We start from the raw sequence: 72,089 nt of genomic DNA, 5'->3' as shown, positions 1-72,089 counted from the left end.
CTTTTACCTTAGAGTCAGTGGGGTGAATTCCCTTGGCATCAATCCTGAACCCTAAGAACTCAGTGGATGCCACACCAATTCTGCACTTACTTTTTTTGAGTTTAAGTCCAGCAGAGCGAAATCTGCTTAAAACAGCTTGCAGCCTGTCAGCCAAGATCTCCTCAGATTCCCCAGCAATAAGGACATTGTCAAAATAATATTCTGCCTTATAATGCAGAATAATTAGGGAGAAGGTGTTCCTACATTAATTACAACTCTGTAGTGTTCTGTACAGCGTGAAAACTGATCCCTCAGGTCTCAAGTAGTAGCCAAACTAAAAATCTACAAAAGAGGTATATAAGTCTAAATGCTATCCTTCCTTCCTTCCTTCCTTCCTTTTGTGGTGGCACAATGGTTAGAATGCAGCATTGCAGGCTAATTCTGCCCACTGCCAGGAGTTCGATCCTGACCGGCTCAAGGTTGACTCAGCCTTCCATCCTTCCGACGTCGGTAAAATGAGGACCTAGATTGTTGGGGGCAATAGGCTGACTCTGTAAACTGCTTAGAGAGGGCTGTAAAGCACTGTGAAGCGGTATATAAGTCTAAGTGCTATTGCTCTTACTATTGCGCACCTCTCTTTCCTAGAGAACAAAGTTCAAGGACAAAACAGCCAAACAAACTCGGCTCAGCAACTTCATTATAACATGACTTGATCAGTCATGCACACACTGCTGGCTCATATTTAAGTGATTGTCCACTAGGACTCCAAGATCCCTCTCTATAGAGAAGAGCAACAAAGATGATCAGGGGACTGGAAGCTAAAACATACAAAAAACAGTTGCTGGACTTGGGTATGTCTAGTCTAGTGCAGAGAAGGACGATGGGGGACATAATAGCTGTCTTCCAATATCTCAGGGGTTGCCACAAAGAAGAGGGAGTCAAGCTACTCTCCAAAGCACCTGAAGGTAGGACAAGAAGCAATGGATGGAAGCTAATCAAAGAGAGAAGCAACCTAGAACTAAGGAGAAACTTCCTGACAGTGAGAACAATTACTCAGTGGAATTCCTTGCCTCCAGAAGTTATGGATGCTTCAACACTGGAGGTCTTTAAGAAGAGATTGGACAACCATTTGTCTGCAATGGTTAAGGATCTCCTGCTTGAGCAGGAGGTTGGACTAGAAGATCTCCAATGTCCTTTCCAACTCTGTAATTTACAGTATATAACGAATGGTTGCTGGAATGGTATGTCTAGTTTAATGACAAGAAGGACGAGGGGGGACATGGTAGCCGTGTTCCAACATCTCAGGGGCTGCCCCAAGGAAGAGGGAGAAAAGCTATTCTGCAAAGGCTCTGAAGGCAGGACAAGAAGCAACGGATGGAAACCAATCAAGGAGAGAAGCAACCTAGAACTAAGGAGAAACTTCCTCACAGTGAGAACAATTAATTGGTGGAATAACTTGCCTCCAGAAGCTGTGAATGCTCCAACAGCATTGTTTTTAAGAAAAGACTGGACAGCCATTTGTCTGAAATGGTATAAGGTTTCCTGCCTGAGTAGGGGGTTGGACTACATGACCTCCAAGGTCTCTTCCAACTACTACTACTACTACTACTACTACTACTACTACTACTACTACTATTATAAAGCTTTTATTCATAAAACATGAAACTCAGTCAACTGAACACTCAAATTGACTGGCACTACTGGTTGACACGGGTTGCTACCAGCATCCTAGGTATCTCCTTAAAATGTAAGATGTTCCAAGTAGCGCAGTTTTTTGTAGCTTTACTGGAGTTATTGCAGGAAGCTGCAATTTCTTGATGTATTTTGCAAAGTTTTTGGACATAGTTCCCAGTGCCCTGATGACAATGGGTATCACTGTTACACGTTTCATCCATAATCGCACAGTTTCAATGGCCAGGTCACGGTATTTCATAATTTTTTCCAGTTCTTTTTCTTCGACTCTGGCATCTCCTGGTACAGCGATATCAATCAACTATAGGCTTCAGTTCTCTATGACTGCAATATCTGGTGTGTTGTGTTCCAAATGTCGATCTGTCTGTATTCGGAAGTCCCACAAGATCTTCACCCTCTCATTCTCGACAACCTTTTCCACCCTATGTTTCCATGACTTTTCGGACACAGGCAAGTCGTATTTTTTACACAATGCCCAGTGGATAAGTTTAGCAACTCGGTCGTGTCTAGCTTTGTAATCAGTTTGCGCGATTTTGCTGCACTCACATATTAAATGTGAAACAGTTTCAACTTTGTTGTTGCAAAGTCGGCAATTTGGATTGTCAGTAGATTTTTGTATCTTCGCTTTCATGGCATTAGTTTGTAGTGCTTGTTCTTGAGCAGCCAGTATTAAGCCTTCCGTTTCTTTCTTGATGGTTCCCATCTTAAGCCATGCCCACGTCAAGTTGTTATCACATTTTCCTTCAGTGTTTTTCAAATGCTGTCCATGCAAAGCTTTGGTTTTCCATCTATTTAATCTGTCATCCAGCCGTTTTTCCTTATGTTTGTTTGTTTCTGTTATTTTGATACTGCTCTGTTTTCACAGCCTGCAGCAATTTTTCTGTACTTTGATTCACATAGTCATTCAAACTTCATTTTTTCTTCTTCTACAGTTTGGTGGATTTGCAGTAGCCCTCTGCCTCCTATTCTTCTTGGCAGGTACAACCTGTCGATGTCACTTCATGGTTGTACAGCGTGGTGCATATTCAAAAGTTTATGTGTTTTCCGGTCTAGGTGTTCCAATTCAACCAAAGTCCAGTTGATAATTCCAGCTGGATAGCATATCACTGGGACTGCCCATGTATTAATGGATTTAATTATATTTCCAGCATTAAGCTTTGATTTTAGTATTTTGCAGACTCTCCTGATGTATTCCTTTTGCGTTGACTCTGACTTTTCCATTCAAGATATTATCTGCTTCCAGTATGCCTGGGTATTTGTAACCATCATCCTTTGCTAGTGCTTTCATAATACTTCCGTTTCCCAGTTCTATTCCTTCTGTTTGTTCCATTTTTCCTCATTGCATGGATAATATAGCACATTATCCAAGTCCAAAGTCCATTCTGATGTTGCTGCTAAACAGTTGAACTGCGTTGAGTATTGATTCAAGTTCAGTGTGGCTTTTCGCATACAGCTTTAAGTCATCCATGTATAGTAGATGGATTACTATTATTATTATTATTATTATTATTATTATTATTATTATTATTATTATTATTATTATTATTATTATTTTACAGTATGCATGTGCCATCAGTCGGTTCTGACTCTTTGCAACTTTTTGCAAGATTTTGTCTGTGACATTAGAATGTACAGCCCAACCTTAAAATGACTCTGAAGAAAAAAGCGTTCAGATTTTTATTGCATAATGATTTGTAGCATTATGAATTAGTAATGATCAAAGCTGGGGAAATTTGGTACTATCTCTGTTCTGTGGATTGGTGTCATCTCACAGTTGAAACTTTACACTTACACAGCCGATTGTGCAATCTTACAAATTGTTCTGGCAGCTTTTTTTTTTTTGCTGGCAGTTTGGCGGGTCGAATCCCGAGTGCCGCGTAACAGAGTAAGCGCCTGTTACTCGTCCCAGCTTCTGCCAACCTAGCAGTTCGAAAGCATGTAAAAATGCAAGTAGAAAAATAGGGACCACTACGGTGGGAAGGTAACAGTGTTCCGTGCGCCTTTGGCGTCTATTCATGCCGGCCACATGACCACGGAGATGTCCTCGGACAAGCGCTGGCTCTTTGGTTTTGAAACAGAGATGAGCATCGGCCCCTAGAGTCGGAAATGACTAGCACGCACGTGCGGGGGAACCTTTACCTTTTTTTATGGAATTAAAAGCACACAAACACACATTTGAAGAGTCACATGCACCACCTTGAAGATGAGGCAAGGCCTTGAAGCAAGAGATTTTGCAGAAGCAACTTAGAAAAAAAGCATCCTTTTTTTTGAAGCTGAAACTCAGATCCTTTGGCCACCAAATGAGAAGGAAGGACTCACTGGAGAAGAGCCTCATGCTGGGAAAGGTTGAGGGCAAGAGAAGAAGGGGACGACAGAGAATGAGGTGGCTGGATAGAGTCACTGAAGGAGTAGGCATGAGCTTAAATGGACTCCAGAAGATGGTAGAGGCCTGGAGGAATGTTGTCCATAGGGTCGCGATGGGTCGGACACGACTTCGCAACTAACAACAACGAATACTTTACAAAGTAACATTTACATGATTGACATGATTTTGTATCTTACCTTTCTTCGCAAGTGACTAAGGCTAGCAAGGTGGAAAACCAGCTGTGCAAAGTGGGAAGGTTGTGGAGAAGCAGAGACAGTGAATGCAACGGGGCAAGGAAGTTCTAGAGAGGGTTCTCCGCTCACCCCCATTTTGGGAGTCTACCCTACTTCTTTCTTCTCCCCACTTTCCCTGCGTAAAGGGACAACTTGCCACAGCCAGCTTGCTACAGCCAGCCCACCTCTACTGGCTCGTCTCTGCCAACCAGCCTCTGCCAACTTATCTCTGCCAACTTATGGCATGAACGCAGGGAGGAGATGTGTATTTGCAAGGCCTGTATAATAAAGATAAAGGAAAAGGGAGGGTGGACAGGTGTGGCACCTTTTAATATAGTAAACAGGCGTTGACTATCAGGCACATCATACAAAAGATATTGCCAAGATAAGGAATAGGGCTAAGACAGAGTCAGTAGAAGACTTGCTAAATATCTTCTAGGGCAGGGCGTTTCAACCTTATCACGGATTGTACCACTTTTAGGACATGACACTATTTGAGTACCACCAGTGCTTACCAAGGTGTCAAAAACTTGATGACTTAAAAAAAGTGTGTGTGGGGGATTTTGGGTTTTACTGATTAGATTCATTTGTTGTTATAGAAATGGCTAGTTTATAATATTATGGAAAAGTAAAAAGTTGAGGTTCAATGTTAATGCTTCCGTCTACTGCAACAGAAGAAGTCTGTTCTTTTTCTCTTCTCCCCCTCACTTTTCCCCCTTTTTCCTCCCCACTGTGTCCTACTATTTGCTGTTGTATTTTTGTATTTTATTCTATAATCTAATAAAATATTACAAACTCTAGGAAAAAAGTATCGGTTTTAATTAATTGGTTTGGTGGCTGTTCCTTTGCTGAATCACTTTCTCTTTGCACTGACAAATGTATGATGAATTTATCCATGTTTATTAATATGCCAGCTAGCTAGCTCAAGGGTCTCAGACATGGCACTTTTAAGACTTGTGGACTTCAACTCCCAGAATTCCTCAGCCATCATGGCTGGATGAAGAATTCTGGGAGTTGAAGTCCACAGGTCTTAAAGTTGCTAAGTTTGTAGACCCCTGAGCTAGCTGGTCAGCCCTTCTTAGCTCTCTTTCTACAGTATAGTAAGAATGCAGCCCTCCCCAATCCCTTCCCTGTACCCTTAAAGACACAGGAATCAAATGCAAAGCAAGAGAGGCTCACAAAATAAAGAAACACATAAACTCTGGGGGTTTTTTTCTTTAAAGTGCCTCAAGCGTGTCACGTGTCACAATGTTGCAATCCCAGACTGAAAGGTTCCAGCAATTGGGAAAAGATTTAGCTTTAAAATTAAACCTGTTTACCTTCAAAGAAAACTTTCTAAAAGCCATAGACAGACTAAGATAAGGGGATAAAACTAATTACATTTGTTTAAAGGGATTAAACCTATGGAAGTCAACACTCATTGGACTCATTGCTAGCCTAAAATGCAAATCCAGACTGAAAGGCTCGAGCAATTGGGAAAAGCTTTAGCTTTAAAATTAAGCCTGTTTACCTTTAAAGAAAACTTTCTAAAAGCCATAGACAGACTAAGATAAGGGGGTAAAACTAATAACATTTGTTCAAAGGGATAAAACGTATGGAAGTCAACACTTTGATGGACTCATTGCTAAAATACAGACTAAAATATTCCATAACCAAAGCACACAGAGGAGCCTCTGAATTACAAAAAGCTGTAAAAACTGTACAAAAATCCTTATAGTAACCCAATCAAGCTGCCAACTGATCCAGAACTAAATAAACCTACCTCCTTTCCGACATGCTGGCTTTTCATTTTATCAGCACTGATTGCATTCTCCTGGCAGGAGAAAACAAACTAGGGGATCTTTTCTTCCAGCAACAGCTGCTGCTTCTTCTCTGTCCCTGTTTCCTCCCTGCTGTTGACCTCTCCTTTTCTTTCCCTGTTGCCTTTTTTCCCCCTTTCCCACCCAAACCACCTCCTTTTATAGCCTCTCCTCTCCCCCCCCTTTTTTTCTTCAGTTCACCTCCAGCTCCATGTTGCTTCGGGAAGCGCCAATCAACTGGAGCCAATCAACTGGAGCCAATCAGCTGAGGTCCTGCCAGCTTCTGGGGCTTCTGCCAAGCCCAGACAGTCCTGCAGCTGCAGCTGCCTCTCCCTCAGGCTTGGGTCGCTTCGGCTCATTCCCCTCCCCCATGACAGTTGGCTAGCAGTCACGTACCACCTGCCATGTGGCAAGGTACCACAAGTGTTACACATACCACCGGTTGAAAAGCCCTGTTCCAAGGTGCCTATTAGTTAGCTTTTAGGAATTGGGCTGAAATAGAGCCAATAGAATACTTGTTAGATAACTTTTGAAATGGTTAAGAGTTAAGACTTAGAAATAGGGATGGCACCAATAGAAGACCCTTTAGATCAGGGGTGTCAAACTCGCAATGTCACGTGACATGTCGCGACGTGTCGCGACTATTTTGCCATTGCTGGCAATGGGGTGGACGCAGTTTTGCTACGATGCATCCGGTCCATGGGCTGACAGTTTGACACCCCTGCTTTAGATAACTTTCAGAATGCCTATTAGACAACGCTTCTTTATCCCGCCTTGAAAAACTGTATAAAAGCTTGTTGAATCCTTTGTTCTGGGTCCTGGCATTTTGATGCCCAGGGCTCCTTTTGCTGAAGCCCTTCAATAAAACCTGCACCTTGTGTCTGGTGTTCTTCATCCACTGAGTTGGGGACAACACAAGCTTGACTGAGTCTTAGGCCAAGTTTGGAGCTGAGATAGTTCCCTCTGCCCAGTTGGTCATCCCCACCAGGTTCCTCACCTGGTTACCTTGTTGGGATGGCCAGCGTTGAAGTAGGGAGAATAAGGAAAACAACTATTCCCAAACCAGGATATCTAAGGACGCTTTTAGGCTGCTGTAGCAGTGGACTAGGAAGGAGAAGGAGTTCATTCATGAGGATGGATCCCTCCAGGCATCTCGCGGTCACAGCAGGCAAGAAGTCGGTTTCATACATTGATTTCTCAGGCATCCACATTTCAGGTTTACAGTATGTGGAAGGCTGAAAAAAATGGCATTGCTTTAATGAAGAGTGGGGAGGGGGCTGTGTTTGTGCTGTGCAAGCTCCAAGCATCGTCTCTGCACCATTTTCAAAGCAAGCAGAGTCCTATTTTATTCCTTGTGGTTTTTCTCCAAAGCTGTTCCTGTTTGAGTCCTTGATGACCCAAATATTCAAGTTAGGTCCAAGCCATTGCCAAGAATGTCCACAGGGATGCTTTAATTAAAATCATGTGGCTGCTGCTACAGTGCAATCAAATCTTTCCTTAACTTGTGTGTATTGGGAGTGGGATTGGGAGGCACGATTTTTCAGTGGTTCTCCTCCTATCTCCTGGGACGTTCGCAGTCGGTGTTGGCAGGGGGGCAGAGGTTGACCTCGAGGCCTCTCGCTTGTGGAGTTCCTCAGGGGTCGGTCCTCTCGCCTCTCCTGTTCAACATCTACATGAAACCGCTGGGTGAGATCATTCGTGGTTTTGGAGTTGAGTATCATCAGTATGCTGATGATACCCAGCTTTTTATTTCGACCCCAAACCACCCCAGTGATGCCCTCGACGTGATGTCCCGTTGCCTGGAAGCGGTTCGGGTCTGGATGGGGAGGAACAGGCTTCAACTCAACCCCGACAAGACTGAGTGGCTGTACGTACCGGCATCTCGGGATATTCAGAATATTCCATCCCTTTCTATGGGGGGTGAGCTATTACCCCCCGTAGATAGGGCTCGCAACTTGGGAGTCCTCCTAGATTCACAGCTTACTCTGGAAGACCACATAACAACTGTGACTAGGGGGGCCTTCGCCCAGGTTTGCCTGGTGTGCCAGTTGCGGCCCTATCTAGACCGGGATGCCCTGCGTACGGTCACTCATGCGCTCATGACTTCTCATTTAGACTACTGCAACGCTCTCTACATGGGGCTGCCCTTGAGGACCACTCGGAGGCTCCATTTGGTACAGAATGCAGCCGCGAGAGCTGTGTTGGGAGTCTCCCGATACTCCCATGTTACACCTCTGCTCCGTGAGCTGCATTGGCTCCCAGTTGTCTTCCGAGTGAGATTCAAGGTTCTGGTAATGGTTTTCAAGGCCCTACATGGCATGGGTCCGGAGTACCTTAGGGATCACCTGCTGCCGGCATCAACTTCCCTCCGCCCTGTGCGTTCCCACAGAGAGGGCCTCCTCAGGGTGCCACCGGTCAGAGAATGTCGTCTGGTGGCCCCCAGGGGGAGGTCCTTCTCTGTGGGCACCCCGGATTTATGGAATCGGTTGCCGGTTGAGCCCGACCTTCGCTCCTTCCGACGCGATCTGAAGACTTATTTGTTCGAACAAGCCGGCCTGGCCTGATGGGGGATGGGTTGGGATTTTATTGTTCTTTTAAATGTATTTAACTTATTATTGTAGCTTGGGCAATTCGTTTAATTCTTTTTTTATCTTTTGTATTTTGTACTTTTATATGTTTGCCCTGTTCACCGCCCTGAGTCCTTCGGGAGAAGGGCAGTATACAAATAGAATTAATAATAATAATTAATAGTATCACACCTACCCCCACTAATTGCCATGATTTATAGAATCTATTGCTGATGATGCAATGTAAAAATAGGACTTGTCATTTCTGCAGCAACAGCAAATTGCCGTCATGTATTTCGCTGATCATCATCTACACAAGATCTTTCTCACAAGCCACCTTAGGAACCCCGTTGTTTTATTTCTTTTTCCTAAATGAAGGACTTTGCATATTTCTCCATTAATCAACCTATCAGAATAGAGCTAGAAGGGACCTTGGAGGTCCTCTAGTCCAACCCCCTGCTCAAACAGGTGACCTTATTAACCATTTCAGAGAAGTGGCTGTCCTATCACTTATTAAAAAACTCCAGTGATGGAGCACCCACTTCTGGAGGCAAAGCTGTTCCACTGGTTGACTGTCCTCACTGTCAGGAAGTTTCTCCTCAATTCCAGGTTGCTTCTCTCCTTGATTAGATTAAATGTCCTTCTTTTCATCATTAGCTTCTTTTCATCAAGATCGCTTTTCATTTTTTTATCTCTGTCTTCTGGGAGAATTAGTTATCTACTCTACAAAGACAATAAAATTGCTTTTCATTTTGTGCTTACAGCATGCTGCTGCAATTTTTAATTCTCAGCCAACTGAATACTGGAATGTCACGCAGTGAAAATAAAACAGAAATGGAAAGAGAAGGAAGATCTTTTTTTTTTTGGATTGGTTTCCTCAAACTGTGGAATTCTTTTCTTAAGAAACATACCTCCGCATACCATAGGTTTCATGGTTGCGATATTATATATACTACAATATGCAGGTAGTCCTTGACTTACAACCACTATTTAGGCCAAAATTTCTGTTGCTAAGCAAGACATTTGTTAAGTGAATTTTGCCCCCTTTTACAACCTTTCTTGCCACAGTTGTTAAGCGAATCACTGCAATCACTTAGTAACACAGTTGTTAAGAGAATCTGGCTTCTCCCTTGACTTTGCTTGTCAGAATGTCACAAAAGGGGATCACATGACCTCGGGATGCTGCGACCGTCATAAATATGAGTCAGTTGCCAAGAGTCTGAGTTTTGATCACGTGACCATGGGGGAATGCTGCAACGGTCATAAGTGTGAAACACGGTCATAAATCACTTTCTTCAGTACTGTTATATCTTTGAACAGTCAGCAAATGAACTGTCGTAAGTCAAGGACTGCCAGTAAACTAATACTGGTAATTGTAGATTTTTGCAGATTTTATTAGTATTCTTTATGCTTAACCTATTTGTTCTTGTTTCTTTGTTGCTCAGTCGCTAAGTTGTGTCTGATTCTTTGCGCCCATGTGGAACACTGCACACCAGTCTGTCCTGTCCTCCATTGTCTCCTGGAGTTTCCCCAAATTCATGTTCTTTGTGTCGATGACACTATCTACCCATCTCGTCCTCTGCCATTCTCCTTTTTCCTTAAATCTTAAATCAGGGTCTTTTTCAAGGAGTGCTCGCTTCTCATTAGGTGGCCAAAGTATTTGAGCCTCAAAGATGCTTTTTCATGAGGCAACTGGACTTTCTTGTTTTTTCTTTGAAGATGGTTCGCTTCTCATCCAAGAAGCTTCTTCAGCTCTGACTGGATGGTGGGGAAATGAAAGGATTTATACTCCTTTCAGACAGCTGATCATTTGCCTTCTCTTAGAGAGGCATTGAGGCCACCTGGAGGTTTACCTGTGTCCTCCAGGTCATCTGAGTGGTGCAAAAGGGCGTGGAGCCTTCTTGGAACTGTTGAAAGGACTGTGTTGGAGACTGGAGATAGATGATTTCGTATCCCACCCCCTCTGTTGAGAGGGGGCTGTTCCGATTTTGGCCCAGATGGCCTCTTTGACCCCTCTTTCAAACCACGGTCCTCTCTGTCCTGAATGTGGACTTTGCTGTCTTCGAAAGAGCAGCCTTTGTCTATTAAATGCAATGGGCTGTTGAATCTGGTCCTGATGGGTTTGTTCTCCTATTTTGTGCCATGCGTTTATGAAGTGGTTGTTTTGTTTCCCCAATAAATAAACCTCCAAGTGGCTTCAATGACCCTCTAAAGGAAGAGAAATGACCAGCTTTCTGAAAGGAGTATAAATCCTTCTATTCCCCACCATCCAGTCAGAGCTGAAGAAACTTCTGGGATGAGAAGCAAAACGTCTTCAAAGAAAAACAAGGAAGTCCTGTTGCCATGTGAAAAAGCATCTTTGGGACAACTATGACCTGGATGACTTGAGAATCTCCATAGGTATTTGAGCTTCAGGTTCAGGATCTGCCCTTCCAAAGAACAGTCAGGGTTGACTTCCTTTAGGATTGAGTGTTCGGATCTCCTTGCCGTCCAAGGGACTTTGAAGAGTCTTCTCCAACACCACAGTTCCAAAGCATCAATTCTTCAGCGCTCAGCCTTCCTTAATGGAACTTATTTATTAGCTCTTAATCTTCAATGTGACCAATTTTCCTTTTTAATTCCAAAATTAAATGTATGAATTTCTTCCTGATCAAAAGATGGGATGACGTATTTAGAAACAAAGAAAGGAAGGCATGGACGATGCCCCTTTGGAAGTAGACACAGGTGGTCCTTGACTTACCGCTGTTCATTTAGTGACCATTCATAGTTACAGGGGCACTGAACGTTTTTCACATGTATGACCATTGCAGCATCCCCCATGGTCACGTGATCAAAATTCAGAGGCTTGGCAACTGACTCATATATATGATGGTTGCAGTGTCCTGGGGTTATGTAATCTCCTTTTGCAACCTTCGGTCAAGTCAAGCCAGTGGGGAAACCTAATTCGCTTAATGACTGTGGCAAGAAATGTCATAAATTGGGGCAAAACTCACTTAGGCTGCATTGTGGTCAAAAGTCAAGGGCTTCCTGCATAGCCAAGCCAGCTCAATCTTTCACACAAGCCGCACCAGTGTAAGAGAAGTCACTCAGCTAGACATGTTGTTTCTTCCATTAAGCTTATAATGTAATTTTCTGAAGGGGATCCAAAGACGAAAATGGCCTGAAGCAGAGAGGTGGGACTGGAAGCAGACTTGCCAAAGAAGGAGGGCAGATTGAAATCCTCTGTGCAGGATCCCGCCCATGAGAACAAAATCAGAAGGACGAAAGGATTCTGCAAGCAAAGTCCCAGCATACTGCTTTGAGAACCTGCACCAAAATGCTGGCGCTAAGCTTCATTTTCCTCCTGCTCTGCCTCCTGGTTGTCCAACTGGTGAGGCTGCAGTTTCAAAGAAGGCGCTATCCACCAGGGCCGATGCCTCTGCCTTTCATTGGATCCCTGTGGCGTCCCAAATTTCTTCACCTGAACCGGGAGCTCTTGACTGAGGTATGAGTTGTCTATCCCTTTCACCAGCTGATTGACACGGATCAAAGAACAAATTTCTGTTAGGGGAGATGCACAGATAATTTATTGCTAAGTGACATTGTGGCTTTTGTGTGGCCAAAGAGGGGGTGGTCAAATCAATTTCCTTTTTCATAAGAGCTACTATTTGTGCTCACTATGTCTTCTAAGAGTAATGGGGTTGAGAATGAATGAATGAATGAAAACAAATATTTTCCCCAACTATTTCTCCAACCCTCCATATTTTTAAGATCTTTCAACATCTGCCTGGCTTATTTCTTTATTAAATGTATCTGCTGCCCTTTTCACTTTCATTGTGACTCTGGGTGGCTCACAACAGGATAAAAGCAAGAATAGGAAAAGGTGAAAAATATTTTTAAAAACTTTAAAATTAACAAGGATTGGCCAAAACTAGCACCCAGTACAGGTAATCCTTGACTTACCACCACAATTGACCACCAAATCTGGACCCCTCAGTCCTCCTCCTCCTTCTCCTCCTTCCAGCACTGATGATGTTACCTAGTTGGGCAATGAAATGTCTACAAGAAAATCTCCAAGCTCAGAGAGCACCACGTAACCCACAGTCCTCCTCCTCCTCCTCCTCCTCCTCCTCCTCCTCCTCCTCCTCCTCCTCCTCCTCCTCCTCCTCCACCACCACCACCACCACCACCTCTTCCTCTTCCTAGTCACCAGCCTAGGCCAAGAATCTTAAAGACAAGCATCTTATGGACTGCCTGGGATGGTTTTTCTAACAGATGTCGAAGATCTACGGGAATATCTTCACATTGTGGTTTGGGCCATACCCTGTGGTTATGTTAGAAGGTTTCCAGGCGGTGAAGGAGGGTCTCACCACCCACCCTGAAGATCTTTCTGGCCGGCCTTTGCTCCCTTTTTTTAAAGCAGTGGCAAATAACAAAGGTAAGAACAATCAACTTTTTTCCAGATGTGGGCACAGGAGACAGGACAATGTCCATTTGTTTGGTGTCACCTCCATTGTGGTACAGCTGATCCTCAATTTGCAACCATGTGTGGGACTGGAACTTCTGTTGCTAAGTGATGAGGTTGTTAAGTGAGTTATGCCTGATTTTACTACTGTTTTGCCACAGTCATTAAGTGAATCCAGCTTCCCCCATTGGCTTGAATTGTCAGAAGCTGGCTGGGAAAGTCGCAAATGTTCATTATGTGACCCCAGGATGCTGCAAACCATCATAAATACATGCCAGGTGCAGTTGAACTTTGACTGTTATAAGTGTGTGGACTAGTCATAAGTCACCTTTTTCAGCATTGTCGTAATTTCAAACGGTTGTTAAACAAATTGTTGTAAATTGAGGACTACCTCTACAGTTGCAATGCAAAAAGTGAGTTCTCTCTAACGTCAATAAACTTTCAATTTTATCCATAAGAAAATTGCCATTTCTTTCCCTCCCCTGGAAAATTATTGCCCTGTGTTTTTTTTTAAAAAAATATGATGTTGAATTAGAATAATTTTTTCATGGGGATAATTCACAAAGATCAGAATGACATTAATGTTCCTTTCTTTAGTTTAGTAAGAATTTACATCCTTAAATATTGACATACCGAGCATATGTATTTTTGAGAAATGAAATAAATCTTCTGGGTGTTTGAACTTCCATGGAAGAAGATGTAGCTGCAAATTTAAAGTTAAGGAAATTGGTGACACCGTTGCTATGATGGAATCTGGAAAGATTCTAGGGCCAGATGAAATAATTGCAGAGCACTACAAAAATATTAAGGCAAGAATAGATTTGGTATTATTAAAGAAATCTTGTTTAAAAACAGGACCTGCCAGCTTTAGATTGTGATCTTGGTATACTAAACTTTTTGAAAGGTGAGAAGGATCCTGTGAATTGTGCAAAATATTATCTGATGCTGACACTAAGATTTTAAGAAGTGGCTTTGGTGAGAAAGTTATAGACGGCAGGACCAACACTCATTCTTCCCACTCAAGCAACAAACTTCAGATAATATTAGAGGTTTGGCCAATGCATCATTCCTAAAAACCCAGATCAGTAGATTTTGGCATTGCTGAATGCAGAAAAAGCTTTTGTTCTAGTACAAATTACGTTTATTGGTTCAAGTGATGAAGAAGCTTAGCTAATAAAAGTGTACACAATTTTATAAAGGAAAAGTAACTTACTTAAAATGACTGAATGGCAAAATGTTTGACCTGTTCCTTGGTTTGGCTCCTACATCTACAAGGGACTCAGTGTACAGATAATCTTTGAGTAGTTGCAACCATTCATTTAGCAACTGCTTGAAGTTACAGCAGCACTGAAAAAAAGGTTCCCACACTTACATTGCAGAATCCTCATGGTCATAAAAGAATAGAAGAATAACAGAACCAGAAGGGACCTTGGAGGTCATCTAGTTCAGCCCCCTGCTCAGGCAGGAAAACCTATAGTACCATGTCAGACAAATGGCTGTCCAGTCTCTTCTTAAAAACCTCCAGTGTTGCAGCATTCACAACTTCTGGAGGGGAGTTGTTCCACTCAAGAGGAGCATCTGAAGATCCCCCAAAACAATCTTGCAATCCCCAATTTGGTTAGATTTCTTTCCCAAACTTCACACCCTAGTTGTGTCTCGGAGTTGCATTCACACACAGTTTATTCAGCTGGATTAGGCTTCAGGTTGTTCCTATTTTGTTTTGGAGAATTTAAATGGCCTGTTTGGTCACCTAAAATGCTTAATTCAGTAAAGATGTTGTATCAAGGCACTATAAAGCAATAAAGCAAAGGATTAAAGTCCATAAACCACCCAGCCACCCAATAAAGGAACACAGCAATGGCACTCATTAAGCTGAATTAATTTCAGTGGGGTTAAAATTTGATTTTGCATATAATTTAACAGCATAACACAGTTGGGAGGGACCTTAGAGCTCGTCTCATCCAGCCGCCTATACCAATTTAGAGAGGCTGTCCAATCTCTCCTTAAAAACCTCCTGTGATGCAGCACCCAAAACATCTGAAGGCAAAGCCATCCCACTGGTTAATTGTTCTCACTGTCAGGAAATTTCTCCTTATTTCTAGGTTGGATCCCTCCTTGGTTTGTTTCCATCCGTTGCTTCTCCTGCCTTCAGGTGCTTTGTAGAATAGGTTGCCCCCCTCTTCTTTGGGGCAGCCCCTCAGATATTGGAACACTGCTATCATCTCACCCCTGGTCCTTCTTCTCATAAAACTAGACATACCCAATTCTCACAACTGTTCAGCATATGTTTTAGCCTCCAGTCCCCTAATCATGTTTGCTCCTCTTCTCTGCACACTTTGTATCGTGGCAGCCAAAACTGAGTGTAATATTCCAAGTGTGGTCTTACCAAGGCATTATAAAGCGGTACTAACACTTCACTTCATGGGTTTATGATGGTTGCAGTAAGTATCCTAGGGTCAAGTTATCATCATTTGCAATCTTCCCAGCCAGCTTGACAAGTAAAGTCAATGGGGGAAATTGTGATTCAGTTAACAACTGCAGTGATTCACTTAATGACCATGCCAAAAAGCAATAGCACTTAGTCTTATATGTTGCTTCATACTGCTTTACAGAGCTCTCTAAGCCAGGGGTCCCCAACCTTCACAATGTGGTCCAGTGCTGGGCTGTGGAAGCGGTGGGCAAGCACATGAATAGTGGGTGGGCCTGCTTGCATACAAAGCTTCATTTGGGCAAAGGGCAGGCCCACGGTCCCACCACTTGGTCAAATGGAGCTGCAAATGCACGTATAGGGTTTGTCCAAATGGGTAAAAACTTATTCTTGTTGTTAGCCTAACTGCCGCCATTTTGCTTCTGCAAACTGTGCTTGCGTTAGGACGCCATTTCATGAAGGCAGGAAGAACACTTACACAGACCCAGAGACAAGGAAAAGAGCGGGAAAAGAATGGAATGTGATTGGCTAATACTATGTGTACTGACATGTGGAACCCTGTGATTGGCTGTTGCTGCCTATATAAGGAAATGCTTGACTGACCAAGGTGTGGCACTTTTTTAAAAAAAGTATTTTATTAATTTTCCAGTTTTACATTTAAGTATTTTTTTTTAAAAAAGCAATGTGGTGACTGGGTTATCAATAGTTCAATAAAAGCATCAAATATTTCTTCTCGTTTCCCCTTAACATTTACTATGTCATATTTAAATTAGTACATTTATGATTATATCAAACAATTGTATCAATAAAAACTTCATTATTACATTTATCAGAACATTTTTAGCTTACACATCTTAATAGGTCTTCATAGACAGCCCATGTCCTGTTATTGATTTCTATCTAGTTTTTAGTTTTTAGTTTCTGATCAAGACTCCAATTTAACCTTTAGTACCCATAATTTTCAGCTTTTGGGTAACCAAAATTTCCCTTATCTCAGTTCATAAGAAGCTATAATAACTAAAATACACATTTTACCTACTTACATATAATCTTATTCTATTTCTTAAAAAATTTCTATTTCTCACCGTATTAAATCACCAACTTAGTAATGGGGTATCCCTTTTGTTGGCTCAAATCCATTCTATATATTGCCTGGATTAAGCGATAGTTCAAACATATTTCTAATGATTAATTTTCATTTCCCTTATTTTCCACTAATTTCCAACTATTTTGAGTCTAATAATCAAAATCCCCCTTGTCTCAATCTCTCCCTTTAACCCTCTAATTGACAATATAGAATCCCCTCTAATAAATAAAAAAAAACCCCAACTTTTCTTTTTTTCTTTTTATAAAGGTTTTTGTTGAATTTTATAGATTTGAGGAAGGGGTAGGACCAGGATAGGGATTAAAAAAAAACCCAATTTTTCAACCTAAATCTAGCTTTCTTCCTTTGCCAACCAGGCTTCCATACCAATGCTTTTAAATCATGAAACAGATCTCCCTCCATTCTTGTATATGTTGTTTGAGTTAAAGGAGACCATTTGATTGCCCCTTTTCTGGGAGGACTGGACCATTTGTAATCATTAGATTATCGCCCTAGCATCCCAGCTCCCTATATTTGCTCTGGTATAGTTGTCTTCAATTCAGTCTGATCTCCTTTCTCAAATTTCTTCTGATTTGTGTGAAGAGTCATTTCCATTTTTGAAAGTTGTCGCCTCGTTGTCTGGATGTTCAGTAAGCTGTATTTGTTGAACAATTAGGTCCTCTGTCTTGGTATTCAGTTGTTCTATTTCTGCTGTTTTCTGGACTGTTGGTTCTTTGGTTGCAATCAAAATTTGGCTTTGTAGATCTGAGCTGGCATCTTGGTCTTTTATTGTAGGTCTCATGTTCTCACAAGCTGCAAGAATAGTCTCATGCATTGATTTTAGCATGGCAAGGATTTTTTGCTGGCCTTCCTCCATCTCTATCGCAGAGTTGTAAATAGTCTTTCTAGCGAAGGCTGTTTATTGAGCAAAAGTCAGTAAAAGTTCACCTTCACAGTTCCTCATAGATAGTCCCAAGGTCAGGGAACTCTTATGTAGGTCTGAGCTGTGAGTCAGGGCTCTTTGTAGAAAATAGCAAATTATTATACAAGCTTCACCACAAGGTGGCATCGATACCATTTAAGTTTTTTTTTTTTTTAAGACCCGAACTTTTCTAGCTTCTTTTTCCAATTTAAAATCTTTTTTGCAGATAAACATAAAAGGTCCCAGTAAGAATAGGAAATATTTTGGACTTCAAGTTCCAAAAACTTATAGATCCAATTAATATTAAAGTTGTTGTTTTTGATGCTTTAATTCCTCTGGGTAGTCAAACGCCACCATTTTTGGAGGGTGGGAAGGAAGTTCCCTTCCCTCTCTCTTCACAGGGGGAAAGTACTAAAAGTACTACAAGTACCTGGGGTAAAGAAAAGGTAAGATCTCACCCAGTTCCTCCGCATTGCTTTCTAAGTGCTTGTTAGTAGATTTGACTTCAGCTGTCAGCAGCTAAGTGATGGGTCATATTGTTATGGCCAATCTTTTTCCCGTTGGTTAGAAGAGCTGCTCTGGATCAAGCGGAAAGGCTGCCGCCCTTCCACAATCACACAGGGGTCCTCTCCTCACACGCCACCCCTCCAGGGCAATTTTTGTCCCTTTCCAGGGTCCCCCAGCAGGATAAAACTGGATGGTGGAGACGTAGATCATCTCATACGTCTACCAGCGCTGGGGATGGCAAACCGGAAGCCCAAGGTGTGGCACTTCTGAATGCAGCTGCCAGTGTTTCAGTGTTCCACCCAGCAACTTCACTTGATCAGTTAAAGTGTTGTTTATCTTGGAAGCCTCCACTTGAGTCTCCTGATTTGCCCTCTTGGAACCTCATGTTCTTCGGGTAGCAGTTGACCCTTACACCCACATGTCCACCACTTGCATGGAACCATCCCCTCTTCTCCTCCCCTGCCAGTCTGCCAAGCTGGAAAGATTGGGGACTGCTGCTCTAAGGGGTTTTACAGAGTCAGCCTATTGCCCCTCTCAACAATCTAGCTCCTCATTTTACTGACCTCAGAAGGATGGAAGGCTGAGTCAAGCTTGAGCCATTCAGGATCGAACTGCTGGCAGTGGGCAGAGATAGCCTGCACTGCTGCATTCTTAATGACTGCACCAACAGGGCTCAGATTGTAAAAAAGATTTAAAAGATTGTAAAACTGGATGGGTCTTGCTTAACAACCACCCTGCTGAACGATGGGAATTCTGCCCTCAATTGTAGTCTTAAATCAAGGGATTAACTTTATTGGAGGATCCTTCCCTGAGATTATATTGACAATTTATTGCTATCATACCTTAAAAAAGAAAATTACAGAAATCACTCTGGACAATATGCAAGATAACCAGAATAGAGACATGTTCAGAGAATAAATGCAAACAATTTGTATTAATCAAAAATCAACATTTGGAAATAGTAGAATGTTAATGCTGTTTTGTGAGTTCTTTGGAGGCAGTAAGAGAGATGAGAGGTTGCAAACAGGAACATTGCTTTACTGAGGCAACAGGAACAGAACTGAAACAGAGGCTTCTGCGCAGCTACTTATACGGTTGGCCACTAGGTGGCGGCCAATAGGTTTAAAGGGACCCATCCCCGCCCCAAATCATCCAATGATCTTCTTGGAGACAGCAAGTCTGGCTAGTTAGTGACCATTACACAGACAAAGCAATTAAGCAACTTTAAGCAGCATTCAAACAGACACGTAAAACAGTTCAAGTAAAATCCCAATACAACAAAGATGATTAGGGGACTGGAGACTAAAACATATAAGGAACGGCTGCTAGAATTGGGTATGTCTAGTTTAATGAAGAGAAGGATGAGGGGGTACATGATAGCAGTGTTCCAACATCTAAGGGGCTGCCACAAAGAAGAGGGAGTCAGACTATTCTCCAAAGCACCCAAAGGCAGGATAAGAAGCAACGGATGGAAACTGATCAAGGAGAGAAGCAACGTAGAACTAAGGAGAAACTTACTGATAGTTAGAACAATTAACCAGTGGAACAACCTGCCTCCAGAAGCTGTGAATGCTCCAACACTGGAAGTTTTTAAGAATAGACTGGACAGCCATTTGTCTGAAATGGTATAGGGCCCTGGTGGTGAACCTACGGCACGCGTGCCACAGGTGGCACGCAGAGCCCTCTTTGTGGGCACGTGCGCCATTGCCCCAGTCCTAGGCCTTCAGCTGGGTTTTATAAAACATTATTGCTTTAGGCCTCTGCTGCCATGTGCCAAAAAAAGGTTCAATCAGTCAATTTGAACTTCTTGCTGGAAAAAAAAGATCTCGCAAACTTGGAATTGATTGAACTTTTTAATCCCACCCAGTCTGCTGTTACCACTGCAGCTACGTCCACCCAATTGGCCATGCCCACCCAAATGGCCACACCCACCCAAAGGGCCATGCCCACCCGGCACCCGATGATACATAAGTGGGTTTTGGGTTGCAAAAAGCCTATCCTGGCCACCTGGCAGAATTGGACTTTAAGTTTCAGAGGCAGCCTTATGTTCCAGATATGATCAGCCATGGTGGCACAATCTTTAGAATGCAGCATTGCAGGCTAAATCTGCCCCCTGCCAAGCAGTTTGATTTTGACCGGCTCAAGGTTGGCTCAGCCTTCCCTCTTTCCAAGGTCAGAAAAATGAGGACCAAGATTGTTGGGGGGAAGAGGCTCAGTCACTGAGAGAGGGCTGCACAGCACTGTGAAGCGGTATATAAGTCTAAGTCCCCTGGCTCTTGCTGTTGCTATCACAATGTTCTGAGAAGGGTATTTTGCCTTTCTGTCAGTTCTAAAGACTGGAATAAGGCCAATCATCGGTCATTCTGTGGTTCTGTGTCATCAGGGATTCTGCTTTCCACGGGTCGGACCTGGAAGCACCAAAGGCGATTTTCAATGGCGACTCTGAAGGTCCTCGGCATGGGGAAGAGCACTCTGCAGTATCAGATCCAAGAGGAAGCAGAGAAATTGGTGGAAGAGTTCAAGAAAAGTGAAGGTACAACGAAGACGAGTGTGTTTATTTATTTATTTTGTCAGAAACCTGTATTGTTTTAATTTTCCGAAATGTAAAAGCTAAGACAAATAGGACAGTCTGAAGTCATTTCTCCACTTTCTGCAAGGGAAGACAAAGTGTCAAAAAAGATCAAGATGGTAGCTCACACAATCAAGGCTTTGATCCTTTTTTCATGTTGTGAGCAAGAAAATATAAGATGGGCCAATAAGTAAATAAATAGAAAGGATAAAAGATAGATAGAGAGATAGATGAAAGATAGATAGATAGATGATAATACATATGATAGATAAATAGATGATAATAGTTAGATATAGACAGATAATAGATGATAGATAGATAGATGATATAGATAGATGATAAATAGATGATAATACCAAGAAATAAATAGATGATAGATGATACATACATGATAGATAGATAGATAGATAGATAGATAGATAGATAGATAGATGATAGATAGATAGATAGATAGATAGATAGATGATAGATAGATAGATAGACAGATGATCAATGGTACAGATAGATGAGATAGATAGATATAGAAAGATAGAGATAGATAATAGATAAGATAGAGATAAATGACTGATAGATGATTGATGGATAGACAGGTCTCTCTCTCTCTCTCTCTCTCTCTCTCTCTCTGTGTGTGTGTGTGTGTATGATAGACGATACATAGATAGGTGATATAGATAGATGATAGATAGATAGATGATAGATAGATAGATGATAGATAGTGTGATAGATATCACGTCACCACTAGTCCTTCTTTGCAAGAGACATGGCAGCCACCAAATTCCTCTTTCCCTTTGCAGGAAAACCCATGAATCCTTATTTGGCCCTGAACCTTGCGGTTTCCAACGTGATTTGTGTACTGGTGTTTGGATATCGTTTCTCCATAGAAGATGAGACTTTTCATAAGCTGCTGGAAGCCATGGAGATACTTTTCAGTGTTGCTGGCAGTCTTACGGGTAGTGTGAGTGATCCCTTCTTTCCTTTTTCTTTTTTTTTATATATAAATATTTTATTAGATTTCTGATTTTACAATCATGAGTATTTTATAAACAATGTGTTGTCTGGGTCCATTGGTAATACAGTAGTACATGTTAACTTTTTCAGTCTAGTTCCAATACTACACCATCCAGTGCTTCCTTCATCCTCTCTCCTTCCGGTGGCATGCATTTTTCCATTCTGGGCAAACACAATTCTTATTAAAATTAATACATATACAATTAAATGTAGATATCTTCATCACATTTTTCTGGTATTGTACATAATATCGATAGTGTCAGTTTATAATATCTTTTCTAGCCAGAACATATCTCAATTGCATTTGCACTTAAAATCCATTTGTATAATCAATATCTGGTTTTTCCCGCTTTCTAATAATTTTAATTTCCCATCAATGCTTAAAATATCTCTAGCACTTATAATTTTCTCATAATAAATTATATTTGGGTAGCCAAAAGCTTCCCTTATTCAAACCCTTTTAGAATTTTCATATTTCCCATCTCGTAACAAAATGTTATTCTAGTTACAAATCCTATCCTTTTAATTATAATAATACTTTTATTTCTAACAGTTATCTTTTTTTCTTAACCATATTCAAACATCTGTTTAATAGTATGATTTGTCTGATTTGTAAGTTTAGGTAAGAAAATTGTTGTTTTATCTCATTTGCATTATTTTTAGTCTCTTGGATTGATTTCAACATAGAAAGTATTTCTTTCTGAGATTCATTAACATTTTCTTGTTGTTATATCAAGCTGGGAACTTCAGAGACAACTGTTAAAGATGTTTTTTTTACCATTTAAGGCTAAGTATGGAGCACCCATTTTGTTTTATATGTAGTCTTTATAGTCCAATAGGGTCACCAACACAGATAAGCAGCCCAAGATGTTTTGTTTTCCTTTTCCCAGCTGCAGTCTGCAAAAGTGAAAGTTTCCAGGAACAACAAAGAGTTTATTCTAAGTCCCGGCTTCAAGCCAAGTTTCCTTTAAAGGTAAAGGTAAAGGTTCCCCCGCACATGCGTGCTAGTCGTTTCCGACTCTAGGGGCCGGTGCTCATCTCCGTTTCAAAGCCGAAGAGCCAGCGCTTGTCCGAGGACGTTTCCGTGGTCATGTGGCTGGCATGACTAGACGCCAGAGGCGCACGAAACGCTGTTACCTTCCCACCGGAGTGGTCCCTATTTTTCTACTTGCATTTTTACGTGCTTTCGAACTGCTAGGTGGGCAGAAGCTGGGACGAGTAACAGGCGCTCACTCTGTTATGCAGCACTCGGGATTTGACCCGCCAAACTGCCGACCTTCTGATCGACAAGCTCAGCGTCCTAACCCACTGAGCCACCACATCCCTAAGTTTCCTTTAAGCATAATAAATTGTAGTGCTGTGATTTCTCCACTAGATGTCGTTGACACCGCCTCCCAGCTTTCCAAATCCAAGCCTATTTTACAGACTTCCAAATATCTTTTTTAAAAATGTCTCAAAGGTACTTTTAAGTCCCAAATTTCAAATCTATATATCTGTATTCATTCCAAATTGATCTCATAGTTTTCTCTATTTCCCCCCCAAGCAATTAATTCACCACTATTCTTTTCCTGAGGGAGCGGGCCAAAAACTTCCCTTCCCTCTCTCATCCCTAATAAAATGTTCTTTAAGGAAGAATTCTTGCCTTGAAGTTCTTTTACTGGTTTCATCTATCGGAATCATGACATATATATTGCAAATACAACAGAAAAATGAAAAGACAAAAACAATAAAAATAAGAAAAAAATTAAACAACAATAAGAAAATAATCACTCACTGACAGACAGATTTTCTCTTATGCCTCTTCCTCCAAAGATGTTCAAAACAACCTGAATTTAATTCATCCTGGAGTAAAGGAAGCATGAGGAATGTTCTCATCACATCAAAGTCTTGATCATTTCTGCCAAGAACATTCTCAAAATTGTTCTCCAGGATTTTGCTCTTGAATCAATTCCTTTGCCCTCTGTTTAATCCCTATCCAGCCATCTCAGGTGATTTTTCTTCTCTTCCGCCAGCTGTACAATAGTTTCCCCTGGATTATGGAGTGTGTCCCAGGACCTCACAAGAGGGCATTATCATTGCGTGACTTTGTTTGGTCATTCATAAGAAAGGAGATCAAGAAACACCAAGAAGCAGACCATGGAGAAAAAGGCCAAGACTTCATTCATTTTTACCTGGCTCAAATAGAGAAAGTAAGTGGGTGCTCTTTTTGTGTGTGACTGTTAGATACCTTATTGTATAAAGGCTTCCCAACCTTGGCAGCTTCAAGACGGGAGGAGTTCAACTCCCAAAATTCCTCAGCCAGCAAGCTGTATAGTAGCCTTGAGTATTGTCTTCTCTCAGGATTGTGACAAAGCAGCATTGGGGAGGAGGCCAGGGCTCTGAGACCCACAGGAGCAAATGCCTGCCTTTTTTGGCCCTGCCTTCCCTCGAGGGAGAAGGTTGCAGCTGTTGAAATTGGCAATGTCAGAAAGTCTGTTTATATATAGCACCGCAGAGGAAAAACAAAGAGTACCGTCACCATGTGCTTTACTGCTCAACTGTTTTAAAGTCTAACAGGAAATAGGAAACTCTCCCCAGAATAAACAGAACCATACATTATAAACTTAGATGCAAACTAAACACTGCCATCTACTGGCTGAATGATTCTGTATTGATTCTGCAATACAAAATGCATTCTAACATGGATTCTATCAGGTAAGGACTGGAAGAAAGTGATGGCCTTCGAGGTTTCTCAGGTATTCATTTCTCCATTCTTGTTCTGCAGACAAAAAAACACCCCCAACCTCGCTATGATGAAAAGAACATGGTTCAGAGCATCTTTGATCTCTTTATGGGGGGAACAGAGACATCGAGCACCACTCTCTACTGGGCATTGTTGTATATGGTGCTTTATCCTGACATTCAAGGTGAGAGAAGAATCATAACTTGGATGAGATAGAAGGGAACTTTACAGCCCAATTAATGCCTGAAGCTGCTGGTAGCATCTTCATTTGTAATTGACAATTATTATTGGAATAATTCTTTAGTTATAGGTAGTCCTCAACTTACAATCATAATGCAGGCTGCTCATTACAGTCTACAACATTTGCTAAGCGGGCTACCTCACTTAATGATTCCAATCTTCTCTCCTCATTGCGGTCGTTTTTAAAATTTATTTAATTTTATTCAAATTCAAATAATACAAACATAATACATATAAGTCTAAATAAAAAACAATATAAAAATACAAATATTACAGGGCACCCCCAAGATCATTTTATATCCTATATTTTTTCTCATATAACAACTAATAATATACAATGTATTTCAACTGTGCCCTTATCCCCTCCAAAACAGCATATATTCCTGAGTGCGTTTATTCCCTTTGCCGTCCATCAACACTGTTTTTATAAAATCCTCCCATATTTCATTATAATTATTTACTTTAATCATCCCTTTTAAAAATTTAATTTCTGTTGTTAATTTATCATTTATTGCCATGTTACATATTTCATTATTCCACTCATTTCTTTGAATAACCCAATTCCGTCTCCAATATTTAGCCATCACTAATCTAGTTGCCATTATCAAATTTACAATCAATTCCTTTTTTGCTTCATTTATATCTTGTTTTTCCACCAGTAACAGTAATGCAATCCTCGGTGACATATCTACATTTACATTCAAAAGTTCTCTAATTTCCCTAAATACCATGTCCCATATCTTTTGTGTGCTATCACAATCCCACCACATATGTTTATATCTTCCAATCTCTTTCTCGCACCTCCAACAAATATTTGTATATTTAACATCTATTTGATTTAATTTACGTGGTGTTAGGTATCACCTCCATATCACTTTATATCCATTTTCCTTAACTCTAACTGACATATTCTTATATACTCTTCTATTCCAAATATTTTTCCAATCTTTATTATTTATTTCTCCTAAATGGCCGGGCAGGAACAGGGGCCTAAGATATAAATTTAATAAGAGGCCCCTGATTACTTTTTTAGCCAAATTTTTTGTAGGGTTAGGGAGGGGGGAGGATTGTGGTTGGTTGGAGATGGGGGGTAATCCACCAACTGTTGTTCAGGCCAGGCCCAGGATAGATGGCGTAGAGAGGGAGCCGGGGTCGGCCATCTCCGGAGCTCCAGAGCGGGTCGTGGGATTGCCAATTCCCACGACGATAGGGAATGGCAGCAGGTGTAAGATCAGAGGGCTGTACCGACCTCCGGGAGGGCTTCTCCGCTATTTACAAGCGGTGAGGCGCTCCGACCCTCTGTCTTTGACCCGAGGTTCTGGGAGCGGGGATGTGCAGCCACCTGAGCTCCGGCTGGTGTACCTGAATGCCAGGTCCGTTGCTAACAAGGCTCCTCTCGTCCGGGATCTGGTCGAGGGTGAGCATGCGGACCTGGCCTGCATCACGGAAACCTGGTTGGGCCCAGAGGGCGGTATCCCCCTGGTTGATCTTTGCCCACCAGGCTTCTGGGTGCTACACCGGCCTCGGACTCAGGGTAGGGGTGGGGGAGTGGCTGTGATTATGAGGGAGACCTTATGTCCGCAGGAGGCCACCGTTCCTCAGATAGTCGGGTGTGAATCTCTCTTATTGAGGTTTGGTCCTAGGGCGCAGTTGGGCTTGCTGCTGGTGTACCTTTCGCCTAGTCGCGCAGCAGCAGCCCTGCCTGAGCTTCTCGATATCCTCTCAGGGCTGGTTTTGGGAGACTTCAATCTACCATCCCTGGGAGGAGCATCTGAGTTAGCTCGGGAGTTCATGGCTTCCATGACGGCCATGGACCTGACGCAAGTAATTCATGGACCGACTCATGAGGGAGGCCACACCCTTGACTTGGTTTTCTTATCTGGTCGGTGGTTAGATGATCTTGGTGGGGACTCCCCAATTGTTATGCCCCTGTCATGGACCGATCATCATCTCCTGCGGCTGGTCTTCCGTTTTGCCACTCCCCACCGTGGGGTTGTTGAGCCAACCAGATGGTTCCGCCCCAGGCGCTTAATGGACCCTGAGAGGTTCCAGGCAGCACTGGGGTCCCCACCTGCCTCCTCAGCTCACAGCTCGGCAGATGCCTTAGTGGAAGCCTGGGAAAGGACGGCCACGGAGGCACTTGACCGAGTTGTACCCTTGCGGCCCCTGACCCGGCGCAGATCCCAATGGGCTCCATGGTTCTCCGCGGAGCTCCGGGAGATGAAGCGTCGGAGACGGGGCCTAGAGAGCGTTTGGAGGTCCAGCCGATCTGAATCCGACCGATTGCGACTAAGAACCCATATTAGGTCTTATCTCGCAGCGATGAGGGTGGCGAGGTCTAACTACTTCGCTGCCCTCATCGCATCCGCAGATAATCGCCCGGCTGCCCTGTTTAGGGTGACCCGCTCCCTCCTTAATCAGGAGGTGAGTGAGGAACCCTTGCAGGGGCGTTCCGAGGAATTTAGTCAACATCTGTCGGACAAAATCGCTCGGATTCGGACCGGTCTGGACTCCGACTGGGCAGTATCGGACGATCAGGACACGAGCGATCTTGTCAATGTTACGTGGGAGGAGTTCGATCCTGTAACTCCGGAGGAAGTGGACAGGATTATGGGGAGGCTGAGCTCCACCACATGTTTATTGGACCCGTGCCCTTCCTGGCTGGTTTATGCAGCCCGGGAGGGGACACGAGGCTGGTTCCAGGCGGTTATATCTGCCTCTTTGAGTGAGGGTAGTTTTCCCGCCGCCTTGAAAGAGGCGGTGGTAAGACCTCTCCTCAAGAAGCCTGCCTTGGACCCGGCTGTGTTGAATAACTTTCGTCCGGTCTCCAACCTTCGCTTTCTTGCGAAGGTTGTTGAGAGTGTGGTGGCGCATCAGCTCCCTCTGGTCCTGGATGAAGCGGATTATCTAGACCCGTACCAATCGGGCTTCAGGCCTGGGTACAGCACGGAGACGGCATTGGTCGCGCTGGTGAATGATCTCTGGAGGGCTCGGGACAGGGGATATTCCTCTGTCCTAGTCCTATTAGACCTCTCAGCGGCTTTCGATACCATCGACCATGGTATCCTGCTGCGGCGTCTCAGGGGATTGGGAGTGGGAGGCACGGTTCTTCAGTGGTTCTCCTCCTATCTCCTGGGACACTCGCAGTCGGTGTTGGCAGGGGGGCAGAGGTCGACCGCGAGGCCTCTCGTTTGTGGAGTCCCTCAGGGGTCGGTCCTCTTGCCTCTCCTGTTCAACATCTACATGAAACCGCTGGGTGAGATCATTCGTGGTTTTGGAGTTGGGTATCATCAGTATGCTGATGATACCCAACTTTTCATTTCTACCCCAAACCACCCCAGTGATGCCCTCGACGTGATGTCCCGGTGCCTGGAGGCGGTCCGGGTCTGGATGGGGAGGAACAGGCTTCGACTCAACCCTGACAAGACTGAGTGGCTGTGCGTACCGGCATCTCGGGATATTCAGGATATCCCACCCCTCACTATGGGGGTGAGTTATTACCTCCTGTAGATAGGGCTCGCAACTTGGGAGTCCTCCTAGATTCACAGCTTTCCCTAGAAGACCATATAGTAGCTGTGACTAGGGGGGCCTTCGCCCAGGTTCGCCTGGTGTGCCAGTTGCGGCCCTATCTAGATCGGGACGCCTTACGTACGTCACTCATGCGCTCGTGACCTCTCGTCTTGATTACTTCAATGCTCTCTACATGGGGCTACCCTTGAAGACCACTCGGAGGCTCCAACTGGTACAGAATGCAGCCACGAGAGTTGTATTGGGAGTTTCCCGATACTCCCATGTCACACCTTTGCTCCGCGAGCTGCATTGGCTACCAGTTGTCTTCCGAGTGAGGTTCAAGGTGTTAGTAATGACCTACAAAGCCCTTCATGGCATGGGTCCGGAATACCTTGGGGAGCACCTGCAGCCGGCGTCAACTTCCCTCCGCCCAGTACGCTCCCACAGAGAGGGCCTCCTCAGGGTGCCACCGGTCAAAGAATGCCGACTGGTGGCCCCCAGGGGGAGGGCGTTCTCTGTGGGTGCACCGGATTTATGGAACCATCTTCCGGTCGAGCTCCGGATGGCACCCGATCTCCGCTCCTTCCGGCGCGATCTTAAAACCCATCTCTTTAAACAAGCTGGCCTGGCCTGATGGGACGGGGTGGGATTTTTATATGGACTTCAATTTTTAATCTGTATTAATTTATTATGGGCATTGTTTAATCACGTTTTAATAATTTTTAATTTTTGTATCTAGTTTTTATGTATTGCCCTGTTCACCGCCCTGAGTCCTCCGGGAGAAGGGCGGTATATAAATTAAATTAATAAATAAATAATAATAAATCTGTTTCCCAAATTAATTTTAAACCTTTTGCCTTATCTTCTAGTTCCGTTAAGATTCTATACATTTTCCCAATTCTTCCTTTACCTATATATTCTTCCTTTACCTCATTTACTTTTATTGAAAAGTTTTAAAATACAATTTTCCTTTAAAAAACCCACCTTCCCCCTCCCTGCTCCCCCCCCTACCTCCCCCCAACCTCCCTCCCTCCTCCCCTCCCTCCATCCCCCCCTCCCCCCCCCGACTTCCCAGAGCTAAATACAAGGTATATATCTATAAAAAGGCAATCATAAACAACCATATACTACCCACTATAAAATCTAAAATCCATTACTCTCTAGCTTATATAGGATAAGACACACCTTAACAATATTAACTATATATAAAAAACTAGAATAAAAAAGAAAAAAAACGAAAGAAGACTTATTCGAATGCTACATAAAACTTCTTAACCCTATACTTGTTCTGGATAAACTCAATCCATTTTCTCCATTCCATAATATAGCGTTCTTGCGAATGATCTTTCAAATAGGCCGAAATCTTCGCCATCTCTGCCAGGTCGGAAACCTTTAAAGTCCACTCTTCTATGGTCGGCAATTCCTCTTTCTTCCAATATTGGCCTATCAAAAGTCTTGCTGCCGTAATTAGGTTCAACATCAACTTAGTGTCCACAACTGTAGCGTCTGCAATTATTCCCAACAAAAAAAGTTGCGGACAAAACTTTATCCTCTGTTTAAAAATCTTCTGCATATTCCACCAGACTTTTATCCAAAAAGCCTTGACCTTCTTACATGTCCACCATATGTGAAAATATGTTGCATCTTCATCACCACACCTCCAACATTTAGGCTGGTAATTCGGATACATACTTGCAAGCTTTTTAGGATCTAAATGCCATCTATAAAACATTTTGTAAAAGTTCTCTCTTAGATTTTGAGCTTGAGTAAATTTTACGTTCCTCACCCAAATCTTTTCCCACATGTCCATTGTGATAACTTCCTGGATGTTTTGGGCCCATTTTATCATACAATCCTTAACAAGCTCTGTCTCTGAATCAATCTCTATCAATGCAAGATATATCCGTTTGATATGTGCTGGTCCCTGATTTCTAATTTGCTTTATCAAATTTTCATCAGTCATTGTAAAACCATTTTTCTGGTCTTCTTTTCACCTGGCCCGTAGCTGAATATATTGAAACCAGTTTTGAACAACCTTCTCTTCTCGCAAGAGGCTATATGACTTCAAACACCAGACATTTCTTTCCAAAGTTAGAATCTCCTTGTACGTAGTCACATCATGTTTAAAGCCAGCATGTATATTTTCTATTGCGTGTTTTGGAATTGCCCACAATGGTATCTTGCAACTCAACTTATGTCTATACTTCTTCCAAACTCTCAGCAATGCCTGTCTTAAAATATGCACCCTAAACACATTGTCTACCTTCTTATCATACAACAAATATGCATGCCAGCCAAACCACAAATCATGGCCCTCAAGATTTAATAACCTCCCTTGCGTCAAATTAATCCAATCACTTATTCCTACTAATGCAGCAGCTTCATAGTATAATTTAAAATTAGGCAATTTAAGACCACCTCTCTCACGAGTATCCTGCATAATCTTAAGTTTAACTCGTGGTTTTTTCCCTGCCCACACAAATTTATTGATACCACGCTGCCATTCCTCCAAATTAGAATCTTTCTTAAGGATCGGTATCATTTGAAACAAAAATAAAAATTTGGGCAGGACATTCATTTTCACTGCTGCAATCCGTCCCAACAAAGACAATTGCAATTTTTGCCAACTCTCCAATTCTTTTTGAATTTTCCCCCATAGTTTTTCATAATTATTTTTATATAGCTTTGTATTAGAGGGCGACAAAATCACCCCCAAATATTTAACCCTCTTAACAATCTCAAATCCAGTTAATCCTTCTAAGAGAGCCTTCTGTGAAACTGTCATATTTCTAGCCAAAATTTTAGTTTTCTGTGTATTTACCTTAAATCCAGAAACCTTCCCATATTGTGTTATTATCTCCATCAGGTCCACAACAGAGTTCTCTGGCTGGGTCACTGTAACAACCAGATCATCTGCAAATGCTCTCAATCTATAGTCCTGATCTCCAACTTGTATCCCCTTAATTTTTTCCGAACTCCGAATCTTAACCAATAATAACTCTAATGTTAACACAAATAACAAGGGCGATAACGGACACCCCTGCCTTGTGCCCTTCTCAATGTTACATGCTGCTGTCAAGCTATTGTTAACTATGATTCGGGCAGTTTGTTTTTGATATAATGCCCTAATCGGCTGTAAGAAATTTTCCCCAAAATCCATTTTATCTAAAACTTTCAACAAAAATTGCCAATTCAATTGATCAAAGGCCTTTTCAGCATCTAAAAAAATTAGCGCTGCAGAGATCTGGTTGTGCCTTTCCAAAAACTCTAAAACATCAACTATATGTCTCACATTATTTTTCATTTGCCTACCACTAATAAACCCCGTTTGATCCCCATGAATCACCTGTTGCAGAACCCTCATCAGTCTATTAGCCAAAACCTTAGCAAATATCTTATAATCTGTGTTCAAAAGCGATATCGGTCTGTAATTTTTAACTTGAGTAGCATCCTGGTCTTCCTTCGGAATCAAAGAGATAAAAGCTGTTCTCCAAGACGGTGGCACCTTTCCCCCCCTCTGAATTGTCTGAAACAGTTCCTTTAACGGCTTTATCATCTCAAATTGTAAATTTTTATAATAGGCTGCAGTCAAGCCATCCGTACCTGGCGCTTTATCCAACTTCAATTCCTTAATTGCTGTAAGAATTTCTTCTTCTGTAATCAGTTGATTAATCCCCTCTTTTTGTACTTGCGTAAGAACTGGGATGCTAGCATTCTCCAAATATATGTCAATATCTTTTACATTAATTTCCTCTTTAGTATATAATTTCGAATAAAAATCCACAAAAGCATCCTTAATAAGATTCTGTTGGAACACAACCCTTCCTTTATACTCAATCTTATCTATATTAGAGGCCCTTTGTTTTTTCCTCAGTCTATAAGCTAACCATCTGCCTGGCTTATTAGCGTTGCAAAAAGTATTGTGCTTAGCAAACCGCAGATTGGTTGCCACTTGATCTGCCATTAATTTATCAAATTGTCCTCTTAGCAGTCTAATAGCCTCCTTGACCTTCACATCCTCTGGATTCAGAATCAAAGCCTTTTCTTTTTCCTTTATTTCATTCTCCAATTCTTTCCTTCTAGTTTCCACTGCACGTCTATGTCTATTATTCATATATATCAACACCCCTCTCATATAGGCCTTGCTAGCATCCCAAACCATATCCATAGAGGTACCCTTATTCATATTAATCTCAAAAAAATCCTTCATCCGCTGTTTGCATTCTTCCACATTTCTCTGATTTCTAAACAAATTCTCATTTACACGCCATGAGCGCCTGTCTCTTTTCTCCTTATCAATCTCCAACCAAACTGGACTGTGGTCAGAAATAGTTCTTGCACAAATCTTCACCTTTTTAGTTCTCAAAAAAAAATCATTAGTCAACAAAATAAAATCAATCCTCGAAAAAGATTGGTGTCTATCAGAATAAAAAGTATAATCCTTCTCCTGCAAATGCCTCTCACGCCAAATATCTCGCAATTCCAGGTCATCCTTCATTTCAAAAAAAGATTTAGGCAATCTAGCATGGCTTGGAATGCGCTTAAAAGCTCCAGCCTTGTCCAACTGTACATCCAAAACACCATTCCAGTCTCCCATAAGAATAAAAGATTTATAATCCAACTGGGTAAGCTTTGTGTGGAGTAAGCTAAAAAAATCAGCTTGTTGTTGGTTAGGTGCATATAATCCAACTAGAAGCGTCTTTTTGCCTTCTAACAACAGCTCAATCATAACATATCTTCCATGCTTATCTGCATCAATTAAGTCTGCTGTTAAGGCACTTTTAACATAAACAACCACTCCATTTTTCTTATTCTCTGCAGAGGCAACAAATTGCGTACCCAGTCTCGAGTTCAATAAATGCTTTTGATCCAAAACTCTAATATGCGTTTCTTGCAAACATATAACATCTATCTTGAATTGTTTTAAATATTGAAAAACTTTCTTCCTCTTCTGCGGTGAATTTAGTCCATTAACATTCCAGGTTAGAAATTTAGTTGCCATGCATATCCTCCCAAAGCTCTTGGAGCACAGCTTTGATAGGGCTAATTTCTTTAGGCCGTGCTCCTCCCACAGCTTGCGTACATTGTGAAGAATCTGAAGACTTTTGCTGATCTTGTTCTTTTATTTTCTTTGCTCGTTTTAAAGCAGCACGCGTTACTCTTTGCTCTCTAGGATCATCCAAAGAAGTTGTATCTTGATCTGCTCCAGGGCCACTTTCCTCTGTTTCATCCTCTTGATGTTCTCCTTCTCCCGATCCCTTTCCAGCTTCCAGAAGTGTTGATGGGGTTGCTTTTAAGACGTTATTGTAGAAATCACGCGCTTGCTTCACAGTAATCAGCCGATACCTTTTACCTTCATGCATCACCATCAGCCCATCTGGAATCTCCCATCTGAACCTTATATCTCTTTGCTTAAGCTCATGCACGAGAAATGTATAGTCCTTCCTTCCCCTTAAAATCCTTGGAGGAATTTCTTTTAAAACCAAGACTTCTTGTTCAGCAATCACCACTTTAGCATCATAGGCAGCTTGTATAACTTGATCTCTAATCTCTCTTTTTGCAAAATAAACCACCACATCTCTAGGCAATTTTCTCTGTCTGGCAATCCATGAATTCACCCGAAACACTTTATCCATAACTGCTCTTATTTCAGATGCTGGCTGGTTTAATACCACTTCAAGAGCCTCAGAAATCAGCTGCTTTAAATCTTCTTTAATATTCTCTTTTAACCCTCTGATTCTAACAGCAAACTGCATCTGGTAATATTGGGCTAGGCTTAACTCCCTTTCCATTTTGTCTCTTGCATTTTCATTCTCCCGTGCTTTTACTTCTAATATAGCGTTCCTTTGAGCCAGATCATCCATTTTTTCATCTAATTCTTCCACACATCCCGCCACTTTATGCACTGAAGACAAAATGTCTACCTTCATCACGCTGTACTTCTGTTCCATCCTCTCTTCCATTCTCTCCTCCAATTTCTCCAATTTCTCCTCCATCTGTGCAAATTTATCACCCATTGATTGATTGATTGATTCCAAAAGTTTATCCAGGGCATCTCGTAAGTCCTTCGGTGTCAGCACTTCAGGAGGGTGCAACGCCTGTAGTGATGATTGTTGCACCGGCGAGGATCCACCGCTCCGAAGAGTTTTAGGGGGAGGTTTCGCCGCCATCTTTTAGTCCTCAATTATGACGCACTTTCACTTAAAGTTTAAAAAGTCCAACAAGCTAGAAAGTATAGTAAAATAATCCTCTTCACCTTTCCCTCTTGCACCGCTCTGCCTGCTCCTTTAAATCATAGTTCTTTCTTCAGGCAGGGATGGTTCGCAGACGCCTGGCTCTGCTCCAAGAAGTTCGGAGCAGAGACGCCGGCCAGCTGGGAGCAACCCAGGCTTCGGGGGAGTTCAATCCTTCAGCCGCCCAAGCTCCAAGCTCAGGCGGCCCCGGAGAACTCTACCCCTACCTGAGACCTCACCCCCTCCTCTTCTCCCGAGGAGGGGGCTTCAATTTCGCCCGAACAGCTGATCGGCGCTGTTTCGGGCGAAAAAACAAACAGCTGAGCCGCGGGCAGCCCGGGAAGGCTGTCTTCGGCGCCGCGCCGCCACCGGAAGTCCCTTTACTTTTATGATCATTTAAAATTTTGTTAACTGTTTATCTTTCACCTCAAATTTTTCTTCCATTTTTATCCATCTCTCTAGTATTAAATTCAACCAATTTAATTTAATATCTGATAAAACATTCTTTAATTGCATTATATTCTTTATCTTGTTCTTCCAGTATTCCCATTTACATATCTGATTTTTTTTAAATTTACTAATCCATTCTTTCAATTCAATCTTAGGGAATTTCTCCATTTCCAGCACTGATGTTAAAGGAGAAATTCCTGGCATTAACCAATATCTACATTTATTCTATAGTTTTATCAAATTTTTTAAAAAGGGATTTTTGTGGTCGTTAAATGACCATGTGGGTCATTAAGTGGAGCATGGGGTATCTCAGGAGCGGCACACTTGGTCTTGTGGTCAGTCATAAGGGCAGGTGGTTTGCCAAGCACCTGAATTTTGTTCACCTGATCCCAGGAGCACAGCAGTGACTAACTTAAGGCAAAGGTCATAAGTCTCTTCATTTAGCGCCATTGTAATTTTAAACCGTTGCTGTCATAAGTAATAGTCATAAGTCAAGGGCTACCTATAATCAAGATGTCAAGCTATTTTTTTCCCTCTCAAAGTATGAGATGGTCCAAGTAGGGCTTGACTTCGGCTCTTCAGGCCACTGGCATGATAAGAACATATAAATCACAGAGGGTGAATGGAGAGCTGGGGGAAGAGTAACGGTTTACTTTTGAGTAAACCCAGCAGATGTTCAGGGTGTGCCAAGTATTGTGTAGTGGGTCTGATGCAAGAGAGACGCCAGCCGGTGTGTGAGTTCAGCTCTTTATTGGAAGGGGAAGTGAACTGAGGAATGAGGGCTACCTGGCCTCCTTATATACCTGGCCAGGTAAGCTAACAGCCAATGGGGTTGGCCCTAGGTTTCCCACCGAAACTGTCCAGGTCAACGCCCCCTGATGGCTGTTGCTATGCAGATGCCTGCATACATAACACCAAGCATACCCAAGATAGCCTTCTTTTATACCCTAGACCAGGGGTCTTCAAACTCGGCACTTTTATGACTCATGGACTTCAACTCCCAGAATTCCTCAGCCACCATGCCTGGCTGAGAAATTCTGGGAGTTGAAGTCCATGAGTCATAAAAGGGCCGGGTTTGAAGACCTCTGCCCTAGACCAACGGCTGTATATATTTTGATCAATGCTTGCTCATCTCTCTTGAATAGGCAAAGCCAATTGCTTACTTGTAGCTTTTTTTTATTGAAAAGTTTTACAAAATTTTAATGATAAACCCCCCCTCCCCATCAACCCTCTCCCCTTCCCTCCCTCCCCCCCCGGACTTCCCAAAGCAGAATATGTAATATTATCTAAGCTTCATTCAGTCTAAATTACCTTATGCAATATTAAAGGTAAAGGTAAAGGTTCCACCGCACATGCGTGCTAGTTGTTTCCAACTCTAGGGGCCGGTGCTCATCTCCATTTCAAAGCCGAAGAGCCAGCGTTTGTCCGCGGACGTCTCCGTGGTCATGTGGCCGGCATGACTAGACACCAAAGGTGCACGGAACGCTGTTACTTTCCCACCGTAGTGGTCCCTATTTTTCTACTTGCATTTTTACGTGCTTTCGAACTGCTAGGTTGGCAGAAGCTGGGACGAGTAACAGGCGCTCGCTCTGTTACACGGTATTCGGGATTCAACCCGCCAAACTGCCGACCTTCTGATCGACAAGCCCAGCGTCCTAACCCACTGAGCCACTGCGTCCCTTTATGCAATATTAGAGTTATGCATACTTCAGAAATTGCTTAGAAGTGGGCTGAAACTTAAGAGAGTGTAAACAAAGTCAATCTCAGCTATTTCTTAAAACAGATGAACCTATTTCTTCAAAGAATGGGGCTAGGACTATCAGGGATCCTCCAAGACCCTCTCAGGGGTCTGTGAAAGCCAAATCAGTTGCCAACTTAAGTTAAAAAAATACTAGAAATCTAAAGTCCCAAGGACGCCCATTCTGCTTGGCCTACTTGCATGCGTAGAAACATTTGAAAAAAGGTGATGCCTCAGGGGTGTCCAACCATGGCAACTTTAGACTTGTAGACCTTCCAGAAATCCTCAGCCCATAAGGCCAGCGGGGAAATTCTGGGAGTTGAAGTCCACAAAACGTAAAGATACCAAGGTTGGACACCGCTGGTCTAGATAACTCTCTCCTCCTGGGCTGAGCTTCTGCCATTAATAGACCATGGACAGCTGGGGCCACACCTGGATGCTTATTCACTCCTAGCTCTAGTCAATGTGCAAAATCTTTGTTTCTCCCCAGCCAAAGTTCAAAAGGAAATTGATACCCTTATACCACCGGGCCAGCCGATCAGTTACGAGGATCGCAAGAATCTTCCGTACACAAATGCGGTGGTGCACGAAATCCAGCGCTTTAGCAACATCGTCGCAATTGGAATACCCAGATACTGCATAAGAGATACGATGATCCAGAAATTTCACTTTAGAAAGGTAAATGGATTCCTGTGTTCTGGAGCCTTCTTTACTTCTCCTCACCATATTGCTAGAGGAAGCAAATGCAACACAGGGAGTTGTCAGTTAATGATGATAATTGGACTGAGAACTCTGTTGTTAAGTGCGACATCATGTGACTGCATCAACTTACAACGGCGGTTCGGGCAGTTCCTGTCAGGCTCTTTAGGCAAATTCTATTTTATTCTTATTGTTTTATTCTTTTTTTAATGCAGAAGCGCAAACATTTTAAAGACACAAAGTCCTTTCTTTCTTCGCACACGGACAAAAAGGGATGTTTGATCTCTTTTGAGTTGAGCTCGGCTTCTGTCTCTCCATAGAGACGTAGATATTATTTTTATGGCAACAAATCAAATTTCCCTTTCCCTCAGGATATATTTTTTTTCAACTGCCCAGCCTTAACCTGTTTGTATTTTTTTAGAAGAGCGATCTTTAAAGCCATGTATTGAGATTTCTCAGTTCAGCCTCCGTTACCAGCAGATATAACCATTTTTTTTCTTCCTTTAGGGTGAAAGGCCAAACTTAAGTGCTCCTCTTTTCCACAGGGCACCGTCTTTTACCCGAACCTGGCTTCTGCCTTGTATGATGCCAACGAGTGGGAGACACCCCACACCTTCAACCCAAACCATTTCCTTGACACGGAAGGCAATTTCACCTGTCGAGAAGCTTTCATCCCATTTTCTATAGGTGTGCATTCAGCTTGTTAAAATTCCACTGAATCTTTAATGATATGCGTTGATTGTTCTTGTTTTGCCCCTCAAACAATCATCAGTATGAAAACCCATCATAAGTCACTTTTTTCAAAGCTGTTGTCACTTTGAATAGCCACTGAACAAATGTTTATAAGTCAAGGATTTCCTGTTTTCCCCTTACTGGGAAGGGATATGGACAACAGTGGCCAAGCACATTGTAACCTCTAATCAGGGGTGGGGGACGATGGGCCTTTTATGATTTGTGGACTTCAACTCCAGAGCCAGCCATGATGGATATCAACTCCCAGAATTCCTAACACAGCTGTGCTGGCTCAGGAATTCTGGGAATTGAAGTCCACAGGTTGTAAATGGAGCATAGTTGCCCAATCCTTTTATCACCTGTGGACTTCAACGCCCAGAATTCCTAAGACAGCCATGCTGGCTCAGGAATTCTGGGAGCTGAAGTCCACAGTCATAAAGGGGCCATGGTTCCCCACCTCTGCCATAATCACTCCCTGCCAGCACTGATTGGTTGTTTTCCTCTCCTTTCCTAGGTCATCGAGCATGTTTGGGAGAAAATTTGGCAAAAACAGAGCTCTTCCTTTTCTTTACCAACCTTGTGCAAGCGTTCAATTTCCACTTGGCTGACAGATCAAAAGATATAAACCTTGACCCAGTCTGGGGAGGCACTCTGCATCCTCATTCCTTTGAGATCTGTGCAATTCCTCGCTAGGCCAGGTCTGAATAGCAGCTGTGGATACTGGGACTGGGAATCCAAGTAGATGGCTTTGTCTCCTCCAACTTTTGTCTGAAAAAAAGCACATTTCCAGCTCTCCTTCATGCGAAAGAAAAATGTATACAACCTAGTCTTGTTCTGCAACATGGGTTTTTGAATACTGACAGGTCAGCAACATCACCACTGGCCTGGTCTCTATATTCTTGTCATTTATCTAGTTCTATTTGCTCCCTTTTAACTGAGCCCCTAATCTGACTGCTTTTAAAATCAAATTTTCATTATTTTCAAAAAGCAAGAGAAGGAAGAAAAAAAACACCACTTGGGTGTTCACCACTCTTTGAACAATCCTTTTCTAAAATATAACATGTTTTCATAACGTGTTGACATTAGTTCAGCCTCCTTGACTGTGGAAAAGAAAGAGGAAAGTTAGAGATGTACGAGGGCCATTCGTAAATAAACCTCCGTTTGGTTGTCAACGACACTTGCAGATACAGAATTTTTATTATACACATTAGAAAACTAGAAGATTGCATTGCTTTTTAACATATTCGCCATTCAGATTGAGGCACTTGTCATAATGTCTTACAAGATTTGAAATTCCTTAGTAGTAGTCACTCGGTGCCAAATCTGGGCTATGGGGTGTTTGTGTGTGATCAAAAACATCCTAACGGAACTGCTTCAAAGGTTTTTGGGTGTGTCTAGTGATGTGCAGGCGAGCATTATCGTGACCCAACACCACACCGGAAGCAGTGCCATAGAAAATCTTGCCAAATGTGAAGATGCCAAAGGAGTACTGCTAGTGAAGTTGATGGAGCATGGATCAACCATCAATTTAGAAGTCTACTGTCAGACCCCCTCAATGTATTTCCCTTCCTGTTATTGCTTTGCCTGTGTATTCCTTTTTGGGGTCTGCCATTCAGGTGGGAGAGGGGCTGCTTGTTTGGGGAATGTATTCGCCTGGCTCTTTGAAATGTCCTCCATTCATGAAAAAGGGATGTGGCCTGAAAATATCTGCCTTATCTGTAGACAACGGAGCCTGGGATCATTGGGAAATGAAACCAAGAGAGACCTTGAGATGGGCACTAAATCACTAGATTCCCAAAACAACCCAGTGCTTATGGATTGGCTGGATTTGAAATGGATGGTTGGACACTGGGGGGTGGAGACCTGAATGTAATCATTCACCCGGGAAATCATCAGACCTTGCTTTGCTCTACTGCTATCACTAACTCTCAATAAAAGTTCCTTTTGAAACAATGCCTGTTTCAAGAGTTCTGCTTTCTTGGGAGACCTAGTTGAGGCAGGTCCTTACATCTACTGTGAAATGTTACGAAAACTCAGACGAATATCCATAACAAGCATCAGGGCATGCTGATTTCCAGTGTGGTGTTGGTTCACAATAATGCTCGCCTGCACACCGCTAGATGGACCCAAGAACATTTGAAGCAGTTCTTTTGATCACTCCCCCTATAGCCCAGATTTGTTGCTGAGCAACTACTACTAAGGAATTTCAAAGAGAAGTGCCTCAATTTTAATGGCGATTATGTCAAAAAGTTGTGTAATGTTATAGTTTTCTAATGTGTATAATAAAAGTTCTCTATCTGCAAGTGTCTGTCATTGATAACCAAACGGAGGTTTATTTCCAAATTGGCCTCATAAAAATAATATAAACAGTATATTTGCAGTAATCTCCCAGATGAATCTACCCCAAAATGCTAATTATTGTTCTCTTCTAGGAGACGTCCTAGAAGAGAAGTAGAAGGGACCTTGGGGGTCTTCTAGTCTAGCCCCCCTGCTCAAGCAGGAGAACCTATACCATCTCAGACAAGTGACTGTCCAGTCTCTTCTTAAAAAACCTCCAGTGATGGAGTACTCACAATTTCTGGTGGCAAGTTGTTCCATTGGTTAATTGTCCTCACTGTTAGGAACTTTATCCTTAATTCTAGGTTGCTTCTCTCTTTGGTCAATTTCCAACCATTGTTTCTTGTCCTGCCCTCTGGTACTTTGGAGAATAATTTGACCCCATCTTCTTTGTGGCAGCCTCTCAAATACTGGAATAGTGCTATCATGTCACCCTATTTCATCTTTTCTTTAGACTAGCTAGCCAAACCCAAGTCCCACAGCTGTTCTTCATTTTAGTCTCCAGGCCTTGGATCATCTTAGTTGCTCTTCACTGAACTTTTTTCAAGCTCTCAACACCTTTTTTCAGTATGGTGACCAAAATTGGCTACAGTATTCCAGGTGTGGTCTCACTAGGGTTTTATAAAGCTACCAGTTATAACTTTGTTTGCTTCTAGTTGTTTGCAGATCTGTTTTTTATTATCTTTTCCAGGATCATCCCAGGTATTGATGTTAGACTGATTGGTCTGTAGTTTCCTGGGTCTGTTCTTTTTCCTTTCTTGAAAATGGGAACCACATCAACCCTTTTCCAACCCTCAGCTACTTCCCCCGTGCTCCAGGATTTGTGAAAGATGTGGTGCAATGGTTCTGACATAACATCTGCCAGCTCCTTCAGAACACAGGGATGTAATTTGTCAGGTCCTGGTGATTTATTTTCGTCAAGGTCAGATAGGTGTTTTCTTACCATTTTCTTGCTTATTTTAATTTTTGTTTTAGTTTGTCTTTTGCAGTATTTTTTGGTATGTTGTGCTATAATTTCTTTTTGTGTGAAGACTGATGCAAAGAATGAGTTAAGCAGCTCTGCTTTCTCCCTATTGCTTGTTACTTCCTTGCCATCTGCTCTCTTTAGTGGACCTACAGTTTCCTTGACTTTTTTCTTGTTATTAATATGTTGAAAAAAACTTTTTTAAAATTATCCTTGAGTTCTGTTGCAAGTCTTTGTTCATTTTGAGCCTTTGCTTTCCTGATTTTGTCTTTGCATGTTCTGGCTGTACGCTGATAATCAGCCTTAGTTATGCATCCCTCTCTCCATTTTTTGTACTTGTCCTTTTTGTCTTTCAGTTTGTCTGAGAGATCTTTGTGCAGCCATGCTGGTTTCTTCTTGACTTTCTTGTTTTTCTTTTTCAGTGGAATTGTGCTGGACTGGGCTTTTATGATAACATTTTTCAGAGTTTCCCATGCTTCTTGAGTTGTTTTCCCCTTTAGGATTTTCATCCAATGGAATTTTTCTTAGGTTCTCTCTGAGTTTGTTAAAATCAGCTCTTTTGAAGTTTAAGACATTGGTTGAATTATTTTCTATTGCTTGTGTCACTTTCCCCCAAGGTGCCGGCAGCTTCAACTCCCTCTATCACTTCTTCTCTACTAGTAAGAATTAGGTCCAGTATAGCTTTACTTCTAGTTCCCTCCTTCACCTTTTGGATGACAAAGTTGTCAGCTAAGTTGGTTAGGAATCTGTTTGATCTCCTGCTCACTGCAGAGTTTGTCTCCCAGCTGATATCTGGGTAGTTGAAGTCTCCCATTACTACTATGGTATGCTTCCTACATACCTTTGTTAACTGGTTGGCAAAGAGACCATCTATTTCTTCTGATTGGTTGGGTGACCCGTAGTATACCCCTACGGCAATGTCACTTCCCCCCCCCTTTTATTGACCCATATAGATTCTGGAAGGCCTTTATCTTTGATCATGTGCATTTCTGTAGATATGTAATATTCTCTTACGTATAGTGTAACTCCCCCTCCTCTTTTTGTAGTTCTGTTTCTTTTGAACAATTTGTATCCATCCATCAGTCCATTCCAGTCATGGGTTTCATCACACCAGGTTTCTGTAATGCCAACTCTGTCATAACCACCCTCGTGTACTATTGCTTCTAGTTTGCCCTGTTTGTTCCCCAAGCTTTGAGCATGTGTGTATAGCTTTTATGTCTATCCGTGGGTATGTTTCCTGGATCTACTGATTTTTGTTTGAGTTTTTTTTTCTTTTTTCTCATCACACCCTACCTCTTTGTTTGTTTTGTTTTCTTGGGATTTGTGACTGGTTTTGGATTCTAGAGATTCTGACGTTTGGTCACCCTTGCCCCTCAATTTTAGTTTAAAGCCCTTCTGATGAGTTGGGCCAGTCTTTTTCTGAGTACATATTTCCGAAATGGTATAGGCTCTTCTGTTTGAGCAGGGGGTTGCACTAGAAGACCTCTAAGGTCCCTTCCAACTCTTTCATTCTGTTATCCTATTACCTTGTTCGTTTAAATCCAAACTTGAGAACCTCTTGATGTAATAACCACGTCTACCACTAGACGTCACCACACACTGCTTTTAAAACTTTTCTAAAGTTTAAACTTTCCTAAAACTTCCTGGACACTCCTTTTCTTAAATTATCCTTTACCCAGACTTTGATACAGAAGTGGACAATTGAGAAGCTTTTGCTAGGCTTAATGAATGCCTCTTCCCTTCAACCTACTCCCAGGTAGATATCATCTCAGAAACGTGCATGAATCCTGTTTGTTGTTGTTGTTCCTCCAGGCCTTCCTGTCCTCTACCATCTTCTGGAGTCCATTTAGGCTCACGCCTACTGCTTCAGTGACTCCATCCAGCCACCTCATTCTCTGTCGTCCCCTTCTTCTCTTATGAATCCTGTATATACATACAAAATCTCTCTCTTTTTTTTTGTAATGTTATGCCTACCATATAGGACCATGTTTTATACCAGCAGCATGCTGATGGCACCATACTGGTGACTTATGGATGACCTCACCAATGGTTTCATATAACGTTGGACAGGAACAAAGAAAGCATCAATTCATGGGGGCCCCACCAGTATGAGACCACAGGCATGCTTTAGGCCTCCCATCAACCCGAACTAGAACTGACCAATGAGGAAGGAGGTAGAACATAAATGGATCTTGGGCTGTGTGTGTCTTCTAGTCCAGGCCTTTTCAACCTTTTCACAGATCGTACCACTTTTAGAACATGACGATATTCAATATTCAAGTAGCATTGGTGCTTAGCAAAGTGTCAAAAACTTGATGACTGAAAAAAAAAGGGGCGGAATTTTGGGTTCTACTGATTAGATTAAGTTGTTGTTATAGAAATGGCTACTTTATACTGTTGAAAGGAAAATCTTCATCAGGGTCCAGTCCAAGCCGGGAATAAATGAAATGGAGACTGAAAGAAGGTTGCAGTTTATCGAAGAGGAGAGGCAAACAGGAAGTTGGCTCTGGAAAAACTGACCACATGTAGCTGGGAGTGGGGGGTTGTTTTTTTTACCTTCTGGGGCTTTTGAGGTTGTTTCCTGTTCCTGTTTGAGGTTTTGTATTTCCTGTGTCATGTACTTTGTTTTTTTTCATGTTTTATTGATTTTCTAATTTTACATTTAAGTATTTAAAAAGCAACATGGCGGCTGAGTTAATCGATAATTCAGTGACATACAAGTATCTTTTAGTACCAGTCTCAAACTACCACATTAAATATTTCCTCTCTTTTCCCCTTAGTATTTACGTCTCATGTTTAAACTAATACAATTCTTATTATATCAGTTAAATAAAAACAACATTCTTACATTTATCAATAATTTTTAGCTTATCCATATCCTATTTTAACATTGTCTTCATAAACAATCAATGTCCTAATTAGTTTTTCCCAATTTTTAGTTTCCCGTTAATATTTAAATTTAACATTTAATATTTATAATTTCCAAGTTTTAAGTCACCATAGTTCCCTTTATCACAATTCATCACAAAGTCTAATATTCAGGATACATGTCTTATCTATTTGAATATATTCTATTTCTCACCATCTTATATCATCTAATTAATAATACAGTATTACATTCTTATTTTTTTATTAATTTTCAAATGTCTAAAACTGGGCGTGTAGACCTTTTACCTGCTTACCAGGCACTCAGGGGATGGGAAGAATGATGCTATGACTTACGACGAGCACAACGAGTCTGCTCTTTGCAGGACTTGAACAATGCTGCTACACGCAGAACAACAGCGATTCCTGGGAAAGACGAGTCTTCAACATGCCCTGTGTCAGGCCTTGGGACATGAGCCAGTATTAGACCCCGATTTGGAGGGTGTGGCCACAACAACAAATCCCCAGGAAGGACGATTCCACAACATGCCCAGTTTTAGATCTTGAGACGGAGGCTCAGGCTTGATCAAAGATGGGGGGGGGAGGCACAAAACAACAGACTGAATAGCCGGCCGCCTGACGCCTGTACGCTCGCCAGGAGAGCGACCACAAGCGAGAAAACAACTCTTGATTCTGCAAGTAAGCGAAGAGATGTAGGACTATTAGGAACGTTACGGCCGATTGAGGTGAATAGACCGGTGACCCGCTCAATGAGCAGGGTGCAAAAGCAACCGGCTATATAAGCAAACTCCCGGAACTCCTATTCTTGCTCTGACAACGAAAGCTAAGTGTTTTGCATATTAAACAGTTTGTTTACATTTCTATCCTGGTGCTTGATTCTTTTTCTTTCTAACATGCACACACCCAGGATTCGCATTTTTAGTCTTATTAAGCAGCAACAGATGGAAACTAATCAAGGAGAGAAGCAACCTAGAACTAAGCAGAAATTTCCTGACAGTGAGAACAATTAATTGGTGGCATGACTTGCCTCCAGAAGCTGTGAATGCTCCAACACTGGAAGTTTTTAAGAAGAGCCTGGACAGCCATTTGTCTGAAATGGTATAGGGTTTCCTGCCTGAGCAGGGGGTTGGACTAGAGCAGGGGTCGGCAACCTGAAAAAGCAAAAGAGCCACTGGGAACCGGTTCCATCACACATAAAAAAGTGGGAGCTGCACGCGTGCATCCGCACATGCACATGCGCATAAAACAAAATGTTTTGCGCATGCGCAAAACATTGTTTTTTGCACATGCGCACGCATGGATACACACACGCGATTCCACTTTTTTTTATGTGGACGCACCTGCACGCCAGCGGCGACGGGTCTCCGTGGTGACGGGCGCTGGGTTGCGGCACCACCTTCAGCCCGGGCGTCGCCGGAGCCACCCCCAGGACCTCCAAACTGCCGCCCGACCTCTGCCCGAACACCAGCAGGTCTCGACACGGGTGTTCGGGCGGAGCTGCGCGCGCAGCTCTCCAAACCTTTGGAGAGCTGCGCGCGCAGCTCCGCCCGAACAGCGGTTTGGAGACCTGCAGGTGATGGTGGATGCACCTGCACGCCAACGGCAATGGGTCTCCGTGGTGACGGGCGCTGGGTTGCGGCGCCACCTTCAGCCCGGGCGTCGCCGGAGCCACCCCGGGACCTCCAAACTGCCGCCCGACCTCCGCCCGAACACCAGCAGGTCTTGACACGGGTGTTCGGGCGGAGCTGCACGCGCAGCTCCGCCCGAACACCCGTGTCGAGACCTGCTGGTGCCGGTTTAGAAAGCTGCTGCGGGCCGCGGCACCTTTCTAAACTGGCACCAGCAGGTCTCCAAACCGCACCTCCGCCCGAACACCAGCAGGTCTCCAAACGGGTGTTCGGGCGGAGGTGCGAGAGAGGTGCGCGCGCAGCTCTCCAAACCTTTGGAGTGGTGCGCGCGCACCTCCTCCCGTTCGGAGAGGTGCACGCGCACCGGGCGACTGGGAGCCGCAGGAGACTCGGGTTGCCTACCCGTGGACTAGAGGACCTCCAAGCTCCCTTCCAACTTTATTATTATAAAACTTTTATTCATAACACCTGAAACTCAGTCAACGGAATACTCAAATTGACTGGCACTAATGGTTGACACGGGTTGCTGCCAGCATCCTAGGTATCAACCAGGTACCTCCTTAAAATGTAAGATGTTCCGAGTAGTGCTGTTTTTTTGTAGCATTGCTGGAGTTATTGCAAGAAGCTGCAGTTTCTTGATGTATTTTGCAAAGATTTTGGACATAGTTCCCAGCGGCCCGATGACAATGGGTATCACTGTTACACATTTCATCCATAATCGCTCAGTTTCGATGGCCAGGTCGCAATATTTCATAATTTTTTCCAGTTCTATTTTTTGACTCTGGCATCTCCTGGTACAGCGATATCAATCAGCTGTAGGCTTCGGTTTTCTACAACTGCGATATCTGGCGTGTTGTGTTCCAAATGGCGATCTGTCGGTATTCGGAAGTCCCACAAGATCTTCACCCTCTCATTCTCGACAAATTTTTCCACCCTATGTTCCCACAATTTTTTGGACACAGGCAAGTTGTATTATTATTATTATTATTATTATTATTATTATTATTATTATTATTATTATTATTATTATTATTATTATTATATATTTACAGTACGTATGTGCCATCAGTCAGTTCTGACTCTTTGCAACTTTTTGCAAGATTTTGTCTGTGACATTAGAATATTAGACCTTAAAACGACTCTGAAGAAAAAAAGCGTTCAGATTTTTATTGCATAATGATTTGTACCATTATGAATTAGTAATGATTAAAGCTGGGGAAATTGCTCTGGCAGCTGTTTGTTGTTGGTTTTTTTTTTGCGCAATTAACTCACGTGCACCACCTTGAAGATGAGGCAAGTCCTTGAAGCAAGAGATTTTGCAGAAGCAACTTAGAAAAAAAACCATCATTTTTTTAAAAAAAAAAACCTGTATACTTTACAAAGTAACATTATTATTTTTTTTTTACGTGATTGACGTGATTTTGTATCTTACCTTTCTTGGCAAGGGACTCAGGCTAGCAAGGTGGAAAACCAGCTGTGAAAAGCAGGAAGGTTGTGGAGAAGCAGAGGCAATGAATGCAATGGGGCAAGGAAGAACTAGAGACGGTTTTCTGCTCTTCTCCATTTTGGGAGTTAACCCTACTTCTTTATTCTCCCCATTGCAACAGTGCAATCAAATCTTTCCTTGGGCTTTTATTTTTAACGTGTGTTTCACGACTACTCCCACTAATTGCCATGAGTGGTAAAATATATTCCTGATGATGCAATGTAAAAATAGGACTTGTCATTTCTGCAGCAATAGCAAATTGCCAGCATGAACATCAGCTACACAAGATCTTTCTCACAGGCCACCTTAGGAAACCCGTCGTTTTATTTCTTTTTCCTAAATGAAGGACTTTGCATATTTCTCTATTAATCTATCAGAATAGAGCAACCCCCTGCTCAAACAGGAGACTTTATTAACCATTTCAGAGCAGTGACTGTCCAGTCTCTTCTTAAAAAGCTCCAGGGATGGAGCGCCCACGATTTCTGGAGGCAAAGCTGTTCCACTGGTTGACTGTCCTCACTGTCAGGAAGTTTCTCAATTCCAGGTTGCTTCTCTCCTTGATTAGATTAAATGTCCTTCTTTTCATCATTAGCTATCAAGATCGCTTTTCATTTTTTTATCTCTGTCTTCTGGGAGAATTAGTGATCTACTCTACAAAGACAATAGAATTGCTTTTCATTTTGTTCTTATAGTACGCTGCTGCGATTTTTAATTCTCAGCCAACTGAATACTGGAATGTCACGCAGTGAAAATAAAACAGAAATGGAAAGAGAAGGAAGATCTTTTTTGGAGGGTGGGGATTGCTTTCCTCAAATTGTGGAATTCTTTTCTTAAGAAACTTACCTCCGCATGCCATGGGTTTCATGCTTGTGATACTATATATATGCAGGTAGTCCTCGACTTACGACCACTGTTGAGGCCAAAATTTCTGTTGCTAAGCAAGACATTTGTTAAATGGTCCTTGACGTACCGCTGTTCATTTAGTGACGGTTCAAAGTTACAGGGGCACTGAACGTTTTTCACATGTATGACCATTGCAGCATCCCCCGTGGTCACGTGATCAAAACTCAGAGGCTTGGCAACTGACTCATATTTATGATGGTTGCAGTGTCCCGGGGTTATGTAATCCCCCTTTGCAAACTTCGGTCAAATCAAGTCAGTGGGGAAGCCTAATTCGCTTAATGACTGTGGCAAGAAATGTCATAAATTGGGGCAAAACTCACTTAGGCTGCATTGTGGTCGAAAGTCAAGGGCTTCCTGCATAGCCAAGCCAGCTCAATCTTTCACACAAGCCGCACCAGTGTAAGAGAAGTCACTCAGCTAGACATGCTGTTCCTTCCATTAAGCTTATAATGTAACTTTCTGAAGGGGATCCAAAGACGAAAATGGCCTGAAGCAGAGAGGTGGGACTGGAAGCAGACTTGCCAAAGAAGGAGGGCAGATTGAAATCCTCTGTGCAGGATCCTGCCCACGAGAACAAAATCAGAAGGACAAAAGGATTCTGCAAGCAAAGTCCCAGCACACTGCTTTGAGAAGCTGCACCGAAATGCTGGCGCTAAGCTTCATTTTCCTCCCGCTCTGCCTCCTGGTTGTCCAACTGGTGAGGCTGCAGTTTCAAAGAAGGCGCTATCCACCAGGGCCGATGCCTCTGCCTTTCATTGGATCCCTGTGGCGTCCCAAATTTCTTCACGTAAACCGGGAACTCTTAATTGAGGTATGAGTTGTCTATCCCTTTCACCAGCTGATTGATACGGATCAAAGAACAAATTTCTGTTAGGGGAGATGCACAGATAATTTATTGCTAAGTGACATTGTGGCTTTTGTGTGGCCAAAGAGGGGATGGTCAAATCAATTTCCTTTTTCGTAAGAGCTACTCTTTGTCTTCTAAGAGTAACGGGGTTGAAAATGAATGAATGAATGAATGAATGAATGAATGAATGAATGAAAACAAATATTTTCCCCAACTATTTTCTCCAACCATCCATATTTTTAAGATCTTTCAACATCTGCCTGACTATTTCTTTATTAAATGTATCTGCTGCCCCTTTCACTATCACTGTGACTCTGGGTGGCTGACAACAGGATAAAAGCAAGAACAGGAAAAGGTGAAAATATTTTAAAAAACTTTAAAACCAACGGTTGGCTAAAACTAAGACCTAGTATACAGGCAATCCTCGCCTTACCACCACAATTGACACCAACATTTCTGTTGCTAAGCGAGACAGTTGTTAAGTGAATTTTTGCCCCATTTTACAACCTCATTTCCATAGTTGTTAAATGAACCACCACAGTTGTTAAGCTAGTCACACGGTCGTTAAGTGAATCTGGCTTCCCCCTTGACTTTGCTTGTCAGAAGGTTGCAAAAAGGGAACGTGTGGGCCTGGGACACTGCGACCGTCATAAATAGGAGCCAGTTTGCCAAGCATCTGGATTTTGATTATATCACCATGGGGATGCTACAACAGTTGTATGTTGTCATGGCCTCATTGGAGCCTGGTTTGGAGGGGGAATTGGAACCGGGACGGTCCAACAGGGACAGCACGTCTCCCTTGGGCTGTTTGTTGAAGCCGGGGCTGAGGACGATGCTATCCCAGGCCCCTCAGACATTGGTTGACCGATGGGAGACCTGCCTGCCCTCACAGACACAGGAGAGGATTGGCTGATGGCAGGCAGGGGTCTCCTCCTCCTCCTCCTCCTCCTCCTTATAGCAGTGATGATGTTACCTGCTTGGGCAATGAAATGTCTGCAAGAAAATCACCAACCTCAGAGAGCACAAAGGACCCCACAGTCCTCCTCCTCCTCCTCCTCCTCCTCCACCACCACCACCACCACCTCTTCCTCTTCCTAGTCACCAGCCTAGGCCAAGAATCTTAAAGACAAGCATCTTATGGACTGCCTGGGATGGTTTTTCTAACAGATGTCGAAGATCTACGGGAATATCTTCACATTGTGGTTTGGGCCATACCCTGTGGTTATGTTAGAAGGTTTCCAGACGGTGAAGGAGGGTCTCACCGCCCACCCTGAAGATCTTTCTGGCCGGCCTTTGCTCCCTTTTTTTAAAGCAGTGGCAAATAACAAAGGTAAGAACAATCAACTTTTTTTCAGAAGTGGGCACAGGAGACAGGACAATGTCCATTTGTTTGGTGTCACCTCCGTTGTGGTACAACTGATCCTCAATTTGCAACCACGTTTGGGACTGGAACTTCTGTTGTTAAGCGAGGAGGTCGTTAAGTGAGTTATGCCCGATTTTACTACCGTTTTGCCATGGTATGATGTTCAATTAGAATAATTATTTCATGGGGATAATTCACAAAGATCAAAATGACATTAATGTTCCCTTCTTTAGATTAGTAAGAATTCACATCCTTAAATATTGACATATTGAGCATATGTATTTTTGAGAAATGAAATAAATCTTTCAGGTGTTTGAACTTCCAAGGAAGAAGATGTAGCTGCAAATTTAAAGTTAAGGAAATTGATGACACTGTTGCTATGATGGATTCTAGGGCCAGATGAAATAACTGCAGAGCACTACAAAAATATTAAGGCAAGAATAGATTTGATATTATTGAAGAAATCTTGTTTAAAAACAGGACCTGCTCGCTTTACAGTATATTGTGAACTTGCTATACTAAACTTTTTGAAAGGTGAGAAGGATCCTGTGAATTGTGCAAAATATTACCTGATGCTGACACTAAGATTTTAAGAAGTGGCTTTGGTGAGAAAGTTATAGAAGACAAGACCAACACTCATTCTTCCCACTCAAGCAACAAACTTCAGATAATATTAGAGTTTTGGCCAATGCATCATTCCTAAAAACACAGATCAGTAGATTTTGGCATTGCTGAATGCAGAAAAAGCTTTTGTTCTAGTACAAATTACGTTTATTGGTTCAAGTGATGAAGAAGTGTAGCTAATAAAAGTGTACACAATTTTACAAAGGAAAAGCAACCTTCTTAAAATGACTGAATGGCAAAATGTTTGACCTGTTCATTTGTTTGGCTCCTACGTCTACAAGGCACTCAGTCTATATACAATCTTTGAGTAGTTGCAACCATTCATTTAGCAACTGCTTGAAGTTACAACAGCACTGAAAGAGGTTCCCATACTTACAGGCTACAAGGCACTCAGTGTACAGATAATCTTTGAGTAGTTGCAACCATTCATTTAGCAACTGCTTGAAGTTACAACAGCATTGAAGAAAGGTTCCCACACACCTACAAGCTACAAGGCACTCAGTGTACATATAATCTTTGAGTAGTTGCAACCATTCATTTAGCAACTGCTTGAAGTTACAACAGCATTGAAAAAAGGTTCCCACACACCTACAGGCTACAAGGCACTCAGTGTACAGATAATCTTTGAGTAGTTACAATCATTCATTTAGCAACTGCTTGAAGTTACAACAGCACTGAAAAAAGGCTCCCACACTTACACTGCAGCATCCCCATGGTCATAAAAGAATAGAAGAATAACAGAACCGGTAGGGACCTTGGAGGTCATCTAGTCCAACACCCTGCTCAGGCAGGAAACCCTATAGTACCATGTCAGACAAATGGCTGTCCAGTCTCTTCTTAAAAACCTCCAGTGTTGCAGCATTCACAACTTCTGGAGTGAAGTCGTTCTACTCAAGAGGAGCAGCTGAAGCTCCCCAACAATACCTCGCAATCTTCAATTTAGTTAGATTTGTTTCCCAAACTCCACACCCTAGTTGTGTCTCGGAGTTGCATTCACACACAGTTTATTCAGCTAGATTAGGCTTCAGGTTGTTCTGATTTGGTTTTCAAGAATTTAAATGGCCTGTTTGGTCACCTAAAATGCCTAATTCAGTAAAGATGTTGTATCAAGGCACTATAAAGCAATAAAGCAAAAGATTAAAGTCCATAAACCACCCAGTCACCCAATAAAGGAACAGAGCAATGGCACTCATTAAGCTGAATTAATTTCAGTGGGATTAAAAGTTGATCTTGCATATAATTTAGAGAGGCTGTGCAATTTCTCCCTAAAAACCTCCTGTGATGCAGCACCCAAAACATCTGAAGGCAAAGCCATCCCACTGGTTAATTGTATAGGGTTTGTCCAAATGGGTAAAAACTTATTCTTGTTGTTAGCCTAACTGCCGCCATTTTGCTTCTGCAAACTGTGCTTGCCTTTGTTGTTGTTAGTTGCAAAGTCATGTCCAACCCATCACGACCCTGTGGACAGTGTTCCTCCAGGCCTTCCTGTCCTCTACCATCTTCTGGAGTCCATTTAAGCTCATGCCTACTGCTTCAGTGACTCCGTGCTTGCCTTAGGGATGCCATTTTATGAAGGCCAGAAGAACACTTACACAGACCCAGAGACAAGGAAAAGAGCAGGAAAAGAATGGAATGTGATTGGCTAATACTATGTGTACTGACATGTGGAACTCTATGATTGGCTGTTGCTCCCTATATAAGGAAATGCTTGACTGACCAAGGTGTGGCACTTCTGAATGCAGCTGCCAGTGTTTCAGACAGTGTCCCACCCAGCAACTTCACTCGATCAATTAAAGTGCTGTTTATCTTGGAAGCCTCTGCTTGAGTCTCCTGATTTGCCCTCTTCTTTGGGTAGCGGTTGACCCTTACACACGCATGCCCACTGTTTGCACGGAACCATCCCCTCTTCTCCTCCCCTGCCAGTCTGCCAAGCTGGAAAGATTGGGGACTACTGCTCTAAGGGGTTTTACAGAGTCAGCATATTGCCCCTCTCAACAATCTAGCTCCTCATTTTACTGACCTCGGAAAAAGGGAAGGCTGAGTCAAGCTTGAGCCGGTCAGGATCGAGCTGCTGGCAGTGGGCAGAGATAGCCTGCACTGCTGCATTCTTAATGACTGCACCAATAGGGCTCAGCTTGTAAAAAGATTTAAAAGATTGTAAAACTAGATGGGTCTCGCTTAACAACCACCCAGCTGAACAATGGGAATTCTGCTCTCAATTGTGGTCTTAAGTCAAGGATTAGCTATATTGGAGGAACCTTCCCTGAGATTATTTGTTGTTGTTAGCTGCGAAGTCGTGTCCGACCCCTCGTGACCCTATGGACAACGTTCCTCCAGGTCTTCCTGTCCTCTACCATCTTCTGGAGTCCATTTAAGCTCATGCCTACTGCTTCAGTGACTCCATCCAGCCACCTCATTCTCTGTTGTCCCCTTCTTCTCTTGCCCTCAATCTTTTCCAGCATTAGGCTCTTCTCCAGTGAGTCCTTCCTTCTCATTAGGTGGCCAAAGGATTTATTTATTTATTTATTTAATGGGACTTATATGCCGCCTTATCTCCTGAAGGACTCAGGGTGGCTAACAACAGTAAAATACAAGTAAAAATACAAATATTTAAAATTAAACTATATCTATAGCCCCAACTACAACCAATAAAACCTTAAAACCATATTAAAAACCCCTTATCATTAGTCCAGGTCGGTCTGTTGGAAAAAAAATGTCTTAAGGTCACGACAAAAGGAGTTTTTGAGTTTTAGCTTCAGGATCTGGCCTTCTAAAGAGCAGTCGGGGTTGATCTCCTCTAGGACTGACCAGTTTGATCGCCTTGCAGTCCAAGGGACTCGCAGGAGTCTTCTCCAGCACCATAGTCCAAAGGCCTCAATTCTTTGGCGCTTAACCTTTCTTACGGCCCAACTTTCACAGCCATACATTGCAACTGGGAAGACCACAGCCTTGACTATACGCACTTTTGTTGACAGGGTGATGTCTCTGCTTTTTAGTGTGCTGTCTAGATTTGCCATGGCTTTCCTCCCCAGGAGCAAGCGTCTTTTAATTTCTTGGCTACAGTCCCCATCTGCGGTGATCTTGGAGCCCAGGAAAATAAAATCTGTCACTACCCCCATCTACTTGTCAGGAATTGAGAGGGCCAGATGCCATGATCTTGGTTTTCTTAATGTTAAGTTTCAACCCGTTTTGCACTCTCCTTCTTCACCCGCAACAAGAGGCTCTTTAGTTCTTCTTCACTTTCTGCCATTAGAGTGGTATCATCTGCATATCTTAGGTTGTTTCTTTCAGCAATCTTAATTCCAACTTTTGATTCATCTAGCCCTGCCTTTCTCATGATGTGCTCTGCATATAAGTTAAATAGGCAGGGCGACAGTATACAGCCTTGCCGGACTCCTTTCCCAATTTTGAACCAATCAGTGGTTGTCAAATTATACTGACAATTTATTGCTATCATACCTTAAAAAAGAAAATGACAGAAATCACTCTGGACAATATGCAAGATAACCAAAATAGAGGCATGTTCAGAGAATAAATGGGAACAATTTGTATTAATCAAAATCAATACTTGAAAATAGTAGAATGTTAATGCAATTGTGAAATTTGAATTGATTCGTTGCATGGGTTTGGGGCTTTGCTTTTTTTACTTTATTTCTTCTCCCCCCCCCCCGAGTATTTTTCTTGGTTATTTATTTCTTTGTTTCTAATGTTTTTCTGCTTTTCTTCTTGCTTTGTTTCCCTTAATTCTTTTGTCCCTTTTTTAGTTAGCCTAGTTTAGTCTTTTTGTTTTATGATAGTGTTTCTTACTAACTCCAAAGCCTACGCTGCCCACCTGTGATCAGCCATGGTGGCACAATCTTTAGAATGCAGCATTGCAGGCTAAATCTGCCCCCCTGCCAGCAGTTTGATTCTGACCGACTCAAGGTTGGCTCAGCCTTCCCTCTTTCCAAGGTCAGAAAAATGAGGACCAAGATTGTTGGGGGGAAGAGGCTCAGTCACTGAGAGAGGGCTGCACAGCACTGTGAAGCGGTATATAAGTCTAAGTCCCCTGGCTCTTGCTGTTGCTATCACAATGTTCTGAGAAGGGTATTTTGCCTTTCTGTCAGTTCTAAAGACTGGAATAAGGCCAATCATCGGTCATTCTGTGGTTCTGTGTCATCAGGGATTCTGCTTTCCACGGGTCAGACCTGGAAGCACCAAAGGCGATTTTCAATGGCGACTCTGAAGGTCCTCGGCATGGGGAAGAGCACTCTGCAGTATCAGATCCAAGAGGAAGCAGAGAAATTGGTGGAAGAGTTCAAGAAAAGTGAAGGTACAACAAAGACAAGTGCTTTTATTTTTTTTGTCACAAACCTGTATTGTTTTAATTTTCCGAAATGTAAAAGCTAACACAAATAGAACAGTCTGAAGTCATTTCTCCACTTTCTGCAAGGGAAGACAAAGTGTCAAAAAAGATCAAGATGGTGGCTCACACAATCAAAGCTTTGATCCTTTTTAAAAAATATTTTGAGCAAGGAAATGTAAAATGGGCCAATAAGTAAATAAATATATAGAGAGAGGATAAATGATTGGTAGATAGATAGATAGATAGATAGATAGATAGATAGATAGATAGATAGATAGATAGATAGATAGATAGATGGATGGATGGATGGATGGATGGATGGATGGATGGATGGATGGATGGATGGATGGATGGTTGGATGGATGGATGGATAGATAGATAGATAGATAGATAGATAGATAGATAGATAGATAGATAGATAGATAGATAGATGGATGGATGGATGGATGGATGGATGGATGGATGGATGGATGGATGGATGGATAGATAGATAGATAGATAGATAGATAGATAGATAGATAGATAGATATAGATATATAGATATAGATATAGATATAGATATAGATATAGATAGAGAGAGAGAGAGAGATAGAGATAGAGAGATAGATAGATAGATAGATGATAATAGCTAGATATAGATAGATGATTGATGATACAGATAAATGAGATATAGATAGATTAGATAGATTAGATAGATTAGATAGATTAGATAGCTAGCTAGATGATAATAGCTAGATATAGACAGATAATAGATTGATACATAGATAGATGATATAGATGATAGACAGACAGACAGAAAGACAGACAGACAGATATCATGTCACCCCTCGTATTTCTCCGTGTGCCCTGTGCAATCTTTTCAAGAGACATGGCAGCCACCAAATTCCTCTTTCCCTTTGCAGGAAAACCCATGAATCCTTATTTGGCCCTGAACCTTGCGGTTTCCAACGTGATTTGTGTACTGGTGTTTGGATATCGTTTCTCCATAGAAGATGAGACTTTTCATAAGCTGCTGGAAGCCATGGAGATACTTTTCAGTGTTGCTGGCAATCTCACGGGTAGCGTGAGTGATCCCTTCTTTCCTTTTTCTTTTTTTTATATATAAATATTTTATTAGTTTTCTAATTTTACAATCATGAGTACTTTATAAATAATGTGTTGTCTGGGTCCAGTGGTAATTCAGTGGTACATGTTAGTCTAGTTCCAATACTACGCCAACCAGTGCTTCTTTGATTCTCTCTTCTTCCGGTGGCATGCATTTTTCCACACTGGGCAAATACAATTCATGTTACTATTAATACATATACAATTAAATGTAGATATCTTCATCACATTTTTCTGGTATTATACATAATATTTATAGTGTCAGTTTATAATATCTTTTCTAGCCAGAATATATCTCAATTGCATTTTCACTTAAAATCTATTTGTTCAATCAATATCCATTTTTCTCCGCTTTTTTAAAATTTTAATTTCCCATCAATGTTTAAAATATCTCTAGCGCTTATAATTTTCTCATAATAAATTATATTTGGATAACCAAAAGCTTCCCTTATTCAAACCCTTTTAGAATTTTCATATTTACCATCTCATAACAAAATATGATATTCTAGTTACAAATCCTATCCTTTTAATTATAATAATACTTTTATTTCTAACGGTTATCTTTTTTTCTTAACCATATTCAAACATCTGTTTAATAGTATAATATCCCATCTAATATGTCAAAGCCTCTATTTTCTTCAGTCTTACTCCAGCTTTCTTCCTTTGCCGAATAACTTTCCAAGTCAATGCATTTGAATCATCAAGTAATTCTTCCTCTGTTTTTGTATATATTGTTTGGAATGAGGAAGAGAATTAGATTGAAGTATTTTTGGAAGAACGCTCAACATATATATATTCATTAAACAGCCTCCATCCTTCTCCTTCAGTGTTTCTTTTCATTTCTTGTTTGTCAATATTCAGCATTTCTCCTAACAGCTTTATCATCCATTCAATCAGCTCTTCTTCCTTATCCTCAAATGTGTTCTGAGATCTTGACAAGTAAGATATCATTTCCATTTTCTGTGTTATCACTGCATCTTCTAATTTTTCATTTGTCTGTATCTGCTGTTAATTCCTTCCTTTAGGTCCTCCATCTTTGGATCCATTTCTTCTAATTTTCCTTCCATTTTCTGGGTTTGTACTTCCTTCTTTATGGTTATTGTCTGGATTTGTAAGTTTAGGTAAGAAAATTGTTGTTTTATCTCATTTGCATTATTTTTAGTCTCATCATGAAATAAAACAATTGTCTCTTGGATTGATTTCAACATAGAAAGTATTTCTTTCTGAGATTCATTAACATTTTCTTGTTGTTATATCAAGCTGGGGACTTTGGAGACAAGTGTTAAAAATGTTTTTTTACCATTTAAGATATAGTCCAATAGGATCACCAACACAGATAAGCAGGCCAAGAGGTTTTTTCCTTTTCTCAGCTGCAGTCTACAAAAGTGAGCTTCCAGGAACAAGAAAGAGTCTTATCTAAGTACGGGCTTCAAGCCAAGTTTCCTTTAAGCATAATAAATTGTAGTAGTGTGATTTCGCCACTAGATGTCATTGACACCACCTTCCAGCTTTCCAAATCCAAGCCTATTTTACAGACTTCCAAATGTCTTTTCCAAAAAAATATATATATCAAAGGTACTTTTAAGTCCCCAAATTTCAAAACTATATATCTGTATTCATTCCAAATTGATCTCATAGTTTTCTCTATTTTCCCCCAAAGCAATTAATTCACCACTTTTCTTTTCCTGAGGGAGCGGGCCAAAAACTTCCCTTCCCTCTCTCATCCCTAATAAAATGTTCTTTAAGGAAGACTTCTTGCCTTGAAGTTCTTTTACTGGTTTTATCTATCGGAATCATGACATATATATTGCAAATACAACAGAAAAATGAAAAGACAAAAGCAATAAAAATAAGAAAAAAATAAAGAAAAATTAGAAAAATAAAATAATCACTCACTGACACACAGATTTTCTCTTATGCCTCTTCCTCCAAATATGTTCAAAACAACTCAAATTTAATTCATCATGGAGTAAAGGAAGCAGTGTAGAATGTTCTCATCACATCAAAGTCTTGATCATTTCTGCCAAGATTGTGCTCCAGGATTTTGCTCTCAAATCAGTTCCTTTTCCCTCTATTTAATCCCTATTTCTTTATTATATTGATACGGCTAGCCATCTCAGGTGATTTTTCTTGTCTTCCGCCAGATGTACAATAGTTTCCCCTGGATTATGAAGTGTGTCCCAGGACCTCACAAGAGGGCATTATCCTTGCGTGACTTTGTTTGGTCATTCATAAGAAAGGAGATCAAGAAGCATCAAGAAGCAGACCATGGAGAAAAAGGCCAAGACTTCATTCATTTTTACCTGGCTAAAATAGAGAAAGTAAGTGGGTGCTCTTTTTGTGTGTGACTGTTAGATACCTTATCGTATAAAGGCTTCCCAACCTTGGCAGCTTCAAGACAGGTGGACTTCAACTCCCAAAATTCCTCAGCCAGCAAGCTGTATAGTAGCCTTGAGTATTGTCTTCTCTCAGGATTGTGACAATGCAGCATCAAAGAGGAGGCCTGGGCTCTGAGACCCACAGGAACAAATGCCTGCCTCTTTTGGCCCTGCCTTCCCTTGAGGGAGAAGGTTGCAGCTGTTGAAATTGGCAATGTCAGAAAGTCTGTTTATATATAGCACTGCAGGGGAAAAACAAAGAGTACATTCACCATGTGCTTTACTGCTCAACTGTTTTAAACTCTAACAGGAAATAGTAAACTCTCCCCAGAATAAACAGAACCATAGATGCAAACTAAACACTGCCATCTACTGGCTGAATGATTCTGTAGTTGTTGCGATACAAAATGCATTCTAACATGGATACCATCAGGAAAGGACTGGAAGGAAGTGATGGATGTTATGTACAGTATTGGTTTCAAAAGTTAATGGTTGTTATGAACAGTTGTTGTTTTATATTTTAAAGAGTCTCCAACTGTTTTGGAGGGAAATTGCAGTTTGAAAATGAGCGGGAAAATATCCTTTAAACTGATTGGTCGCCGTCTAGTAGCAGCAATGTATAAATAGCTGTCAGTGTGACAGTTAGGCACGTCTGTGTTTCCTGCAATAAAGATCAGTTGTTTAACCTTCAGTCTGGTCAATGCCTCTACCAACTCAGTATTTAACAATGGCCTTCGAGGTTTCTCAGGTATTCATTTTTCCATTTTTGTTCTGCAGACAAAAAATCACCCCCAGCCGCCCTATGATGAAAAGAACATGGTTCAGAGCATCTTTGATCTCTTTATGGGGGGAACAGAGACATCGAGCACCACTCTCTACTGGGCATTGTTGTATATGGTGCTTTATCCTGACATTCAAGGTGAGAGAAGAATCATAACTTGGATGAGATAGAAGGGACCTTTATAGCCCAACTATACTCAATGCCTGAAGCTGCTTGTAGCATCATCATTAGTAATTGAGAATTATTATTGGAATAATTCTTTAGTTATAGGTAGTCCTCAACTTACAATCATAATGCAGGCTGTTCATTACGGTCTATGACATTTGCTAAGTGGGCTACCTCGCTTAATGACTCCAATCCCTCTCTACCCATTGCGGTTGTTTTTAAAAATTTATTTATTTAATTTTATTCAAATTCAAATAATACAAACATAACACATATAAGTCTAAATAAAAAACAATATAAAAATACAAATATTACAATGCACCCCCACCCGAGATCATTTTTATTACCTATAGTTTTTCTCATATAACAACTAACAATATACAATGAATTTCAACTGTGCCCATATCCCCTCCAAAACAGCATATATTTCCCTTTGCTGTCCATCAACACTCTTTTTATAAAATCCTCCCATATTTCATTATAATTATTTACTTTAATCATCCCTTTTTAAAAATTAATTTCTGTTGTTAATTTATCATTTATTGCCATATTCCACTTGCTCATCTCTCCTGAATAGCCAAAGCCCATTGCTTATTTGTAGCTTTTGATGTAATATTGTCTAAGCTTCATTCAGTCTAAATTATCTTATGCAATATTACAGTTATGCATGCTTCAGAAATTGCTTAGAAGTGGGCTGAAACTTAAGAGAGTGTAAGCAAAGTCAATCTCAGCTATTTCTTAAAACAGATGAACCTATTTCTTAGAAGTATGGGGCTAGGACTATCAGGGATCCTCCAAGACCCTCTCAGGGGCCTGTTAAAACCAATCACTTGCCAACTTAATTTGAAAAATACTAGAAATCTAAAGTCCCAAGGATGCCCATTCTGCTTGGCCTAGTTAGATGGATAGAAACATTTGAAAAAAGGTGATGCCTCAGGGGTGTCCAACCATGGCAACTTTAAGACTTGTGGACTTCAACTCCCAGAATTCCTCAGCCAATATGGCTGGTGGGGGAATTCTGGGAGTTCAAGTCCACTAAAGTTCAAGTTGCCAAGGTTGGACACCGCTGGTCTAGATAACTCGCTTCTCCTGCCATTAATAGACCATGGACAGCTGGGGCCACACCTGGCTGCTTATTCACTCCTAGCTCTAGTCAATGTGCAAAATCTTTGTTTCTCCCCAGCCAAAGTTCAAAAGGAAATTGATACCCTTATACCACCGGGCCAGCTGATCTGTTACGAGGATCGCAAGAATCTTCCGTACACAAATGCGGTGGTGCACGAAATCCAGCGCTTTAGCAACATCATCGCAATCGGAATGCCCAGATACTGCATAAGAGATACGATGATCCAGAAGTTTCGCTTTAGAAAGGTAAATGAATTCCTATGTTCTGGAGCCTTCTTTACTTCTCACCGTATTGCTAGAGGAACCACATGCAGACTGTTAAATGCGACGTCATGTGACTGCATCAACTTGTTTTATTCTTTTTTAATGCGGAAGCGCAAACATTTTAAAGACACAAAGTCCTTTCTTTCTTCGTACACAGACAAAAAGGGATGTTTGATCTCTTTCAAGTTGAACTCGGCTTCTATCTCTCCATACAGACGTGTATACAATTTTTATGGCAACAAATCAAATTTCCTTTTCCCTCAGGATAATTTTTTTTCAACTGCTCAGCCTTAACCTATTTGTATATTTTAGAAGAGCGATCTTTAAAGCCATGTATTGAGATTTCTTACTTCGGCCTACGTTACCCGCAGATATAACCATTTTTTTTCTTCCCATAGGGTGAAAGCCCAAACTTAAGTGCACCTTCTCTTTTCCACAGGGCACCATCTTTTACCCGAACCTGGCTTCTGCCTTGTATGATGCCAACGAGTGGGAGACACCCCACACCTTCAACCCAAACCATTTCCTTGACAAGGAAGGCAATTTCACCTGTCGAGAAGCTTTCATCCCATTTTCTCTAGGTGCTCGTTCAGCTTGTTAAAATTCCATTGAATCTTTAATGATATGCATTGATTGTTCTTGTTTTGCCCCTCAAACAATCATCAGTATGAAAACCCATCATAAGTCACTTTTTTCAAAGCTGTTGCCACTTTGAATGGCCATTGAATGAATGTTTGTATGTCAAGGACTTCTTGTATTCTCCTTACTGGGAAGGGATATGGACAACAGTGTCCAAGGGAATCCAGGTCAATCACATTGTAATTGAAAAGGGGCCACAGTTGCCCAATCTTTTTATCACCTGTGGACTTCAACACCCAGGATTCCTAAGACGGTCATGCTGGCTCAGGAATTCTGCAAATTGAAATCCACAATCATAAAGGGGCCATGGTTCCCCACCTCTGCCGTAATCACTCCCTGCCAGCACTGATTTGTTGTTTTCCTCTCCTTTCCTAGGTCATCGAGCATGTTTGGGAGAAAATTTGGCAAAAACAGAGCTCTTCCTTTTCTTTACCAACCTTGTGCAAGCGTTCAATTTCCACTTGGCCGACGGATCAAAAGATATAAACCTTGAACCAGTCTGGGGAGGCACTCTGCATCCTCATTCCTTTGAGATCTGTGCAATTCCTCGCTAGGCCAGGTCTGAATAGCAGCTGTGGATACTGGGACTGGGAATCCAAGTAGATGGCTTTGTCTCCTCCAACTTTTGTCTGAAAAAAAGCACATTTCCAGCTCTCCTTCATGCGAAAGAAAAATGTATACAACCTAGTCTTGTTCTGCAACATGGGTTTTTGAATACTGACAGGTCAGCAACATCAGCACTGGCCTGGTCTCTGTGTTCTTGTCATTTATCTAGTTCTATTTGCTCCCTTTTAATTGAGCCCCTAATCTGATCGTTTTTAAAATCAAATTTTCATTATTTGCAAAAAGCAAGAGAAGGAAGAAAAAAAAACCACTTGGGTGTTCACCACTCTTTGAACAATCCTTTTCTAAAATATAACATGTTTTCATAACGTGTTGACATTAGTTCAGCTTCCTTGACTGTGGAAAAGAAAGAGGAAAGTTAGAGATGTACGAGCGCCATTCGTAAATAAACCTCCATTTGGTTATCAATGACAGACACTCACAGATACAGAACTTTTATTATACACATTAGGAAACTACAAGATTACACTACTTTTTGACATATTTGCCATTCGAATTGAGGCACTTACAAGATTTGAAATTCCTTAGTAGAAGTCACTTGGTGCCAAATCTGGGCTATGGTGTGTGTGTGTGATCAGAAGCATGCCAACGGAACTGCTTCAAAAGTTCTTGGGTGCATCTAGCGATGTGCAGGCAACCATTATCGTGACCCAACACCACACCGGAATTGGTGCCATAGAAAATCCCGCCAAATGTGAAGATGCCAAAGGAGTACGGCTAGTGAAGTTGATGGAGCATGGTTCGACCATCAATTCAGAAGTCTACTGTCAGAGCCCTCCAATGTATTTCCCTTCCTGTTATTGCTTTGCCTGTGTATTCCTTTTCAGGGTCTGCCATTCAGGTGGGAGGAGGGCTGCATGTTTGGGGAATGTATTTGCCTGGCTCTTTGAAATGTCCTCCATTCATGAAAAAGGAATGTGGCCCGAAAATATCTGCCTTATCTGCAGACAACGGAGCCTGGGATCGTTGGGAAATGAAACCAAGAGAGACCTTGAGATGGGCGCTAAATCACTAGGTTCCCCAAACAACCCTGTGCCTATGGATTGGCTGGATTTGAAATGGATGGTTGGACACTGGGGGGTGGAGGCCTGAATGTAATCATTCGCCCGGGAAATCATCGTACCTTGCGTTGCTCTACTGCTATCACTAACTCTCAATAAAAGTTTTTTTTTTGAAACAATTCCTGTGTCAAGAAATTCTGCTTTCTTGCGAGACCTAGTTGAGGCAGTTCCTTACATCTACTGTGAAATGTTATGATAACTCAGATGAACCATCCATAACAAGTGTTGGGGCATGCTGACTTCCAGTGTGGTGTTGGTTCGCAATAATGCTCACCCGCTCAACATTAGACACACTCAAGAACTTTTGAAGCAGTTCCATTAGGATGTGTTTGATCCCTCCCCGCCCAGCCCAGATTTGGCGCCGAGCAACTGCTAAGGAATTTCAAATCTTGTAAGACATTATGGCAAGTGCCTCAATTTGAATGGCGATTATGTCGAAAAGTCATGTAATGTAGTTTTCTAATGTGCATAATAAAAGTTTTGTATCTGCAAGTATCTGCCATTGATAACCAAATTGAGGTTTATTTCTGAATTGTCCTCGTAAAAGTAATATAAACAGTATATTTGCAGTAATCTCCCAGATGAATCTTCCCCAAAATGCTAATTATTGCTCTCTTCTAGGAGATGTCCTTTTCCCCCTGCAATTGCATATTTTCTTTCTTTTTATGATGCTTTGGACTTACCAATCCTCATTGGAACTACATCTACACAAAGGGAAGTAAGCAGTGGGGTACCCCAAAGTTCTGTTTCAGGCCCAGTACTTTTCAATATAAACGATTTAGATGAGGGCATTCATCAGATCTGCAGACGATACTAAATTGGCAGGAATAGTCACCAGTCCAGAAGATAAGCTCAAAATCCAGATCAAAGTCAACAGACTTCTACTTTGGGCCCAATCTAACCAAATAAAATTCAGTGTAGATAAAAGTAAGGTTTTACACTTACATTTGAAAAATCAAATGTACATGTATAAATTAGGTGAAACCTGGCTCAATAGGGAGAGGGAGAGGGACATGAGGAGTGGCCAAGGTTGAGAATCAACTGCTCTAGATAGGTTCAGCTGGAAACTTGTCTGTTTCACGAAGGGGGGGGGATAGTTTGCATCTGTTCCCCTTTTTACACCTATAAAACCTTTTACCAATGTGGGAGATCTCATGCCTGAGAAAATAAAGGGGATTGGAAGCTAAGATGGCGGACGTGCGGGCGGCCGTGTGAGGTTGAGCTCTGCAGGTCCGAGAAGATAGGCGCCTTAGGAGCCCCTCAGGGCTTTTTCCTTTATGCCCTGGGTTGGGGGAAGGGTGGCAGCGATGAACTTTGCAATTGTCTAGGTTTTTTTTACCAGCGTTTCGCAGGGCTGCCGGTTTTGTTATCTGCTCAGCTGCTCAGCTGCTCAGCTGGTCGTCGGGAGTTTCCGGCTATGTCGGGCAGTCTTGGCTTCTTCGGCAGCGTTTGGAGTTCCCGGCGGCTGGCGGCGGCGGTGCTGCGGCGGCGACGGAGCTGTTTGCGAGCTGCGTGGCCCGCCTTTTCTATCGTTTTCCTTTTAACTGGTCTGCCTCTGCCTTCTGCCTGCTTTTTGCTTGCATCAACGACGCTCTGGGATATCCTAATGGCGGCGGCGGCGGCGGCGGCGACGGCGTTGTTCCCGGGCCGTTTGCGGGCCACTTTACCATCGACTATTGTGGTCTGGCCTGCTTTCACCGAACCGTTTGCCCCGCTGCCCCCTGGGCCTTTTTGGCCCGTTTTTCATCGGCGGAGGCGGTGGCTTTCCCCGGATTGTTCCCGGCCTTGGTGGCGTTCCGGTGGCTACGGTGGCTACGGGGATGGCGGCGGCGGTGTCCATAGCGGCCCAGCGGCAGCGGCTTCGATGATTCAGCGATGGCGTTATGGCCGGTTTGCCGGCCCCCCGGTTGGTTCTGCATATCCCAGATGGGTTGGCACCCCCACTGCTTCTGATGGCCCTGAAGGTTCCTGGACTAGCCGGTGGATTCCGGTGGAGCCCAGTGGAGCCTTGTGGACTTGGGCCATTTTGAAGGACTTTGGAAGACCGGCGGGGAATTTAATAGACCTGGGGGAGCCAATCTTTGTTGACCACAGTCTGGAAGGCCCCAATAATTATGGAACTGAGGGCCTATGGACTGGTGGTCAGTTACAACCTCTAGGAATGACGGGACAACGGGGGACTTGGCTTTTACCAGAATTGACTATGATGGCTTGTTTTTGTTTTTACAATCGATTGCGCATTGCCCCTTATACCCCAAAGGACAGAGAACTCTGGGTATTAGCCATTGTGAGAGGATGGCCGAATTTACATCTGCTGCCCCTAGAGGTGAGAGCTCTATGGGGCAGGCCATACCCAGTGCGGTTGCTCCAGACTTCCATCCCCCCCGAGAACTGGCTCTGTGGCCGTAGTGAGAGGACGGTGGCAGGCCTGCCCGGGGGGTTTATCCAGCTGAGTGGCAGCGGCTGGACGGAGGCCTGGGACTCCCTCTCTGAATAGATCCTCCTTATGGACTATTATCTATGGACTGCCTGCGATCCGGACTGCTATTTATGCCTTCCTTTAAATATTCTTCCACGGACTTGTGCGCCCTCAGGGGTGCTCCCCTCTCCTGGGTGCGACCCGCCTTGCCAGCCGATTATAACCTCGAGGAAGGGCCCATTTATTGGGACCCTGAGAGTTGGCTGGGCACGGGTAGGGGCCTTCGACGTAGACCTAATAAGAGGCCCCTGATTATTTTTCTTTCAAAATTTTTTAGGGGGTTAGGGAGGCGGGAGGGTTCTTTTGGTTGTTTGGATAAGGGGGGCTATCCAACTACCGCTGTTCTGGCTAGGGCCGATGGAGATCGCAGGGGGGAGGAGCGGGGGTCGGTCACCTCCGGGGCTCCAGGGCTGGTCGTGGGGCTACCTATTCCCACGACATCAGGGAATGGCAGCAGATGTAGGAGCAGAGGGCCGTATCGATCTCAGGGAAGGCCTCTCCGCTGCTTACAAGCGGTGAGGCACTCCGACCCTCTGGCTCTACCCCAAGGTCCCGGGAGTGAGGGTGTGCAGCCCCCTGAGCTCCGGCTGGTGTATTTGAATGCCAGGTCCGTCTCTAAGAAGGCTCCTCTCGTTCGTGATCTGGTCGAGGGTGAGCAGGCGGACCTGGCTTGCATCACGGAGACTTGGTTGGGCCCAGAGGGCGGGATTCCTCTGGTTGACCTTTGCCCACCAGATTTCCGGGTGCTGCACCGGCCTCGGGCTCAGGGTAGGGGTGGGGGTGTGGCTGTTGTTATGAGGGAGACCTTGTGTCCGCGGGAGGCCACTGTTCCTCAGATAGTCGGGTGTGAGTCTCTCTTTTTGAGATGCGGCCCTGGTGCGCAGTTGGGCTTGCTGCTGGTGTACCTTTCGCCTAGTCACGCAGCAGCAGCCCTGCCTGAGCTGCTCGATGTCCTCTCTGGGTTGGTGATTGAGTTCCCGAAACTTATAGTTTTGGGGGACTTCAATCTACCATCGCTGGGAGGATCATCTGAGTTGGCTCGGGAGTTCATGGCTTCCATGACGGCCATGGACCTGACGCAAGTAATTTCGGGACCGACTCATGAGGGAGGCCACACCCTTGACCTAGTTTTTTTATCTGGACGGTGGTTAGATGATCTTGGTGGGGGCTCCCCAATTATTATGCCCCTGTCATGGACCGATCATCATCTCCTGCGGCTGGTCTTCCGTTTTGCCACCCCCCGCCGTGGGTGCTTGGAACCAATTAAATGGTACCGCCCCAGACGCTTAATGGATCCCCAGAGGTTCCAGGCAGCGCTGGGGTCCCCACCTGCCTCCCTTGCTCACAGCTCGGCAGATGCCTTAGTGGAAGCCTGGGAAAGGATGGCCACTGAGGCTCTTGACCGAGTTGTACCCCTGCGGCCCCTGACCCGGTGCAGATCCCGTCGAGCTCCATGGTTCTCTGCGGAGCTTCGGGAGATGAAGCGTCGGAGACGGGGCCTAGAGAGCGGTTGGAGGTCCAGCCGATCCGAATCCGACCGATTGCGACTAAGAGCCTACATTAGGTCTTATCTCGCTGCGATAAGGGAGGCGAGGTCTAACCACTTCGCCACCCTTATCGCGTCCGCAGATAATCGCCCGGCCGCCCTGTTTAGGGTGACTCGCTCCCTCCTAAATCAGGAGGTGAGGGAGGATCCCTTGCAGGGTCGTGCCGAGGAGTTTAACCAACATCTGTCGGACAAAATCGCTCGGATTCGGACCGGTCTGGACTCTGACTGGGCAGAGTCTGACGATCAGGACACTGGCGGTCTTGTCGATATCATCTGGGAGGAGTTTGATTCTGTGACTCCGGAGGAAGTGGACAGGATCATGGGGAGGCTGAGCACCACCACGTGTTTATTGGACCCGTGCCCTTCCTGGCTGGTCTATGCAGCCCGGGAGAGGACACGCAGCTGGTTCCAGGCAGTTATATCGGCTTCTCTGAGTGAGGGTTGCTTCCCCGCCGTCTTGAAAGAGGCGGTGGTGAGGCCTCTCCTCAAGAAGCCTGCCTTGGACCCAGCTGTATTAAACAACTTTCGTCCTGTCTCCAACCTTCGCTTTCTTGCGAAGGTTGTTGAGAGTGTGGTGGCGCATCAGCTCCCTCTGGTCCTGGATGAAGCGGATTATCTAGACCCGTACCAATCGGGTTTCAGGCCCGGGCACAGCACGGAGACGGCATTGGTCGCGCTGGTGAATGATCTCTGGAGGGCTCGGGACAGGGGATATTCCTCTGTTCTAGTCCTATTAGACCTCTCGGCGGCTTTCGATACCATCGACCATGGTATCTTGCTGCGGCGTCTCAGGGGATTGGGAGTGGGAGGCACAGTTTTACAGTGGTTCTCCTCCTATCTCCGGGGACGTTCGCAGTCGGTGTTGGCAGGAGGGCAGAGGTCGACCGCGAGGTCTCTCATTTGTGGAGTTCCTCAGGGGTCGGTCCTCTCGCCTCTCCTGTTCAACATCTACATGAAACCGCTGGGTGAGATCATTCGTGGCTTTGGAGTTGGGTATCATCAGTACGCTGATGATACCCAACTTTTCCTTTCGACCCCAAACCACCCCAGTGATGCCCTCAACGTGATGTCCCGGTGCCTGGAGGCGGTTCGGGTCTGGATGGGGAGGAACAGACTCCAGCTCAACCCCGACAAGACTGAGTGGCTCTGCATACCTTCATCCCGGGTTTATTCGGATGTTCCACCTTTGGCTATGGGGGGTGAACTATTACCCCCCGTAGATAGGGCTCGCAACTTGGGAGTCCTCCTAGATTCACGGCTCACCCTGGAAGACCATATAGGAGCTGTGACTAGGGGGGCCTTCGCCCAGGTTCGCCTGGTGCGCCAGTTGCGGCCCTATCTTAGCCGGGATGATTTGTGCACGGTCACTCATGCGCTCGTGTCCTCTCGTCTAGACTACTGCAACGCTCTCTACATGGGGCTGCCCTTGAGGACCACCCGGAAGCTCCAACTGGTACAGAATGCAGCCGCGAGAGTTGTGTTGGGAGTCTCCCGATACTCCCACGTTACACCGCTGCTCCGTGAGCTACATTGGTTGCCAGTTGTCTTCCGGGTGAGATTCAAGGTACTGGTAACAGTGTTTAAAGCCCTTCATGGCATGGGGCCGGAGTACCTTAGGGAACATCTGCTGCCGGCATCAAGCTCCCTGCGCCCTGTGCGTTCCCACAGAGAGGGCCTCCTCAGGGTGCCACCGATCAGAGAATGTCGATTGGTGGTCCCCAGGGGGAGATCCTTCTCTGTGGGCGCTCCGGAGCTGTGGAATCAGCTACCGGTAGAGCTCCGGATGGCGCCCGATCTTCGCTCCTTTCGTCGCGATCTCAAGACGTTTCTGTTTGTTCAAGCCGGCCTAGCCTGATGGGGATTGGTGGGGTTTTTAGTCTTGTGTTTTAATTTTAACTTGGTGTTTTAGAACTTGATTCCAACTGTTTTAATATGGGCAATTATTTAATCTTGTTTTAACGTTTGTATTTAGTATTTTATTCTGCCCTGTGAACCGCCCTGAGTCCTCAGGGAGAAGGGCGGTATATAAATATTATTAAATTAAATTAAATTAAATTTGTATGAATCACTGCAACACAGGGGGCTCCCATTCCCTACCTGGCAGCCCACCCAAAAGGATAGCATGGTTGAGAGTATCAAAAGCTGCTGAGATCAAGAGTGGATACACCACCTTCATTCTGGCTCCACCACAGTTGATTGACAAGCATGACCGATGCTTTCTCCAGCCTGGCCGAAACGTATGTTTCTGATCTCAGTATGGAGGGGTGAAGAAGAAGAGGCCCTGGAGTAGGAGAATTCAGGTAGTGAGTGTATGATGTCATGGGTGTCCTGATGTCATTGTGGGGCCTGCCAGACACCTAACCTCTGCAGGCAGGATAAGAGCAACTTAGAACATAGAACAATAGAGTTGGAAGGGACTTTGGAGGTCCCTTGCACCTTTGTTTATCAGCTTGAGGTGTTGTATTTCCTGTTTGAGTGTTGGATCTCCTACCTGCAACTTGATGTCTATGAGGCAGTGTTCATAGCTTGTCCATTGTAAGAAAAGCTCTTCCATCTCCTCTCCCAATGAGCAAATGCACTCGAGGAAAGGCTCATCTTTGGAGGTGTCACAGAGTTTCTGCAACCTGTCCCAGGATTTTTCATGACGTTGGTAGAACCTATCCCAATTATCCATCAGGCTCAACCACATAGCTTCAGTGGGCTTTCTTTGTTGCCTCAAGACATAAGGTTTCTGAGATGTTTCTGCCTTTTCTAAATTTTGGACATCAGGTTCTGCACACAAGTCGAGGTTAGTTGGATGGACCAGCTCTTCTGGTCCATTAGAAGTCTCTGCCATGACTAGGGAAGACTTAGAGGATTTCCTGGATATTTTAAAGTACTTCAGTAAATTTCAATCTTTGACCACCAGGGTCAAAGGGTGTGCTGTTTGTGGTAAAGACTTCAGTAAAATTCACTCTTTGACCACCAGGGTGCGCTGTATGTGGGTAAAGACTTCAGCAAAATTCACTCTTTGAACACCAGGGTGCGCTGTATGCGGGTAGCATAAATACAAGCCTCTTGTTTGCAGATTAGCCATCAGAGGGCTAGACTACACTTGGAAACAATGGCTGCTGCTGGCTCCCTTCTCATAAGGATTGCTAAGCTGACTGTCCAGTTCTGGAATTTCTAAGAGTTTGGGCTCCGGAGGTTAAAATCCCAATTTGGATTTTAGGTGCCTTGCAACTCTAAAAGGGGTTTGTCTTCTTTATTTCTCTTTAAGCAGTAAAGGGAACAGCTGAATAGCTGGCTTCAGTTAAACATAGGCTTGAGTCATATAATAATAATAATAATAATAATAATAATAATAATAATAATAATAATAATAATAATAATAATAATAATAATAATAATAATAATAATAATAATAATAAGTTGGAAGGGACCTTGGAGGTCATCTAGTCCAACCCCCTGCTCAGGCAGGAAACCCTATACCATTTCAGGCAAATGGCTGTCCAGTCTCTTCTTAAAAACCTCCAGTGTTGGAGCATTCACCACCTCTGGAGACAGGTTGTTCCACTGGTTAATTGTTCTAACTGTCAGGAAGTTTCTCCTTAGTTCTGGGTTGCTTCTCTCCTTCACTAGTTTCCATCCGTTGCTTCTTGTCCTGCTTTCAGGTGCTTTGGAGATGTTGTGACTCAGGGCCAGCCTGTGGGTCCGGCAGCCGGCTCAGATGTCTCGGATGACTCAGATGAGGGGGAGGAGGAGAATGTGGAAGACGAACTGGTTGATGATGGCTTGGAGGCTTCGCAGAGCCCCCAGCCGGGGCCCTCTTCTCAGCTGCGTGAGCCCGATAGTGCGGAGGATGATGACCCACAGCTGGCCCTGTTCAAGGACGCCCGACGCAGGAGGCAGTCGAGCAGGAACAAACAGAGAAAGGCTGTGGGACTCCTCGGGAGGAGGCACAGGGAGGCCACGCCCTGAACTCTAAATAAAAGGAGTGTTTGGGGAAGGGCTGGTTGCTGAAAGCACCCCTTCCGTTTGAGGATTCAAGTTCCAGTGTTTTTGTTTCTTGTTCTGTTATTTGAGTAATAAATCTTGGCAGACGCTTTTCAGCCTCAGACGCTCTCCAGTCTCTACTGTTTGAACAGGGGTTTGCCTTATTGCAAGGCCGGTAGCAGGCTGGTTCAGAACAGGAGAATAGCTTGACTGCCTCTTATTTGTGGCAGCCCCTCAAATATTGGAAGGCTACTATCATGTCACCCCTCACCCTTCTCTTCATTAAACTACACATACCCAATTCCAGCAACCGTTCCCTATATGTTTTAGCCTCCAGTCCCCCAATCATCTTTGCTGCTCTTTTCTGTACCCTTTCTAGAGTCTCAACATCTTTTTTACATCGTGGTGACCAAAACTGGATGCAGTATTCCAGGTGTGGCCTTACCAAAGCATTGTAAAGTGGTATTAGTACTTCACACGGCTAGTTCCTATTTAAGTGGTTGCCCAATAGGACTCCAATATCCCTCTCCCAGTTATTGCTGTTGAGCCACATACCACCTTTTCTATGCCATGGTGGCTGCTCAGTCAGTTATGAATCCATTTGGTGATAATTCTGTCTATCCCACATTTAGTTACTTAAT

The 72,089-nt window shown here is 43.0% G+C and overlaps 2 protein-coding genes across 2 annotated transcripts; both read left to right on the top strand.

Moving 5' to 3' along the window:
- Nucleotides 1–11,951: 11,951 nt before the first annotated feature.
- LOC308668942 (cytochrome P450 2J2-like) lies at nt 11,952–38,809 on the top strand (the record flags this gene model as incomplete). The annotated part of the gene is made up of 9 exons (XM_081329259.1): nt 11,952–12,119; nt 12,890–13,052; nt 20,404–20,553; nt 21,384–21,544; nt 23,610–23,786; nt 24,362–24,503; nt 36,981–37,168; nt 37,735–37,876; nt 38,436–38,809. The coding sequence occupies 9 exons, from the start codon at nt 11,952–11,954 to the stop codon at nt 38,612–38,614; spliced, it is 1,470 nt and encodes a 489-aa protein (XP_081185385.1). The 3' UTR covers nt 38,615–38,809.
- Nucleotides 38,810–56,851: 18,042 nt separating this feature from the next.
- LOC308668943 (cytochrome P450 2J2-like) lies at nt 56,852–63,724 on the top strand. Its single transcript, XM_081329260.1, has 5 exons — nt 56,852–58,729; nt 59,564–59,705; nt 60,916–61,103; nt 61,561–61,702; nt 62,136–63,724. The coding sequence occupies exons 1-5, from the start codon at nt 58,553–58,555 to the stop codon at nt 62,312–62,314; spliced, it is 828 nt and encodes a 275-aa protein (XP_081185386.1). The 5' UTR covers nt 56,852–58,552; the 3' UTR covers nt 62,315–63,724.
- The last annotated feature ends 8,365 nt before the right edge of the window (nt 63,725–72,089 follow it).

This window comes from Vipera berus (assembly GCF_964194415.1).
Source record: "Vipera berus genome assembly, chromosome: 5".
Classification (NCBI taxonomy): domain Eukaryota; kingdom Metazoa; phylum Chordata; class Lepidosauria; order Squamata; family Viperidae; genus Vipera; species Vipera berus.
The sequence above is the reverse complement of the archived record's forward strand: the minus strand, read 5'-3'. Positions and strand labels throughout refer to the sequence as shown.

What these genes read in the sequence shown, in the direction of transcription:
- LOC308668943 (XM_081329260.1), top strand. Translation starts at nt 58,553, where the DNA reads ATGTACAATAGTTTCCCCTGGATTATGAAGTGTGTCCCAGGACCTCAC. An exon ending in GCTTTATCCTGACATTCAAG is followed by an intron (nt 59,706 to 60,915) that starts GTGAGAGAAGAA and finishes GTTTCTCCCCAG; the next exon opens with CCAAAGTTCAAAAGGAAATT. An exon ending in TTTCATCCCATTTTCTCTAG is followed by an intron (nt 61,703 to 62,135) that starts GTGCTCGTTCAG and finishes CTCCTTTCCTAG; the next exon opens with GTCATCGAGCATGTTTGGGA.